The 72,089-nt window shown below is 43.1% G+C and overlaps 1 protein-coding gene across 5 annotated transcripts; it reads right to left on the bottom strand.

The window, feature by feature from the left end:
- Nucleotides 1-33,345: 33,345 nt before the first annotated feature.
- Nucleotides 33,346-62,944, bottom strand: MANEA (mannosidase endo-alpha). Of its 5 annotated transcripts, none has more exons than XM_084827137.1 (6): nucleotides 62,740-62,944; nucleotides 59,817-59,903; nucleotides 54,619-55,205; nucleotides 52,855-52,964; nucleotides 50,656-50,732; nucleotides 33,346-50,116 (listed from the first exon to the last, which is right to left on the bottom strand). In XM_084827137.1, the coding sequence occupies exons 3-6, from the start codon at nucleotides 55,163-55,165 to the stop codon at nucleotides 49,480-49,482; spliced, it is 1,371 nt and encodes a 456-aa protein (XP_084683263.1). In that variant the 5' UTR covers nucleotides 55,166-55,205; nucleotides 59,817-59,903; nucleotides 62,740-62,944; the 3' UTR covers nucleotides 33,346-49,479. The 5 variants fall into 5 exon arrangements, with proteins under 5 accessions (XP_084683263.1, XP_084683261.1, XP_084683262.1 ...); XM_084827135.1 differs by having other exon boundaries at nucleotides 60,607-62,897; XM_084827136.1 differs by having other exon boundaries at nucleotides 60,649-62,897.
- Between the last annotated feature and the right edge of the window lie 9,145 nt (nucleotides 62,945-72,089).

Here is a 72,089-nt window from a genome sequence, read left to right as displayed (position 1 = left end):
GCATCCCTGACAGATGGCTGTCCAGCCTCGTCTTGAAGGCCTCCAGTGTGGGAGAGCCCACCACCACCCTAGGTAATTGGTTCCATTGTCGTACTGCTCTAACAGTCAGGAAGTTTCTCCTGATGTTCAGCCGGAATCTGGCTTCCTGTCACTTGAGCCCATTATTCCATGTCCTGCACTCTGGGATGATCAAGAAGAGATCCTGGGCTTCTTCTCTGTGACAACCTTTCAAGTACTTGAAGAGCGCTATCATATCTCCCCTCAGTCTTCCCAAGGCTAAACATGCCCAGTTCTTTCAGTCTCTCTTCATAGGGCTTTGTTTCCAGTCCCCTGCTCATCTTGGTTGCCCTCCTCTGAACCCTCTCCAGTTTGTCTGCATCCTTCTTAAAGTGTGGTGGCCAGAACGGGACACAGTACTCCAGATGAGGCCTAACCAGTGCTGAGTAGAGGGGAACTAGTACTTCCTGGGATTTGGAAGCTATGCTTCTATTAATGCAGCCCAAAATAGCATTTGCCTTTTTTGCAGCCACATCACATTGTTGGCTCATATTCAGCTTGTCATTGACAACAATTCCAAGATCTTTCTCGCTTGTCGTGTTGTTGAGCCACGTATCCCCCCATCTTGTAACTGTGCATTTGGTTTCTTTTTCCTAGGTGCAGAACTTGGCAGTTGTCCCTATTAAATGTCATTCTGTTGTTTTCTGCCCAGCGCTCCAGTCTATCCCGATCACTTTGAATTTTGTTTCTGTCTTCCAAAGTATTAGCTATCCCGCCCAATTTTGTGTCATCTGCAAATTTGATCAGCATTCTCTGCACCTCCTTCTCCAAGTCATTAATAAAAATGTTGAAGAGCACTGGGCCCAGGACTGAGCCCTGCGGTGCCCCACTCGTTACCTCTCCCCAGTTTGAGAAGGTCCCATTGATAAGCACTCTTTGAGTCCGATTCTGTAGCCAACTGTGGATCCACCGGATCGTTGTTTCATCTAGCCCACTTTGAGCTAGTTTGCTCATCAGGATATCATGGGGCACTTTGTCAAAAGCTTTGCTGAAGTCGAGGTATATGATGTCTACAGCATTCCCACGGTCTACAAGGGAGGTTACTTGATCAAAAAATGAGATCAGATTTGTCTGGCAGGACTTGTTTCCGCCCAGGCCAGAGCCGTCCGCAGCTGGATTTTCGGCCGCGGAGGGCTCTGGGTAAAAAACAACAACAACTGCATACACAAATGGCAGCGGCTATGGCCACCGCCATTTGCGTTCCTTATTTTGGGTCGTCTTAGTCTACGTAAATATTTGCGTAGACTATTACGGCGAAAATAAAGGGGAACGCAAATAGAGCCTGCTACGCTATTTGCGTTCCCCTTTATTTTCACCGTAATAGTCTACGTAAATATTTACGTAGACTAAGACGTCCAAAAATAAGGAACGCAAATGGCGGCGGCGGTAGCCGCCACCATTTGCGTACGCGGTTTTTTTTTAACCCAGCCATGATAGGCTACATAAATCTTTACGTAGCCTATCACGTCTCTGTAAAAAAAAAAAACTCTCCAGACTGCAAATGGCGGTGGTGGCAGCCGGTCGGAAGACCAGCTGCTGCAGCCGCCACCACCGAAGCCGCTGCTGGAGCCGCCGCTGCCCAGAAAATCCGCCCCAGGTAAGTCTCGTCCCAGGGGGGATCCGCGGGGGGGGGGGGTGGCAGGCCCTTCCGCCACAGATTTCGGGCCCCCGAATGCACTGGCATTCAGCCTCACCGAGATCCGTGGTGGAATTCTCTGACATCCCTACATGCTGGAGGAAAATCAACCTATGGGAAGAATTTCTAAAATTTATAAGAATCTATTAACTATTCTTTCTCTGTGGAATAAGCTTAGATGGCTGGTGAAGATCAGGAGTAGGGAGCAGGTGGCTGTGTTATGCAAAGAGGCTGCCTTAAGATCTTGTCAGAAGAAGATTATACAAGCAGGCAGTAAAAACCCAGATAAACCATCCAAGCAGCCAGTAATATGGTGGGAGAAGCTTGGGTGTCAGAAGAAGATTGTACCCAGAAGCTGGACCTGGTGTAAGGGTATTTGGCTGGAGTGGAGGTTTAAGGAATTTGGCCTGAGGTAAAATAAGTCCATAGAGGCTTGTAACAGCAATAGTGTCTCTTGAGTCCTAAGAATTGCCACTAAGCAGTTTTTTTAAAAAAAAACCCAAAGTAAATATTAGTAATTCCTTATGTACAAAATATCCCTTTAATAAATTACTTGTTTAATAGTTCATCTTGTCTCTCATGTTGGTGCCCATCTCATGCCTAAGCCTATATTAGCTACTAGGAGGTTTTAAAGTGTTCTTACAGAATTGGTGGCAGTGGAAAAGGGTCAGCTTGTGAAATTCTGAGTTATAGAAAGAAAGTTCCTTAGGCCAATAAATATAACCATTTGCTATAAACAAAACCCCATAGGTGGCCCAGTGAAAGAGCAGTTTCCCCATAGGTGATGGAAATACTGGGGAGAGGAAATCCCCCATAGCTTGGTTTACTTTATAGGAATCGTTCTGATTAAAGTGGTTTATGGGTTCCAGCCTAAGATTTTAAGTTTCCATTTGGATGAATAGAAATAGTCATAGTGGTGGCTTAAAATTGTTATGCAAAATGCTACCACAGGAAGGTAATCAATCATAATCAGTTGTTGCAGTCCATGGCAAGTAGGGCTGTGGTGTTTAGTGATGTATTCATGGATATGTTGCAACTGAGTTGTAATATTGACATCAACCACCAAGCAGAATGGAATTCCAATAATTGTTGGAGTTTTAGATGGCACTCTAACAAAATAATAAATAACCCCTTTCAAAATTACTAGTATATATTGTGCAAGCATCAAAGGCCTGTCTAGCATTGTTACAAATCAAACATGATTTTGTGTCTCCTGGCAGGTACTAATGCACACTAAATCAATTTAATTAGTTTTGTTCAGTCCAGCCACGCTGTCAGCTGAACAATATCTTCCAAGCATATAAAAAGTAATTTTCTTTTTTTATGTGTTTACCAGCTTCTCAACATTATGAGAAGGCATTGTGCCACACACTTTATTACTAGAGATAGATAGATAGATAGATAGATAGATAGATAGATAGATGTGTGTGTGTGTGTGTGTGTGATTAATATTTCACCTTCTTCTGGGGAACTCAAGACGATATACATTGAGTTCCTAGACAGCCCCTCATTCAGGCACTGACCTGACCCAGACCTGTTTAGCTTCAGCTGTGTCTTCTGCCTTCCCAAAATTGGCTATAAAAATTAGCCAAATGGAACTTAACTGGGGGGGGGGGGGATTTACCTTGGGAAACCTGAAATAGAGCTCGTCCCATCTAGTGAAAGTTGCATTTTGAGACTTGAACTGCATTCTCTATCCATTTTAATTTAAATGAAAACAATACCACATAGATCCTGTAAGGGGTGGAGAACCTCAGACTCAGGGTCCCATAGGCATACTGTCTCTGATACTGGAGGTAGGACATAGCCATCAGACTAGTAGCCATTAAAAGCTAGTGTGGTGTAGTGGCTAGAGTGTTGGACTGGGAGTCAGGAGATCCAGGTTCTAGTCCCCACTCGGCCATGGAAGCTCACTGGGTGACTTTGGGCCAGTCACAGACTCTCAGCCCAACCCACCTCACAGGGTTGTTGTTGTGAGGATAAAATGGAGAGGAGGAGGATTATGTACACTGCCTTGGGTTCCTTAAGGAGGAAAAAAGGCAGGATAGAAATGAAATGAAATGAAATGAATGAATGAATGAATGAATAAATAAATGCCTTTTCCTCCAGGAATTAGTCCAACCCCCTTTTAAAGCCATCCAAATTGGTGGCCATCAGTATGCTTTGTGGAAGCAAATTACATAGTTTAACTATGAGCTGTGCGAAGAAGGACTTCATTTTATCTGTCCTGAACCTCCCACCAATCACCTTCATAGGATGAACCCAGGTTCTAGTATTCTGAGAGAGGGAGAAAAATGTCTCCCTATCCACATTCTCCACACCGTGCATAATCTTGTACACCTCTATCATGTCTCCCTTTACCTTCCTTTTTCCAGCCTAAACAATCCCAGCTGTTGTAACAGGGATTAACTCATAGGGGAGATGCTCCAGCCCATTGATCATTTTAGATGCCCTTTTCTGCACTTTTTCCAGCTCTACAATATGCTTTTTTAGGTGTGGTGTCCAGAACAGACCGCAGTATGCCAAGTGTGACAGCACCATAGATTTGTATAGGGGCAGTATGATATTGGCAGTTTTATTCTCAATTCCTTTTCTAATTATGCCTAACATGGAGTTTGCCTTTTTTTACAGCAGCCGCACACTGGGTTGACATCTTCACTGGGCTGTCCACCACAATCCCAAGACCTCTTTCTTGATTGGTCACTGCTAGCTCAGATCCCATCAGGCTATACTTGAAGTTGGGATTTTTTACCCCAACGTGCATCACTTTACACTTGCTTACATTGAATCGCATTTGCCAATTAGATGCCCATTCTCCCAGTTTGAAGAGATCCTTTTGGAGCTCTTACTGGCAGTAAGAGCTTTAAACTGCAATATACTGGCTTGGGGGGTATTTTTGACCTCACCACTTATGCCTTTGTCTCTGCCCAGCACTGGAATGTGGTCCCTGAGAGCTTCTCCAAAACTGAATTCGGACCTCAGGCTGAAAGAGGTTCCCCACCTCTACTGTATGTTCTGGGTATTTTGTTCACAAACCTTCCAAAGTCTGGAAAAAATGAGGAGATCTTAAAAGCAGGGAGCCACGTAATGGGAGACACAAAGGATGGGGCTAGGTTGTTCCCTACAGAAGGCTAAAGAGATGGATTCTTGATCTGCAGCAGCTTTGACTGTTCTGGCACCTTAACAGGAGAATGTGGGTCCTCCCTGTTAGGGAACAAAGGATACGTTTCCTGCCATTTCATCCCCTTTCACCCTGGAAAGCTAGTGTATAAAAGTGCAGGCTCTAGTGTAAAAGTGTGCAGACAGTAGGTCTTGGATATGTGGGAGGGCATGTAGCAGAGAAAGTACCAGGCGTATGACTGGAAAACAGGGAAACTTGGATGAAATTTTCAACTTTGATTTGCAATCAAGACAAATATCTGCTGGAACAATATAATAATGAACTTTTTATGCAACGAGGAAAGGTTTTTAAATATCCAGCCTCATCTTTATATCTTTTAGAGTGAATTCAAAGGCTCAGAATGTTTTTCGTTACAGAACATTAATAAAGCTATAGGAACCCAGGGCTATGACACTTCTTTATATATAATGCCATCAAGCTCTAACACAGGAAATGCCTTGAAGGAATATCACTTGCTGCAGCAGTGTTCCATTGATTTTGTCAGCTATGTTTACATCAAAAGAATTTTGGGTTTCTATGAAATAACTATTGCCACGGAACACAGAGCTCAAGCAGTCAACAAGCAGTCACAGGTTGACAAGATTTTTAAAAATCTAAAATGGAAGAAGAAGGAGAAGGAGAAAGAGAAGAAGACTTTTTGTGGTCTTGCAGTATTTGGGGAATGGCATAGAAGAAATATAGATGATGTTTTTCCATTGGGGAATATGAATGTTGTAGCAATGGGTTGTAATCAATGGCCGTCTAACTTCCCATTCATTTCATTGGGCCTGCTATATGTAGGACTAACATTGGATACAACCTATTGGCTGTATCAACACAACAGCAACACTTTATTGTGTGTTTAATGACAGTAACAGTGTAGTATTTGGATACATTTGGATATTTTAGAGCTCTTACAGAACATCTATACTTATATTGATATAGTTATGACCACAATCTAGTACAGAGTTGGATATGCTTAAAGTCATTGAACTTTTTGGCACAGTGTAGCTAACATATACATAACCTGCAGGTATACAAGCATGATAAGACAACCATCCTCCACATTTCTTGTGAATTGGTCAGGGATTTTAAAATATTTCTTTTACACCTGTCTTACTGTGGCTGCTACAACTGTGGAAAATTTCTGCCTGAAGAAATGTCTGTAAGGGAGCTTCCAGACAGAGAGCTCTTAGTGCTAACCATCAGAAGGATTGTGCATTTATTCCATCTTTTCCACCTTAACTGATTTTCTGCAGTAAGAAACAAGATTGAAGATGTGGTGGGAAAACACAGGAGGGTAATGAGGGAAGTTGACATCCTCTGAACAGCCATAAAATTCTGTGAATGGGGCAGGATAAAAGTGTGATAAAAGACTAATCTGGAAGCACTCTAAATCTCAGGCTTTTTAACATCACCACTAAGAAGGTGATACAATAACAAGACGTCAACTTGTCCCAGTGCTTCTCTCATAAAGGTAGTTTTTTATATGCAACATCATACAACATGCATTTACTTGGAGGTAAGTATCACTAACTTCAATAGGACTTAAAAAAAAGGTAAAGGTAAAGGTGTCCCCAACCAGTCGTGTCCGACTCTAGGGTGTGGTGCTCATCTCCATTTCCAAGCCGAAGAGCAAGCGCTGTCCGAAGACGCTTCCGTGGTCATGCAGCCAGCATGACTGAACACCGAGGTGCACGGAACGCTGTTACCTTTCCCGCCGAAGCGGTACCTATTTATCTACTTGCAATTTCTTGCTTTCGAACTGCTGTGCATAGGATGATTATAAAGTTAGAAAAAGAAATATATTGGATTGCACATAGTTGTTTCCTTAGCACCACCATCCAACATCAGAAAAACTCCAGAACCCAGTCCATTTTGTTTTAGAAAAGTCACGAACACCTAAACTGAAGAGACATAGCTGAAGCAAAAATACTGTTTTCGGGTCTCAGTGGGCATTTTGTACTGAAAGTGCAGGTAGCTCAGAAGTGCTATTAATCACCCACCACTGTCAGCCAAGATGATTAGCACTTTTGATCTCTACTGCTTTCCTGAGTGCAATTACCACCTAATTACCTCTCTGTCACCTAATCAGGGACACTTTTTTTAAAAAAGCTGATTGTGTTGAAAGTTGGCTTTTGCTATAAACTCAGTAGCAACAAAAGGTATGGTTTATATGAAAAACAACCACAACCACACACATACACATTGGGGTTAGGAATTTTACAGAGTTTGCCAAAAATAAAATTGTAGTGAAAGGAATTTTATTAGGTGCAGACCATACCACAGTGTGTGGCCACAGAATCTAAATATAAAGATATGGTATATTGCCTCCTTTACTCATATTTAATCTACTTTTTTAATACTCCTACTGATACAGCACTTCACACCTTGTTACACTTCTAGGCCAAGAAACGTGTGTATGGGAATCTTATGTTATACACAGGCGGTTTGATGGTAAACTGTAATCCATCTAAAAATAGACCTAAGACAAACAATTATTTCCCTGTTCTAGGAGTTAGGAATTAGCTTTGGCTATTGTCCATTCATCTCACCTCTGTACCTTCAACAGGGAAAGTTGGGGGATTTTTGGTATCTTCCTTTTGGGAGAAGGGAAAAGTCATTAGGGCTGCCCCTCTTTATTGCCCTGGTCCTGAGTTTTTAACAGCCGGACATGTGGACATTAAGCACAGAAGCTTACCCCATAATTTGTCCCCATGATGGGGAAAAGCTTTTATGTTTGCATGTCACAGGGGCAGGGGCAGGGCCAGTATAAAAGCTGTCTGGAGACTTCTCCTTTCCTGTGATGAACAGAAAGGAGAGGTGCACCGTAGATTATGCTCCAAGGTTAAATCTTATACATCTGTGACAAATTAGTGTGTCTACTATGTATCTCTAACCCCACAAGATAGAACAGGCTGCCAGACACTTTTTTGTCCACCTTCTGCTGCCACCACTCATGTGTATTTTTAAAAAAATACACATGCCCATGTGAGCAGACAGACTTATGACTTTTATACGTGGAAAAGCATAGGATCTCTTTTTTCAGGATAGAGCCTATTAACCAGGTGAGTTGTGTTTGCCAACCAGTTAGCCAACTTCCAGGCTAGCCCAGAGAATCAACTCAACTCCAGGATAATCAGCAGCCCAGTTCACCACAGATAGAGGAGGTGCTCCTTTTCAGACAGTCTCCCTCCATGCGTACAGGGTGACAGCAGTGACTACAGAAACAACATGCTTCCAGCAGCACTTGAATAGGGCTATTGTAATTAAAGAACCAAGCAGGGAGGAGTTCAGAAATAGTCAGTTGCTTGTAAAAATAAAATGAAACCTCACTAGCTCACAAGCACTGGCGTATCAGGATTCTAAGAAGATCTCACCAAACATATGTACAAGGGTGCATGTGTGTGTGTCCCTGGGCCTCTGGAGCTTGGAAGTTTTGCCTTGACTCTTTGCCAACCACCAAAAAGACAAAGGAAACATTTCACAGTACAGATATTTTTATGGGGGCTGGGCAGCTCCCAGAGAGGGAAATTCAAACCGACCAGTCAATAGCTTGGGAGGACCTGATGATGTATCCTCCAGGTAATTTCTACTGTGCCTCTTTTACACAAGCTGAGTTAGCCTGAAAGGGGTATATAAGTGCAGATTGGCATCTACACTGTCTCGCTATGTTCTTTGTTAAAAGATCCTCCCAGGAAGAAGGGAAGGGAGGAGCATTGTATAGGAAGCAAACTACTGACAAGCTTTCTACATAATAAAGCATGATTATAGAAAAATAAAGGCTTTGGGGGATTTGTACCTAATTTCATTTGATGGCGTTGCATAAAACTGGAAAATTTCCCTTGAGACCTCTTTTAATGCAATTTCCAGATAGTAAATTGAGAACATATTGCTTGTATGATGTACCTACTGGAGAATTCATTTCTCCTGAGAAAAATAATATTCAAGGGCCAAAGTCCACTATGGACTGCCACCTACTGGATAATATAGATATTGCTCCTTATTTATTCTATGTATATTTATTTATATACTGCCCAACTGAAAAATGCCCTCAGGGCAGTTTGCAATAATAAATATCCAAAGGTACAGCTGCTTATTATGGGCTATTCTATCACTTAAGTCCATTAAAATGTGGTACATAGCTGAAACCCGCTAGGAATAGACTGAAAATAAATGGTGTCTGAATAGTTTACCAATTGAATGATAGGCAAAGTCACATTTCCCTCTTTTTTTGTTGTGAACATGGTGCAGATGTTGACTGGGTTCACACATGATACACATGATAACCCACATTCAAGGGTTGGGTATGGTTTGAGTGTGGGTTGTTGTTGAAACGTGGGTTATCATGTCTGAACCCAGCTGCAATAACAAACCATGGTTTGTTAACTACAAACAACCCACAGTTCACAGCCTAAGAACAAACTATGGGTTTGCTTCATGGGTTGTTTGTGATTAGCAAACTATAGTTTGTTAGCGCGGCTGGGTTCAGACAATACAATAGCCATGTTTCAACAACAACCCATAGTTCAGACAACATGATAACCCACATTCAAGGGCTAAGTATGGGTTGAGCATGGATTAGAATTCTATGATTCTAACCCATGCTCAACCCATACTCAGCCCTTGAGTGTGGGTTATCATGTTGTCTGAACCCAGCCTTTAGGCTCTGTATATGTTCCCATGGAAGAAAAGAGACAGGGTGAAATTTACTTGGGTGATAATCCTTCCCTATTATTAAAACTTTGCCCTTAAGTGTACATGGATTTCCAGGCCTGAGTTTTGATGTTTCTGTGGCTGCATCATAGAAGCAGTAGTAATCTGCATATCCAGCTGCTGGTATTGTGAAAAACCCATCTATGGCTGCATCCTCTGTGGATTCTGGTAGCTCTTTTCTATCTAAATTATCCCCTTTTTTCATCCCCACCTCGGCGGGCAAAGTTATCCTCTGTACAACCAGGTCACACTTCCCAGAATGACAAGTATGTCTGACTCTTTCTAACATATGCCCCTCTTCTTGCCCTAGGAGCTTAGAGCACCATACATGGTTTTTATCCCATCTTATCCTTATAACAACTCTGTGAGGTAGGTTAGGCTGAGGGACAGTGACTTACTCAAGGTCACTGAGTAATATATATCACTGAGGGAACAGTCTCAGTTTCTCTATCATATATATCAGAGGCAGTGCTGGATTTAGGAACAAACCAAGTAAGCCATAGCTTAGGGCCTCATATTATGAGGGGCCTCTAAATACTTTGGAGCTAACTAAGATTTATTGTAATTGCAATCACTTTGGCTTAAATAACTTTTCATATAAAATCCTCCACCAAAATTCTGAACCCTGACCTCCCAGTCCCAGTCCACACCCAATTCCAGGGCTGCTGGACTACTCACATCATCCACAGGTTGCCCAACCTCACCTCAGAGGAGACAATGGGAGCTAGCCCACCAACATATCCTAAAGTCCCATTCCACACCAGGCATCATCTCGGCTAATTCCCACCTGGCCACTTTCCCAACCACACTCCTTTTGGAAAGAAGTATATTTTATTTAGTTGTTTCTCATTGCCTCTTTGCCTGCGTATATATGCAAATATAATGGTTTACCCTTCTGTTCTAATGTAATATATGTTTTTCTCTCTATTTTTTATGGTATGGGGCCTCTGAATATTGACACAGCTTAGGGCCTCAGCATGTCTTAATCTTGCCCTGATTGGATTTGCTGAAGCAAGGGTTCAGCCCAAGGGCCAAATTCCATTTCAGAGAAGCTCTTAGGGCTCGCATTCCAGTGGCAGACAGTGTCATGTTCCTAGGTCCTCTCCCTTCTCAATCAACACACTCCAGGAAACAAGGCTTCAGGCTAACACTACTTTATTAGTTATTGACTAGCTTCTTTACAAATGCAGATTCAAGGAAACTCTCAGACAGCAATGAAACAACTAATCCACACATCTACGAATATCAATAGAGGAGATGAAGTGGAAGTTAGAGAAGTCGCCAGCAGTCTGGGCAAGAACTTCTCGGCCAGACTTGCTTTGCAGGGATGCCCCTCCCTTAGGGTGGCTCCCTCCTACATTGGCTTCCACGAGTGCTGAACTTGGCGGAGAGTCTGAGCCCTGCCCCTAACGTTTCCTGCTCCACTCTGCAATGGACCCTAGCATCCCTCAAGACACACCCCTCACTCTCTTCCTCCTCCGAAACAGGAGTTCTCATGGTGAAGGAATGGGGGAGCCATTCAGGCTGGGCCATCTGTGTGTCAAGGTCTTGGAAATAAAGTATTGCTGTATCTGGGCTCATTAAGGAGGGTGCTTCCCTCTGTACTTGCTGTTCTGATTCTGAATCTGAACTGCCAGACATCTCCACATGCTCAGAGTCATTCCTGACAGATGGTGCCAAAGGCAAAGGGGGCAAGGGCTAAAGGCAAAAGGGAGGGGCCAAAGTACCAGCATTTTTAGCTTAAAGCTCTTACTGGCAGCAATTAAGCCTTAGGAGAGGCATCTCAACTGTTCAGAATGGGGAAAAAACTGCCCCACAGCCAGGAAACCACTGAACAGTCAGTGGCTGGGGGAAAGGGGCATGCCCATTTAAAAAACCCCGGAGAGCTGGATTGGGACCCCAGGGGGGCTGGATTTGGCCCCGGGCCTGAAATTCTGCTCTATCTATCTATCTATCTATCTATCTATCTATCTATTATCTATCTATCATCTCCAGATAATCATATTTAGGTCCTACTGAAATTAATGGAATTAAATCACAAGTAACTTGTGTCCATACATTCAGGGGGACTAAAGCATGGATCTTTCTCTGGAGCCAATAGGGGTATTTAAAAGTGGATTTCCCAGAGTCCAAGGTGTGCATTTATAATAAGGAGTATCGGAATAGGCAGAAAATAGAACGACAAATTATAGAGGTCTAAATATAACTCCTCTGCCCCAAGTATATTTAAACTGAGGGGAACGTAAAAGATAATTCTATAGTTCCATCCCACAAATGTGTATAAGGTTTTCCTGAATAACTAAAATATTAGCATTCTGTTCTGGAAGATGATATTTAAGCAACATTTCTGCAGCAAACCCACCTGAAAGCGACACTATCTCAGAAGGCAAGTAGAACAGAGCCTTATATTTAAACTAATGCAGAACAGTGTCATTAGCAATAGAATCACATTGCGGTTTTATGCTCCCTGTAGTGATTTGTGCTGACAGAGTAACATGACTCTGAGGCCCAGGGCAAGGTTTTCTGCAAGTCTCTTCAGAGCATTCTGGTTTTATGTATTTGAAATGTACATAGGTCTGACATAGCTGTCCTCTACGTTTCTCCTAGTAAAGAGCAAGCTGGCTTTTTGAGCTGTGTTTAATATGGGGCTGCTCTGTTGCTGTGCTATATTTAGAGCCATGATTCATTGGGAATCAGTCCCTGAGATGGCAGCCTTGGAACTCCAGACACCTTAAAGACCTATTGGAAACAGCCTTTGGCTCAGAGCAAAGGCAAAAAGAGCACAGACAATCCCATAAGTCTCGTAGCTAGAGCTATCTATAACAAATAAGATTTCAGCGTGTGTGTAAAGGGAAGAAGAGATGTCTAGTATGCCAGTAGCATTAAATTACCCTTTATTTTTCAGAACTCTGACCAGCCAATGTTTTTAAAGGACACAGACCAAACATAAAAGTGCTTACAAGAACCAGATATTACTAGTTATTAAACAACAACGCTAGAGCTGAATTGAATATTCTAGTATGTATGAGATTTTGCAGATTTCAATGACCCAAATCAAGGTGTGTACATCAGGATGTCTGTCTGTGCGTGTGTGGCTGTGAAGTTATCATGAACACTTATTATAATTTTTTTTTAAAGTCCCAAATCCACAGTTGAGCAATACCTTTATTAAAAAAGGTAAAGGTGTCCCCAACCAGTTGTGTCCGACTCTAGGGTGCGGTGCTCATCCCCGTTTCTAAGCCAAACAGCCAGCGCTGTCCGAAGACGCTTCCGTGGTCACGTGGCCGGCATGACTGAACACCGAGGTGCACGGAACGCTGTTACCTTTCCCGCCGAGGCGGTACCTATTTATCTACTTGCAGTTTCTCGCTTTCGAACTGCTAGGTTGGCAGAAGCTGAGCTCACTCCGTCACGCAGCACTCGGGTCTCGAACTGCTGACCTGCCGACCTTCCAGTCTGCAGTTCAGCATCTTAACCACTAAGCTTCCAGAAACATGTGCAAGTTGAACAGTTCTGGCGAACTCAAAAACTTGCTCATTGTTGTGCAATGTGGGTCGGTCCTAATAAAGGTATTGCCCAACTGTAGATTTTAGATTTACTATGGTGTGAAGTGCACTTCTGTGCAAACAAGTCCTATTGCAAATAATTACTATTGTGTTCATTGGGGTTTACTCCCAAATGAGTGTGTTTAAGATCGCAGCCTAAAGCAGGCAAGCACTTTTGGCTTGGTTGCTATATTTATTTATTTATTTATTTATTGCATTTATACCCCGCCTTTCTCCCTCTTGCAAGGAACTCAAGGCAGCTTACATTATCCTCCTCCTCACCGTTGTATCCTCACAACAACAACCCTGTGAGGTAGGTTGGGCTGAGAGTCTGTGACTGGCCCAAAGTCACCCAGTGAGCTTCCATGGCCAAGTGGGGACTAGAACCCGGATCTCCCAGCTCCCAGTCCGTCACTCTCACCACTACACTACACTGGCTCTCACCACTACACTACACTATACATGTTTACTCAGAAACAACCCCTGTGAATTCAATGGAACTTACTCTCAAGTAAGTGTGTATAGGATTGTAGCCTAAGGGTGAAATAGTATGCATATTTAGACAGAAAAAAGTGCCACAACTCCTAGTATTCCCCAGGCAGCCAGGGAGTTGTAGGACTTTTTTCTGTCTAAATATGCATACAACTATGCCCTAAATGACTTTACGACTCCATATGGAAAGCCTCAGTGGTTGGGGCACAGACTTGAATTACTGTGATGTTGAATGGTTTGCCTTGGATTCGTACTGAGATCATTCTGTCGTTTTTGAGATTGTACCCCAGGACTGCTTTTCCCACCCTTTTAATTGACTATGTGTGCTACTCCATTTCTTCTAAAGGATTCTTGCCCACAGTAGTAGATATAACGGTCACCTGAATTAAATTCGCCCATGCCTGTCCATTTTAGTTCGCTGATTCCCAAGATGTCGATGTTCAATCTTGCCATCTCATGCTTGACCACCTCCAGCTTACCTTGATTCATTGATCTTACATTCCAGGTTCCTAAACAATATTGTTCTTTACAGCATAGTGGTTTTCCCTATGAAGAACATAGGGGAAACCACTAAACCATTCAGGTATGACCTAAATCATATCCCTTATGAATATACAGTGGAGGTGAGGAATAGATTTCAGGGATTAGACCTGATAGACAGAGTGCCTGAGGAACTATGGACGGAGGTCCGTAACATTGTTCAGGAGGCAGCAACGAAATCCATCCCAAAGAAAAAGAAATGCAAGAAAGCAAAGTGGCTGTCTGAGGAGGCTTTACAAGTAGCTGAGGAAAGAAGGGAAGCAAAAAGCAAGGGAGAAAGGGGAAGATATACCCAAATGAATGCAGAGTTCCAGAGAATAGCAAGGAGAGACAAGAAGGCCTTCTTAAATGAACAATGCAAAGAAATCAAAGAAAACAATAGAATGGGAAAGACTAGAGATCTTTTCAAGAAAATCGGAGATCTCAAGGGAACGTTTTGTGCAAAGATGGGCATGATAAAGGACAAAGAAGGCAGGGACCTAACAGAAGCAGATGAGATGAAGAACAGGTGGAAAGAATACACAGAAGAACTATGCAGGAAAGACCTGAATGTTCCTGATAGCCATGATAGTGCGGTCACTGAACTTGAGCTGGACATCCTATAGAGTGAAGTCAAGTGAGCCTTAGGAAGCATTACTAACAACAAAGCTAGTGGAGATGACAGTATTCCAGCTGAGCTATTTAAGATCCTAAAAGATGATGCTGTTAAAGTGCTGCACTCAATATGCCAACAAATTGGGAACACTCAACAATGGCCACAAGACTGGAAAAGGTCAGTTTACATTCCAATTCCAAAGAAGGGCAATGCCAAAGAGTGTTCAAACTACCGTACAATTGCGCTCATCTCACATGCCAGCAAGGTTATGCTCAAAATCCTACAAGCTAGGCTTCAGTAGTATGTGAACCGAGAACTAGGGATGTCAGAGAATTCCGCCACGGACTGAAATGGGATCGAATTCCCTTCAGTCTGTGCCACGGAATCCTCTGCGGAACAGCACCACAAGGTCCTGCAGAGCCAGCAGTCATGCGGCTTTTTTTGTGTCATCTGCACAGAGTCGTGAAATTTTCGTAAATAAAAACGCAAGGTAGGATATTTTGATAATAAATACATAAGTTTTTTTTTTTTTTTAAAGAATTATGTTCATCGCCTTGTTTGTGGGTGTTCTTTTCAATTGAAATCCTCCGTCTCCGTTTACTTTCAGCCAAAACACTTCCTCCTCCCCGGGGCTTCCCAAAACAAGGCTGCCCTAGGTATGCCTGAGTGATGCACTCTTTGTTTAAAGCAAAGCTGTTTGAAAGAAAGAAAGAAAGAAAGAAAGAAAGAAAGAGCCTTTTTAAAATGACCGTGCCGGTCTGGAGCCCTGCACGAGTATTATTCCCCCTGCTAGGCTTTCTATTTCCACATCCAGCCTTGCTGGTGACATTGTGAGGCTAAAATGGAGAGGAGAACCAACTCTGTGCATGTCTACTCAGAAGTAAGTCTTACTGAGTTCAGTGCAACTTACTCCTACACATGTCAGCACCCCACTTGCCCCCAGCTCAGCTTTGTATTTCCACATACAGCTCATTATCAAACCTCCTGTTAGTTATCTCACTGGGTGACTTTGGGCTGGACTCTAACTACTAGATCATACTTCTGTTATGAAACTCATGAAGAAAAAGAGACAGTATAATGGCAAGTTCTTTCTGAAGCAGTCACACTTCACTTTTACAAATGCAGCATGAAGGGAAAGATCAGCAACCTTCTCTTTGAATAAAAAGCACACTCTGCACATGCTCAGGGAATGGACAAAATGTGGAATAAACATACCAGGGAATATGAAGAACTATATTCTTCCATTATATGTGTGTGTGTGTGTGTGTGTGTGTGTGGAATCTCCCTCAATCCCGCTGTTCCCTGGAAACCCGCCCCCCCCTTCACCCAAGGGTCTTCTGAGATAACTAACAGGAAGTCTGATAATGAACTGGATGTGGAAATACAAAGCTGAGCAGAGAGAAGAACCAACTCTGTGCATGTCTACTCAGAAGTAAGTCTGAGTTCAATGCAACTTACTCCTACACATGTCAGCACCCCACTTGCCCCCAGCTCAGCTTTGTATTTCCACATACAGCTCATTATCAAACCTCCTGTTAGTTATCTCACTGGGTGACTTTGGGCTGGACTCTAACCACTAGATCATACTTCTGTTATGAAACTCATGAAGAAAAAGAGACAGTATAATGGAAAGTTCTTTCTGAAGCAGTCACCAACTCACTCAGAGAGATAACTAACAGGTTTGCTAATGAGCTGGATGTGGAAATACAAAGCTGAGCTGGGGGCAAGTGGGGTGCTGACATGTGTAAGAGTAAGTTGCATTGAACTCAATAAGACTTACTTCTGAGTAGACATGCACAGAGTTGGTTCTCCTCTCCATTTTAGCCTCACAACGTCACCAACAAGGCTGGATGTGGAAATAGAAAGCCTAGCAGGGGGAATAATACCTCGTGCAGGGCTCCAGACCGGCATGGTCATTTTAAAAGGTTCTTTCTTTCTTTCTTTCTTTCTTTCTTTCTTTCTTTCTTTCTTTCTTTCTTTCTTTCAAACAGCGTGGCTTTAAACAAAAAGTGCATAGCTCAGGCACACCTAGGGCAGCCTTGTTTTGGGAAGCCCCTAGGAGGAGGAAGTGTTTTGGCTGAAAGTAATTACTGCACGTCTCAGGGCAGGGGGAAAAATACGTAAATATCTACGAAAAATAGCCTTTCTTATGGAAGTTATGCAGAATTACGGCTGTCGGTACGGATTTATCTTTGTAATTTTCGGAGCGGAAAAAAAAGAGGAGAATTCCGTGGGCTTGTGAACGACGGTATGGAGCACTGGCCGCAAACTGTAGAAGTCAAGCAGCACGGAAGGTACACAATTTGTACATCCCTACCGAGAACTACCAGAAGTACAAGCTGGGTTTTGAAGAGGCAGAGGAACTAGAGATCAAATCGCCAACGTTCGCTGGATCATGGAGAAAGCAAGAGCATTCCAGAAAAACGTCTATTTCTGCTTCATTGACTATGCTAAAGCCTTTGATTGTGTGGATCACAACAAACTGTGGCAAATTCTGAAAGAGATGGGAGTACCAGACCACCTTACCTGTCTCCTGAGAAACCTGTACAAGGGTCAAGAAGCAACAGTAAGAACCGGATATGGAACAACCGATTGGTTCAAAATTGGGAAAGGAGTACGACAAGGCTGCATATTGTCGCCCTGCTTATTTAACTTATATGCAGAGTACATCATGAGAAACGCTGGGTTGGATGAATCACAGGTCGGAATTAAGATTGCCGGGAGAAATATCAACAACCTCAGGTACGCAGACGATACCACCCTAATGGCAGAAAGCGAAGAGGATCTCAAGAGCCTCTTGTTGAGGGTGAAAGTGGAGAGTGCAAAAGCTGGTTTGAAACTCAACATTAAAAAAACGAAGATCATGGCATCTGGCCCCATCACTTCCTGGCATATAGAAGGGAAGAAATGGAAGCAGTGACAGATTTTATTTTCTTGGGCTCCAAGATCACCGCTGACGGTGACTGTAGCCATGAAATTAAAAGACGCTTGCTCCTTGGGAGGAAAGCTATGGCAAACCTAGACAACATAGTAAGAAGCAGAGACATCACCTTGCCAACAAAGGTCCGTCTAATCAAAGCTATGGTTTTCCCAGTAGCAACGTATGGCTGTGAGACCTGGACTATAAGGAAGGCTGAGCGCCGAAGAATCGATGCTTTCGAACTGTGGTGCTAGAGAGGAGGTCAAATCAGTCAATCCTAAAGGAAATCAACCCTGAGTGCTCATTGGAAAGACAGATACTGAAGCTGAAGCTCAAATATTTTGGCCACCTAATGCGAAGAGAAAACTCCCTGGAAAAGACCCTGATGCTGGGAAAGATTAAAGGCAAAAGGAAAAGGGGACGGCAGAGGATGAGGTGGCTAGATAGCATCACCGATGCAATGAATATGGACTTGAGCACACTCCGGGAGAGAGCACAGGACAGGAAGGCCTGGCATGCTATGGTCCATGGGGTCATGAAGAGTCGGACACGACTGAACAACAACAACATGGAAAGCGATTGCACAAAAAACAACAGGGCAATTCTATACATATTTACTCAGAAGTAAGCCAAAATAACACTTTTCCTTTGACTTGGTCAGATCACAAAGCTCATGCCACAAATTACTGAGAATTTAATCCTGTCAAGAGATGGGAGATCGTAGATGAACCTGAATTTTTTGCAAGAAACCCAATTAAGAGTCTAGAGAGGGATTTAGATGTGTTGGGAACATAGCACTGAACATTTTGGAGTTCTGTGATCTACCAAAGCATCTTCAGATAGAACAAAGAAGACCATGTTTACAATAACTTCTTATTTTGCTTAGCAAGTACTTTTGAAATGGCCTTTATAATCCAAGCTGCAGTAAACATCATTTTCAGCTGACCTTGGATTTTCTTGAAGCAGAGCTGATCGTGTTGCATTTCTTTATATGACTTTTGTTGTTACTGCCTGCCTGCCAGCTCTGCTGGATGACTCCTCACTAACCACTTGCCTTTCATACTTTCTGTGCCCTGATTGAAAGTCCTTAAGGGTGGGGTGTCCAATGTGGTGCTCCTGGTTTCCAATGTGCTTATGGACACCTCTCTTGGCACCCACCAGTCTCCCTGCTACTCTTGAGTTTTTATTTCTTAAGATTTTATTAAACTGGGAGGCTGGCATGCTGTAAGGTGAAATGCTCTCCTCCAGCATCATCTTTATTTGGATTCAAAAGAGTGGTTTTGTGTTTTGGAGCTCAGACCCCTCCTCTGCCTTGTACTTAGGTTCTTGGACAGGTTACATTTCTTTTGGTCTCACCAGCTGGCCTTCTGGGAAATGAGTGTTTTGACTGGCCATGCCCCACCATGGTAAGTATCTTATGAATGGGCAACTGCCCCTCAGGGCAGCCATTTTGTGAGAGCACCCATAACACTTTCTGGAAATTCCAAATGTGCCCACTGGCCCAAAACGGTTGGTGACCCCTGCCTTAGGTATAGAAAGTACTGTCTAGCGTGGGATATGGTAACCATAACACATTCAGCTACGCACCTTTAAAAACTCTCTCCCTCTGTTCCACCATACCCCATATTAATCTCCATATTCCATCCCATCAGTGATAGTGAGCTGTGTCCACAAAGTCAGTTCAAAGCCAAAATTTATCACCCTTGACTCTCAGTGGCACTTGAATATACAAGCTTTAGGCCTAAGATGATGATGATGAACGGCATTCAGGAATAACAAAAAAGCCCCTCAGGTATGTTCAACTCGACATGGAAAATGCCGTTTATGACTATATGACTGGAGCACTGATTATTGCCAGCAGGCCCAACATCTGTGAACTGTCATGCTGCAATAAAGAAAACATGAACAGATGCTGTATGCATGCAACATGAGGAAGACCATTACGTGATATCATATTGCAGTATGCCCATAGTACACTATTACCCAAGGAGTTTTCTTTTTTTCAGAGGAAGGCTGCTTTGCCAATGCTGTTGCGCATGATCTTCAAATGTGTTAAAAGGAATCCCAAAACACATTTAAGCTGTGGAGCTCACTCTTTTTGGTGTTTTCTTTGATGACTAAGCACACCAGAAGTAAAAACCATTGAGATAGGAATAAGAATGACTAAGAACAATTAGGGGGGAAACTAGGTACTAATTCTACCTTTAGCGACAGGAAGTGCTTATCTCTCTATGAACTAGTTTGCACATTATGACCAACTATGTATTAAACAAACCATGGTTAGTTGGGGCCACACAGGAGCAAGAAGCATGCTGCCTCCCACCCACTTGCCACTTCCACTTCATTTCCGATTTTGTAAACAACCTAGGTTGTTCGTTATGACATGCAAACATAGAACTCTTGTTGAAGGGGAAACAATCCAGAATTTCAACCCAACAACAAACTATGGGTTAAAACTCTGAGTTGTCTTCCCATCAAGAATCCAGAGTTCCAGGTTCACATGTTATGACCAACAACCCAGGAATGGGGTGTCCCTGGATTGTTTACAATAAGAGAAATGAAGCGGAACTGGTGAGTAAGGGGGAAGCAGCGTGCTCACTTGCTTGCTCCTGACAATCCATGGGTTGTTGTCACTTGCAAGCCAGGTCAGTATATATGGGATCTGTACACTATCACCTCAGTCCAGCTATCAAACCCATGTGCTATCACAATAAGCAGATCTTATTTCCTTAAAAAGTTAGGGAAACTTCTATAGCTCAGTAGAGCAGAACATGTTTTGCATGCATAAAGTTCAATCCCTGGCAACCCCAAATCCATGTTAATAGGGCTGGGAAGAGGCCTTGGAGAGGGGTTCCTGCCAGAATACACAATATTGGCAGAGAGAACCAGTAGTCTAATTCAGTATAAGGTAGCATCATAAATTTATGCACAGGGGAAAAGCCAACAGCTGTAAAAATAAGAGCTCATGTATGCTCCCACTGGAACACACATGGCACTCTAGATCAGGACAGAGGAGCAAAAATTATTTCCTATATACACCCCCCCCCAAAGGCTTCTTGTCTGAAGTGCTGGAAAGTACACATATTAACAATAACTTCCTGTAATTAATAATTGTATTTCCTGCAGTTGAGCCCACATGCAGCTATTTTAATTGACTATTATATTTTGTATATTTTAGATTTCCTGCTTCAAAATAAATATGATAGCATTATAGTAGCATTATATTATGGCTGGCCGAGGCTGCTGCTCCAACCCTTGCAGCCATGTGTCCAGCTGGATTTTCGTATGCACAGCAGCCGAGGGCTGGGGATCGGGGAGGGGGAGTGGCTGTTATCTACCGAGAGTCCTTGGTCTTCACCAGACCCCCTCTCCGGGAGACCAAGGTTGTTGAGTGCATGTACTGGAGGTTGGGCCCGAAGGGCAGTCTGGGGATTCTGCTCGTGTACCGTCCACCCCGCTGCATGACTGACTCCCTGGCCGAGGTGCTTGAGGTGGTCTCTGATGTGTGTGTACAGTCCCCTAACTTACTGGTGTTGGGGGACTTCAACGTACATTCGGAGGCCATCCTCACAGGAGCACCTCGGGACTTCATGGAGACCATGGCCTCCTGGGAGCTGCACCATATTCTAACTGGGCCCACCCATGTAGCCGGTCATGCACTAGACCTTGTGTTTGTTTCTGGAGAAGCGGGGAGTGATCTGGAAGTCGGGGGTATATCCACCACCCCCTTGTCATGGTCAGATCACTATCTGGTGATGTTGGACTTCTCGGTTCCACAACCCCTCCGCAGGGGTGGAGGACCCATTAAAATGGTCCGCCCCAGGCGTCTTATGGATCCAAATGGATTCCTGAACGCGCTTGGGGATTCTCTGGGGCATGCCAACGGCCACTCGGTCGAGACCCTGGTGGGTGGCTGGAATGCCGCAATCACTGGGGCATTAGATCAGGTGGCTCCGAAACGCCCTCTCCCCCTGAACAGGGCTCGGACTGCACCATGGTTCAATCCGCGGTTACGAGCTCTGAAACAGGAGGTGAGACGGCTAGAGCGCCGGTGGCGGAAGTCTCGCTCCAAAGACGATCAGACACGGGCTAGAGCTATATCTTCAGCCTATCACGTGGCGGTGAAGGCAGCAAAAAAGGAATATTATGCTGCCTCCATCGCGTCTGCAGAGTGCTGCCCCAGGAGGCTGTTCCAAGTGGTCCGGAGCCTGGTCGGTCCTGTGGCTCCGGAACCACTGGAGCATTCTAAGGCCTCCTGTGAGGCTTTGGCAAGGCACTTTGCAGATAAAATTGATCAGATTAGGTGTGTTACTCTGCACACTGTGGATACAGTTAGTGAGCAAGAGGCGGCCTGTGGCAAACCGGTTTTGTGGGATCGGTTCCAGCTTCTTCCTCCTGATGAAGTGGACAAGGTGCTTTCATCTGTAAGGCCAACCACCTGCTTACTTGATCCTTGCCCATCTTGGCTCATTATGAGCTGCAGAGAGAGACTGGGTGAGGGGATCAAGGTGGTGGTGAACGCCTCCCTTGAGGAGGGAGTGATGCCATCAGCCCTCAAGGAGGCAGTGATAAGACCGCTCTTAAAGAAGCCCTCCTTGGATCCTCAAGTTCTGAACAACTTTCGCCCAGTCTCAAATCTGCCATTTTTGGGCAAGGTGATTGAGCGAGTGGTGGCGGTGCAGTTGAAGGCACACTTGGAAGAAACTGATTATCTAGACCCATTTCAGTCGGGCTTCAGGCCTGGGCATGGGACAGAAACGGCCTTGGTCGCCTTGGTGGATGATATGAGGAGGGCTCTGGATAGGGGTGAATGCTCCTTCCTTGTTCTCCTCGACCTCTCAGCGGCTTTTGATACCGTTGACCACGGTATCCTCCTGGACCGCCTGGAGGGGTTGGGCATTGGAAACACTGTATTGCGGTGGTTCCAGTCCTTCCTCTCTGGCAGGTACCAGAGGGTAGCACTGGGAGAGGAGGTTTCGGACCCGTGGCCACTTACTTGTGGGGTGCCACAGGGTTCCATCCTCTCCCCGATGCTATTTAACATCTATGTGAAGCCACTGGGGGCTATCATCAGGAGGTTTGGGGTGCAGTGTCATCAATATGCGGATGACACTCAGCTCTACCTCTCATTCAAATCTTCACCAAGGTTGGCCGTAGAATCCCTATCCAAATGTCTGGAGACGGTGAGTGGCTGGATGGGGAGGAATAAGCTGAAGCTCAACCCTGACAAGACCGAGGTACTTTTGGTGGGAGACAAGAGGAAGCTGGGGGATGTTGACCTGGTGTTGAATGGGGTACAGCTACCCTTGAAAGACCAGGTCCGCAGCCTGGGGGTCATTTTGGACTCCCAGCTGTCCATGGAGGCTCAGGTGTCAGCTGTGAGCCGGACAGCGCTGTATCAACTCCATCTGATACGGCGGCTGCGCCCCTACCTTCCCGACCATCTGCTCCCATCGGTAGTACATGCCCTGGTCTCCTCTCGTTTAGACTACTGTAATGCGCTCTACGTGGGGTTACCCTTGAAGACGGTTTGGAAACTGCAGCTGGTACAGAACGCGGCGGCTCGCCTGATTAAAGGCAGCCGCTGGCGAGATCACATCACTCCAGTGCTGAAGGAGTTGCACTGGTTACCAGTTGTTTTCCGGGCCAAATTCAAGGTGTTGGTTTTGACCTTTAAAACCCTATATGGTTCCGGCCCAGCCTATCTTAAGGAGCGCCTCCAGCAACACCAGACAGGCCGCTTAACAAGATCAGCCTCGGATGGCCTTCTCTCTGTCCCATCAGCCAGGACAGCTAGACTGGTGGGGACGAGGGAGAGGGCCTTCTCTATGGTGGCCCCCACTCTGTGGAACTCCCTCCCTAGGGAACTCCGTCATGCCCCCTCTTTAATGAGCTTCCGTCGTGCATTAAAAACATGGTTGTTCAGGCAGGCATTTGGGGTGGGTTAGGGTATTTTTTTTTAAAAAAAATTATGGTAAAATTTTATTGTTTTAAATTGTTTATGGTGGGTTGTACATCGCCCAGAGTGGCTGGGTGACCAGTCAGATGGGCGATTAATAAATTTAATAAATAAATAAATAAATAAATAAATAAATAGTAATGGGAACTTTCTGCTTTTTAAAAACTGTTTTTAATTTCTTAATGTTTAATGTTCTTTTTAAAAATAATTTGTCATACACCACCTTGATGGCTTTTTAGCAGGTGAGAGAGTATATAAACGTTGATCAACATCATATTAATAATGATAAAAAATACTAGTAGGAGATTGAAACATTGGGCATGTGAATCTGGGAAAGATAGTTAAGTATGTAATTTATATTGTTTTGTTGTCATTTTTTAGAGACACTGAATAACTACCCAACCAATGTGGGTCAGATTTAAAAAGTTACCATTCAGTAGACACAGTAGACACACTATTGCCACTTCTTCTACCTTCCATAATAGATAAACAAACCTAAGAGAGAAATTAAATGTTTGTCTCTTTGCTGCTACTTTAATCCCTACAGGCACTTACTATCGAATTATATGCATTTTTTCAAATACCTTCACAAATGAGAACGTGCACCAAGATGAATTCTTGCACAAGGCAAGAATTTCTTGTACAGGCAACTACTGAAGAGACGGAGAGCAAATCTGACCATATCTTCTGCTGTAATTTGTATATAGAGCCTATTTTAGCACATTTAAACCAAATTAATACTGAGATTATAATGTGTCTATGGTTTGGTACCAACTGGTACCCAACTTCCTGTTTATCCTGCTGAGTTTTCCTCAGCATCCATATTTCAAATGGCTTAGATTTACTCCATCTCCAAACAAGTACTTTAGTTGGACAGACCAGCACATAGTGAAAGGCCATGACGGTATGCTAATATTTTAGACCAAGCCCACCTACACAGCACAGCAACAGCTTCATCATGTGAGCCTCATGACCATGAACCTAAGCCCTTACTGTCCAAATCTTAATGGGAAGTGTGATTTTCCTCACATATGCCTAGAGCTCTTACTGGGGAGCAAGTTCCATCGAAAACATGTATGTGAATAACTTTACATTGGGGTGTGCGTGTTACTATACAGATCTGAAATCAAATTACCTTGAAATAGATAGGAGTTGACCCATGACTCCTTATTAACACAGGAGTTTTGTTGCATGTGTGCAAGGTCTTCTTTGCATTCAGTTCAGTGAAAGAGGCAGCTGTACATCACATGTATAAAGATATGTGATTTTTTCTCCCCTGCCCCTTGAAGTGGTGGCACTCCTGCTTGTGTAGGAACTGCTTGCTCCCAGTAGATTGCACAGAGAGCTCAATATGAAGGATGCTGTCTTTGGATGGAAGTTGCACTAATTTCATGCATCTCCAGATTATGCTGAGGTTCTCAAATGAATGTGTCTGAACGAGACTTTTGAGAGCTTGAGCATCAGGGAAATAAAGCGAACTCTGTGACATTGTGAAATTGCTCAGCTCGACATGGATTTCACAGAAGGCACCCTGCAAAGGCAAATGTAATCTGCTGTGAAGAGAAAATTAGACAGCATACTGCCAGATGTTCAGAAATGTAACATTAATCCAGATTCAGCAGCTTTCTCTCCAGTGTTTACTGATGACACTGACAGAATGATCAATAGAAAGGAGAAATTTGTGGATGATGGCGAAGTAATGAGCATTTTATGTGCAAGCTACAGAGTGACCTTCAGAGACCAAGTTCAGGGCCAACAGAAGATGCAAGTGTAATCATCTAGGTTTTTACATGTGATTTGGACATGATGATTAGCAGAAAAACATTTTCAGCCTTCAAAAGCCTGCAATTTCATGCAATCATCATTGCTGCGAGATGCAGTAGTTGTGGTGGTCTGCCAAATGTGTTTATTACTTAATAGCTATGTTTTAAACAAAATCTTATCCCATAAAGAAGGCAAAGGCATTGCCCTCAGAAGCAATGTATTTCAAGAACAAGTCATTAGGGTGGAAGTTTAAAAAACAAAAGGAAATGATTAACTCTTCCTAATGCCCGGATCACATCAACTTTCTAGGTCCTTCCCATTCCAATCCAGTCTCCCACACTGCTGTGTGTGTGTTTGTGTGTGTGTAAACCCATCATGTGGATCACCCCTATGGTCAGAAGCGTAAGTCTCTGAAATGGGTGGAAGAAAGTGACACCAAAGTCATACAATATTTGAAGAGACATGTCCTTCTGAGTGCATGAGCCCCACTGACCTCCTCCAAAAGGGCTTGTGCATCTTGACCAAAGGAAGCAACAGTGGGCAGCCAGATTGCCTGTGCAAAGCAAATGGAATAGTCAATAAATTGGTTCTCAAACGTAGGCCAAGTTTTGAACACATAAATAAACAAATGCTATCTTCACTTTTGTATGTGAAATCCATGCTTTACTGAAGCTAATGACAAAGTCCGATTCACATTAACGGATCATGACTGTGAACCTCTGCCCCATTATCATGATCCACCAGAACTTGGAGATCAGCCCCCATGTGACTTTCTCTCAAAAGGTGAGGGACCAGGATCTTGTGGTGGCCCCCAGCACAAATGGAGATCCTGGGAACTCCTGAAGCACAACCAAAGGCAGCTTCACTGAAAGTCAGCCCACCCCAGCGGCCTCCAATACTGGAAGCCTCACTGCCCCTTGTCAGGAACCTTCCTCAGCTGTAGATCTCCCCTTCTCACCTCTGGAACTGCATGGGTGGCAGCATCTCAAGATGCAGTGCTTAACTACAAGCACAAGGCTGACTCTCATCCATTGGGCCTCTCATAGGAGGAGGGAGAAAGCCCCCTGCATGTTTTAGATTCTGGCCTTGAGCAGCTCCAGAAAGAGGCAGGGCCATCAGGCCTTCTGTAAAAACCATCAGTCCCTGGCTGCTTAGTAATAATGCAACAGCTTCGTGTGTTAGCTCCTCAGCCTCCACACCCAGCTGGAATGAAGCAGCCATACAATGTTCTCTAAGGGCCAAGCTACCTGTGATGCTAAACTCATCACTCCAGTTCCATGAGTCCTTTTAAAAGATTACTTTAAATTGTAGGTACGGACACCTTGATCAGCATCAGGACTGCAGCATCTGAGTAGTTTTTTTTAAACCCTTTCCTACCCTGCCATAGTCCCAATGAAAGTCACTACTCCCCAAACTCATATTTGGCATGGGAGGGAAACTCCCATTAGCACAACAAGAATTTCCCTCCCAGAGTGAATAGCAGCTTCATGAGAGGGATTTTGTCAGGAATTGTCAGGAGGTCGCCCCTGCTGCCTTCTGAAATTCTCAGGTAGCCAGAATCAACACGCAGACAATAGGGCTCTTTTCCAAGGCTTTATTTCCATTCAACCTAATGACGCTTACAGATGCTAATTGCTTGCTCCTACGAGTGAGACTTAAGAGAGCTGCCTACTCGGGGGTTCTAGCCTTAGGAATCAGTTGATCTCCATCTGGAGGGTCAAGCGGGAAACCTCTGAACCTATGGGCTAGGAGGAGAGAGTCCACCCCTTTCCCGTGGGGCATTGAGGTGCCTCTGTTGCCGTCATGCCAAGCAGGCTGAGCGCCTCCTCTCAGTGCCTGCCATCTCCTGCTTGAGGCTGCGCCGGTACCTAGTGTCCACAAACTGCTGTTGCGCCTCCCTCTACCTGCCAGGGTCACTATCACTCTCAGGAATGTGTACCGGGATGGTCTCTCCCCCCGGCTGTGCCTCTGAACAGCGCCCAGGTTCCTCTCCCATGGTTTCTATCTCTTCCTCAGAATCAGAACTGCTTTGGGGCTCTCTGGGCTCTGATCCAACCCAGACAGGAACACAGTGGGGGAAGAAATGGTGTAACCCAACCTCCCGATGCATCAAGGCCCCAATCCTGATCAAATCCACACCTGTTATATATAAAGGCTCGCAGAAGACTTTGACTGTTAGCCAACAAATTGCCAAGAGGGTCACATAGCTGAAATTCCATTTCTACTGTAAAAAGTTTGGTTTACTTCTGTCCTATGACTCTGAGCCATTCTTGATGTTTGATCATGGTATAATGGTAGAAACCATGTGCTATAAGGAGGGATGAGGGAATTTTCCTCTTCAGTGATGGCAACCTTTGATTTACTTTGATTCTTTTTTGATATGGTTACTTTTCTTTCTTTCATCTGCATTTGATGATTTCTGTTTCAGCAGAACTGAGAATCTTAACATTCCAAGTGCAGAAGAGAGCAGTGTTGTTAGAAAGCTCATACTATAGTTCTGAGATCCAACAGTACATTGAATATGGAAATTAGGTACCCCACAATCAGAATGTAGTGGGGGCTGCATAATGGAGAAAGAGAGGGAGCATGTCATGCATCAGTAACTACGTCATTTGTCTGCAGCTGATTGGTTCATAGAATTCCAGTTCAGTATTGCAGAACTAAATGGTACTTTAAAAATCTTTAACATGCTAATTTACAGCAGTGTAATAACTTGCAATAGTGTAGTCATTTCTGTCCTCCTGCTGTATCTTTTGGGAAATTGTTGTGTGTTTTTTTTCCCTTATTGTACAACTTACTTTATTTTTATTATACTTACATTCAGGAATGTTTTTAAAAATTCTATGACAGTAATTTTCAAATTTTGTTCTGGAGAACCATAGAGTTCCCTGGAAGTAGAGATGTGCGAACCCACCCCCGTCTGGGTTCTCCAGGTGCTCACCCAACCCCTGCTCGCCAGTCCCCAGACCATGTTTAAATCCCTCCAATGCTTGTCGAGCAGCCCACACTCACCCCAGCAGCCTTGTCGAGCTCCATGGTCGCCATTTTTTGAAAAACAAAACGGCGACTGCAAAAATGCTCGACAAAGCTGCTGGGGTGAGTGTGGACCACTCGTTGAGTGCAGGCAGGGGGCGAGCAGGGGTGGGGCTTGGTGGCGAGGGCAGGGGGGGTTCCATTGGATTCCCAGATGGAATTAGGGGCCCACCCCATCCCTACCTGGAAGCTTATAGATTCAAGGAGGAGATCAGTTGAAGCCTAAATTCAAGCTTATAAGACCATAAGGTACTTTTGCCTAATAGGCACATGTAACGAAATTGCCATTATGTGCCTGAATCCACATCTTTATGTATACCTGTATTGTAGGGGTGCACGAAAGCCACTTACCTGGTCCCACAGCTTGCTTCACGGTGGGGGGGGAGGCGCTTCGCTGCTCCCCCCGAAGTTCAGGCCGGGGGGGGAGGCTTCCCACCTCGCCCGGCCGAAATTCAGGCCGGGGGGGAGGCTTTCCGCCTCGCCCGGCCGAAATTCAGGCCGGGGAAGAGGTGCCTCGCCTCGCCCGGCCGCAAAATAAAAAGTTTTTTAAAAAAAAGTCCCCGTGATAGGCTACGTGACGATCAACGCAGCCTATCAGGGCTAGATCTGCAAAGTCAGCCGTGATAGGCTACGTTAATCGTCACGTAGCCTATCACAGGTGACTTTAAAAAAAAAAAAGCACGTACGCAAATGGCGGCCCCCATTGGTAGCCGCCATTCGCGTTCCTTATTTGGTCGATGTAGTCTACGTAAATCTTTACGTAGACTACAGTGACCAAATAAGGGCAACGCAAATAGCGTTGCCCTCATTTTCGCCGTAGTCTACGTAATCTTTACGTAGACTACAGTGACCAAATAAGGAACGCGAATGGCGGCTCCCTATGGGGGCCGCCATTAGCTGTACGCTTTTTTTTTTTTTTTAAGTCACCCGTGATAGGCTACGTGACGATTTACGTAGCCTATCATGGCTGACTTTGCAAATCTAGCCGGAATAGGCTACGTTAATCGTCATGTAGCCTATCACAGGGGCGTTGGTTTTTTTTTTACTTTTATTGGAATGGCGGTGGCGGCAGCCGGTCGAAAGACTGGCTGCCGCCTCTGCCCGTCGAAGACCTGCCGAACCGCTGCCGGGACCCGCCGCCAGGAGGGACATTCGGGAAAGGTAAGTCCCATCCCGGGGGGGGCGGGAGGGCGGAGAATTTCTCCCCGAAACTACTTCGGGGGGCCGAATACATTGGCACTCAGCCCCCCAAAGTTTCGGGGAGAAATTCTCCCCCATCCCTACTGTATTGTATCATTTATGAAAAGCTCTCTCCCTATCAATCTTTTCGCAAGAAGACTATGGATTTCATAAAACCTGCAGAGATGGTGATATCGCTGTGTCAGTGATAGGGATGTCAGAGAATTTCGCCACGAATCTCGGGGAGGCCGAATGCCAGCGCATTCGGCCCCCTGAAATTGGTGGCGAAACGGTCTGCCCCCCCGCCCCCCCCCCCCCGGGACGGGACTTACCTTGGGCGAATCCTCCTGGCGGCGGTGGCTGCGGGTCTTCTGACTGGCTGCCACCGCCGCCATTTCCAGTAAAAAAAAAAAACAAACGTGATAGGCTACGTAAAGATTTACGTAGCCTATCACGGCTAGATTTTTTAAAAATACCGTGATAGGCTACATAAATGTTTACGTAGCCTATCACGGCTGATTTAAAGGAAAAAAAAAACATGCGTGTACGCAAATGCGTTCCTTATTTTGACACGTCTTAGTCTACGTAAACATTTACGTAGACTAAGATGGAGAAAATAAGGGGAACGCAAATAACGCAGACGCTACGCTATTTCCGTTCCCCTTATTTTCGCCGTAGTCTATGTAAATGTTTACGTAGATTAAGACGTGTCAAAATAAGGAATGCAAATGGCAGCGCCCATGAGCGCCGCCATTTGTGTACGCGCATTTTTTTTCTTTTAAATCAGCCGTGATAGGCTATGTAAACATTTACGTAGCCTATCACAGCTGACTGCAGGGACGCAAACGGCGGCGGCTATGGCCGCCGCCATTTGCGCACCCGGCCGGCCAGGATTTGGGACGGGGGAGGGACGGAGCACCTCCCCCCCGGCCAGAATTTCGGGGGGGAGGACGGAGCGCCTCTCCCCCGCCAGAATTTCGGGGGGGGGGAGGGATGGAGCACCTCCCTCCCACCTCGAATCAAATTTCGTTAAAGGTAAGTCACTTTCGTACATCCCAGTGATAATTTAATCAAATAATTTTGTGTGACAAGTTAATACAAGTCAGGCTGTTTACTCTCAGTAAACACCTTAACAGTCTGGGTCTCCTGTTTGCACTGATGTGGATGAGCCATTTGAGACTAGAGTGTAGACATTTATTGTCACTCCCTCAAAACATCCTGCTGAAAGCAACTTATTATCCAGTCTTGGATATGAACTAGGAATGTACTTCCTTGGGGTTGTTGCAGAATACAGAGCTGGAGTCCAGGCACTATTTCTAGCCCATATATCTTGGAGCAGATAATGCATCCCCTGGCTGGATTTGTTGGTGACATAGTGCAAGAAACATACGATAGAAACACAGATGAGTTGGATAGACTAAAATTAATATGGATTTGTCTAAGTTGGTGCCCTGATTTCTGTTCCTAGTAGAAGGATCCATATTATACAAAATTTGGAGTGTTTTTGTGTTTTTATACAGTTTGGGTTTGTGGCTCTGTGGCTCACTGCACCTACTGCTCTGTGAATGTTAACTGCCCTAATAACATGCTCTCCTGTGAGTGTAGTAAGGCAAGCTGGTAAGGGGTCTTCATTGGAAAGAAGAGATGCACAAGCTCTATAGGAAGCCAGAAAACTACTGCAACTCTTCCAAGTTACCCAAATGTCTCGTAACAAAACTGGTTCTGATAATGGCAGCAATACCTTGGTGGGATGTTCAGGTTGACCACCTGTGAAGATCCATATTGCTCATACCAGCCAAGAACAAGATTTAAACAACAAAATGGCCTAAGGGACATTAATTGGTACACTATAATTAACATAAAACTAACAAGCATAGGTCATTACATTACCTTCACTATTATTTAATAACTTGAAACTGATTTCTGAAACTTACAGAAGTATATTTGCCTATGGGCTTCCATTTTTACTTTTTTTTTTTTAGCTCTGAATAAAATACATAACTGTGAGACCAGGAGTTTCATTAATCCTAGTAGTTATCCAAACCGCTAAGGCATTTGCTTTTTGAAATCTCAGTGAAGCATGGAGATACCTGCATCTACACGCCTGACTTGAGCCTCTAAGCATAGGGGAAAATGACAACTCCCAGGCTTTGCTAAGGCATTAGCATAAAATCTTCCATTCAGATTTTCCCAGCTGAGACCTATTAATACTCACAATAGGACAACATTTTTAATTTTTCTCCCTATTTCCCCTGGAGCAATGGAGCCTTGATTTGTTTGCTTGTTAATTTTATTTTCTGAATCATCTCACTGCTGTATGAGGAAGCCAGAGATTTGAGATACCATGCTGTGTTTCCATAGCAATGGCTTGAGTCTCTAAGTATGGCTCTGAAGGCCATATCCTAGTCAGCCATGCAGTGCACATTTCCATGTGTGTGTGTATGTGTATATATATAGATGTGTGTGTGTATAATATTTGTAAAGGCCTTTGTGCTATGGACAAATAATAACCAACCAACCAACGAAATCTCTCTCTCTCTCTCTCTCTCACAAAAACTTATTGACTGTGTACAATGCCCGAGCTTTCAAGGAACGCTATGATGAAGTATAGAGGATGGAACCTTAAATGCTGAATTCTGCCTCATTCCTACAAGCAGCAGATCAGTTTTAAATTCAGCAGGAGAACGCAAATAGACAGTAGCCCTATGCTACTATTCTGTTCTAAAGGAGTAATTGTCTCTACATGCGAGGAAGGAGAGTAGAGACATGCTTGCTAGCTCTGTGGCTGTCCCATCACCTTCCATGGGTGGGTGCTTCTAGATGAGCTTTTTTATCCTGCAATTGTCCTTCCTCAAACACAAGATTTCACAGGGGTCTAGACCAGGGGCAGGCAACACTGGGAGGTAGGGGGACATTTTTGCCACCCAGACACCCCCTCCTCAATTGTCACCAAAAATTGTGTATTTTTTGTATTTTGTGGGAGGGGTGGTGGTGAAACTGGTTTGACAACACCCTTCTGAGTGCTTGGAGTGGCTCAGGAAATTTTCTGAGGCTCCCCAGTTTTTTCCAGGAAACTTTGGAAAAATCTCAGGCCAATTGGAGGAGAGCTTCAGGGGGCTTGTGAATCTCTAGTTGCAGCTCATAGACTTAGTGAAACATTTTCCAGCATGTTTTGTTGTAAACAAATTATAACAGGCCAGTGCTGCTTGACAAAGCAGCATTTATGATATTCATTTGTAGATGACAAAGAATTTATGATATTCATTTATGATATTTTTATCTCACCTTTCCTCCGAGGAGCTTGGCGTGGTGTACATGGAGAAAGTTGACAGCCTTTGGCATTTTCAGTTGGAGGACTTGACGTAGCAGGGCTCGGCGAGATGAAGGAACTTAAACTTGGGAGTATCGCTGCCAGTCACAGTAGACAGTACTGGGCTAGATAGACGAGTTGTCTTAGGACCATAGGTAGCTGCCTTATACAGAGTTAGTCCATTGGTCCATCTAGCCCAGTATTGTTGACACTGACTGGCAGCGGCTCTCCAAGGTTTCAGGCAGGATTCTTTCTTAGTCCTACCTGGAGATACTGTGACCTGTGAAGTAGGTTAGACTGGGAGAGAGTGATGGGATTTGAACCTGAGCCTTTCTAGTCCTAGTCTATTATTACTCTATGAATTTCTTAGGGTGCAATCCTATGCATGTTGAGACAGAGAAAAGGCCTACAACTCCCAGCTTTGCTGGCTGGGAAATGCTGGGAGTTGTAAGCCCTTTCTCTGTCGCAACATGCATAGGATTGTGCCCTAAGTCACCTTTCTCTTAAAAAAGACCCAAGGTGACTTACACCAAAATTATTACAACATACAAAATATAAAATAGCTAAATACAATTTCCATTAAAAATACCAAAACATAATAAAACCAATTAAAATACCAAACATAATAGTCTAATACTCTAACCTACACTATGTTATTTGGTTCTTGTGATATATAGAACAATATCGTTAATTTTAGCTTAAGAAGAGCTTTAACCATTCATTTTAAAAAGCTGTATTTTAAAATATCAGTAGCTCACATGTAGGTTCTTTTTTTGTTGTCAAATATGTTTAACATACAAATTGCCTAGTTGTGTTCAATATACTGGAATCAATGGATGTAGGAAACTATTTTCAATGTTATTGAATCTAAACATTGCAAGCTATTCTCTTTAGCATGCCAGAGAGTTTCTTTCCTCTCTTACCTTTCACAAACATTTTCTCTCATTTAGTTTTAAGATTTCAAGCTATGAAGCTTGTTCCTTGGGGAATTATTTCACACAATAACAGTGTTACCTATCAGGAAAACTTACCTGACATTCAGCTTAAGTTTTCCTTTTAATTTCACTTATTAGATTCACCTATAATAGTATTTTTGTTCAATAATTCATTGCCATTTTAATGTACCTGGGCATGCGTGGACCTACTTTTCTTTTTCATCAGTGGCAAATATGGTCTATACATATTTAAACTCATACATCCTCATTAACCCAAGCTGACAACTTCTATCTCTTTTGTTGCTCTGGTCTCCAATCTCGCATGCTTCCCACTAATGAAGTCAGCACCAAACCTCCAGCTGTACCAGTCAAGTATTTCACTTAAATAATGTAACCATGACACACATGGGCAAGAACTGCACTAATCTTTCCCAGCTGAATTCCATGGGGTGTGTGTTTCCCTCCACTGTCCTACTAAGCAACCCACCCTAATCTCAAACAGTTTCTTCTTCCAAAGCCCTTAATAAAGGTGGTGAAAACAGGAAAAACAAAAAGGTAAAATAATTCCCATTACAAGGCTTCTGCTAGTCCTCAATGCCAAGTGCAATTGCTAATATCTCCTTGGGAGACAAAGGATCCCTACAGGGTTGATAGGAAGAGTAGGGAGAGGTTGGGAAAAAGCCAAGTGGACATTTTTACGATAGGAACCAAGTTCAAGCCCCTGTCGGGGGATAAAATGGTGAGGCTTTTTTTAATTCAGTAAAGGAATATGACCCACTTACTTACCATAGTGGAAGATGGTAAAACAGATGAAGTCTGTTTATTTAAAGAAATTGGGTATATATCCAGCCTTTGGCAAAGATCATACTTAACATACCTAGATACATTCAGCAAAATCCCGCTCAATCATCCCCGGGTGGCATCAGGCACGTTGCTATCTATCAAGCCTTGCTTCCACGTAGGGTTGTTGTGAGGAAAAATGCTTAGGGGTGGGTGTTGAGAAATCCTTCCTCAGAGGAAGGTTGGGTTATTAATGCAATAAAACCCAATAGTTAACAGTTACTGTGTTCATTTGTCCTGGGCCTCACACTGTACCATATTGTTACTGAAAAATTCAACCTCACTGCCATTTTAAGTATACTTCTAACACCTTGATTCTAAAAGAAAAACATTTTGCCTGGGGAAGGTGAACCAAGTGGAGGCTTGAGGACCCATGGCAAGATGTCCTGTATCTGTTGTCCTCACTTCAGTGTAGCCTAGGTGGAAAGCTTCAGAGCCTGATGTGTGAGAAAAATGGATATATTAAAAATGCCTTACTCTAAACCTAGTTCCTTCTGCAAAGCACCAAAGAGATAGAACTACTGAATATATGCTACTGTTATTTTAAATGAAAACCATTTAAAAGAATGCTCCAAACAAACAGAATGGTACACCGTTTCTAGTCGCTTCAGCTGAATATTATGAGGCCACAAAATAGAAACTCAATAACAGAAACCAATTTTATTTGTTAAACATAGCCTGGAATTGTTTGCAGTCCTTAGCTCAAGTGTTAATTACATTACAAAGTACTTAACAGGATTTTATGATTTCTGAAGTGCGTTTTCTGTAAATTATATTTCCTGAGACATGCAGAGTATTTAAGATTTCTATAAGTTGTGCATAAATTGTATACAGCAAAACATTATACAATGTCAGTGGTGGGTACATTCATTGGTACACAAAATTAAGTACTTCTAAAATATATTATCAATGTAACACAGGGAGGGAGCAATCCTATGGCCACTAGACAGCAGCTAGACGGCCACAGGATATGTTGTTTTCCGGGAACCTACCTTGGAGCCTGCGCTCTGAGGTTGGTTCCTGGAAAACCAACCTCCCCCGTCTGCGCTGCCTCCGAGGCCATGCAGAGAAGCCCAATCCTCCACACTTGGAAGAGGAACATGGAGCAGCTGAAAAGGGGTGGGGCTGGGGGCATTCCAGGGCAGGGTCAGTGGATCTGCCTGTATGACACATCCTATGTGTCGTACAGCAGCCTCCTCTCCCGCTCGGCCCCCGCCCCCCACAGCTAGTCAGCTGAAAAGAGCTGTCTACCAGAAAAAGCAGAGCAGGAAAGGTGTGCCCCCGTGCTTCCCTGCCTTGCTTTGGATGGGCGGTCGCCTCGAGTTCAGAGGCAGCCGCCTATCTAGATAGGATTTCACCCTCAGTGTGTCATAAGAACATAAGAGCTGTGCTGGATCAGACCAGGGGTTCATCTAGTCCAGCATTCTGTTCACACCGTGGTCAACCAGCTGTCGACCGGGAACCCACATGTGGTGGGTTCTGCTCATGGAAAGAAATTGTGCAAGATAAGTAAATTACAATTTTAAGCAAGCATTCTTAAAGAAAAGTTTATGCTTCTAAAAAGTATCTAAGAAAAATATTAACCATGTAAGGATTGTATAGTTCTCCCCCAAGGCTTACAAATGGTTATGGGTTACAGATCAACAAACTGACAGCCACACAGAAAGAAAGGATTTTTAAAAGGGAGTTCAGGCGATACTTCTAATTGGACCCTGCTAAATTTATTGGAGCCTGTACTGCTTGTTTCAGTAGCTTGTGGGAGAGGTAGGTAAAAGCAATGCCAAGTAACTTAGATTCATTACAGTAGTCTTCCCTTCAAATACAAGGGAAGTTTTCCCTTCAAGTTCCCTCCAAAACTCATTGAGGTGCTGGGTAAGTTTCAGTTAGTTCAATGAAGCTAATAGATTTCAATGATCCAGGTATAACATCTGAAAACTAGATTGTGGGCTGCAATACAGAGATGCTTCAGTGTCTCCTGGAGAGAAAATACTTCTCTGTAGAGAAAAGTATCTGGTGTAACAATCACATATAAGCCTATTTATCAGTTGCCTGTACATGTGGTTGGCCATGATCATTCTTGCACTGCAACCTGTGAATAAGATGTGCAGAGTACAACATATGAAGCGGCTCTCAAGAAACCATGTTTCTAACAGTCACAACAGAATCCCATTTGGCTTTAAATCCTACTGCTGAGAGTAGTCGCATAAATGCACAGCTTGCAGTTTCATCAGTAGTTCTAGCCCCTACTGTGTACTTCTAGTCTCCAGAAATTTGAAGACTCTAATCCTAAAACTTATGTCATCCCTAACGCTTGATGATCCCTCTGTCTTTTAGGGATTTGCTAACTCTATTCTATTTCTAATAGTAGAGTTTTCATAGCCAATAACTTGGTGACCCCTTATTTTCTTATTTTACTGCATATATTAAAACCATTAGTAAGGGACTGATAATACAATCCTATTCATGTTTACTCAAAAGCAGTGATGTGGGGTAGAAAATTGTCCATTTCATAATTTCATTAGTAACAATGAATGGATCCCAACTGCAAATGCAATATTAGGCAAGCTTGGCAGTTTCAAAGTTATAATTAATGTTTTTCAAGTAATTATTCCTAGTAAGTATGTGAGGGTACAATATAAGTCACTGAAATATACATATGTCTCAGTGTGAAATGGAACTAATAAGTAGTGACAGAGAAACTGAAGATCCCCCAATGACCTCAGTGGAAGAGTCAAACTCTTATAAAAATAGATGAGTGGTTGTCAGCATAATATGTGTAATTGTTTGAGTTGCTGAAATGTATTACATTGCTCTGTGCCATGGAAATTGTGCCATGGGGTTCCACAGGGCTCTATTTTATCCCCTATGCTGTTTAACACCAACATGAAACGGCAGGGGGAGGTTATACGGAAGTGTGGGCTCAGGTGCCATCAATATGCAGATGACACCCAGCTCTACCTCTCTTTCTCATCAAACCCAGGGGAGGCAGTGGCTGTTCTCAGTCAGGGCCTGGACTTGGTTATGGACTGGATGAGGGCCAATAAACTGAAACTCAATCCAGACAAGACAGAGGTACTGTTAGTGGGTGGTTCATCTGCCCGGCTAGGTGATATTCAACCTGTTCTGGAGGAGGCTGCACTCCCCCTAAAGGATCAGGTTCATAGTTTGGGGGTGCTCTTGGATCCAGAACTGTCACTTGAGGCACAGGTGAACTCAGTGGCACGGAGCACTTTTTATCAGCTTAGGCTGGTATACCAACTACGCCCTTATCTGGACAGAGATAGCCAAGCTACAGTTATCCATGCTCTGATAACTTCTCGTCTGGATTACTGCAATGCGTTATACGTGAGGCTGCCTTTGAAGACAGTCCGGAAACTTCAGCTGGTCCGAAATAGGGCAGCAAGATTGTTATACAAATAGCAAGATTGTTAACAGGGACTGGCCTGCGAGCTCATATTACACCAGTACTTTTTCAGCTGCACTGGCTGCCAGTCCATTTCCGGGCCTGATTCAAAGTGCTGGTATTAACATTTAAAGCCCTTAATGGCTTGGGGCCAGGTTACCTGAAGGATCGCCTCCTCACATATGTGCCTGCCTGGACCTTAAGATCATCGTCAGCGGCCCTTCTCCGTGAGCCCCTGCCAAAGGAAGTGAGGCGGTGGCTACTAGGAGGATGGCCTTTTCTGTTGTGGCACCCCGGCTCTGGAACGAGCTCCCTAGTGAGGTTCACCTTTCCCCTACATTGTATTCCTTTTGGCGCCAGGTGAATATTTTATTTTCCCAGGCATTTTAGCTTTCTAGACTTTTAGCTTTGCCTTTTTAAATCTGTATTTTAAACTCCTGCACTGCTGCTAGGTTTAATTGTGGTTGTATTGTTATATTGTGATTTTAATGTTCTATGTATTTTAAATTGTTTTATTGTGTGCTGTTTGGTTTAAATTTTTGTGAACTGCCCAGAGAGCTTCGGCTATTGGGCAGTATAGAAATGAGATAAATAAATATTAGGGCACAATCCTATGGACTATGCTCCTGCTGGATGGAAGCCTGTGAAGTTGGAGGGTTTCAAATACCCTATGCCCTGCCAGGCTGTTGCTGGCAGCAGGACGGAAGTGATTTAACCTCCTGTTCCCCCTCTTCCCAACCCCTGCCCCACCAGTTAGATGGGCCTCTGACCCCCCTTAACTCACTTACTGAAGTGGGCAGGAATGCATGACTGCGAGGCCATTGGATTCTGCGGATCCTGGCCTCCCCCCCCCCAGTCACCCCCTTTTCAACCTCTATGAGATTGTCAGATGGCACTCTTGAGACCTCGGAAGGCAAGCAGTATGATTCTTTCCACGATGGTTATGAGGAGCCAAGGGAGGGATCCAATGTCAGATCCTCCTGAGGTATTAGGAGTATCTATGGCTTTGGGAAGGGGAATCCAAAATCTCCAGGGATAATAGGATTCGGCCCTTAGTATGTCAACAGTTTTCAGTACCTTTGTTTTTTTCTTAAATTTCAACAATGTAAGAGAAGTACCCAAATCACTACTCAGAACCAAGTCCCACTGTCTTCAATAGGGCTTACTCCCTTTTAAGTGTGTTTATGATTACAGTGTAAGAAATGTATAGTCATTTCAGCCAACTGTTATTAGACATGAAATCCATATAGAGGGGAATTCCTTACAGACAGTGGGAAAAACATCAGGGGAAGAGTTCTTGAACATCAGAGACAAGCTTTAAAAAGTACAAGGCTAAGGAAAAAATGTTCTACTTCACATCTTGTTTGGTTCCCCAATGTACTTTCGAAAATATATGCACTGAGATGTATTCAACTAAATCTATAAATCCTTTAAAATAAAAAGTGTTGCTATTATGCCCCATTGCCTTTGATTTTAGGGTATACAACTGAACAGAAAATATATAATGTGTATTTCAATATAAATGCATACCACTAAGTAAGTCAATAAGGCAGACAACTCAGAAGATTAAATGTCAATGTGACTGTTTTTTATGATTTACATTTTGTGTTCGGGGACTGGTACCCAAATACAAAATAAAAGTATGGCACATCAATTGTGGATAATATATGCTATTCCCCATAATATTAAACAGTAACAGGGGCCCAATCTTTTCCCAGTGTCATATACACTGGCGTTAAGGCAGAATTTGAACATGCATGGACTATTGTACTTGATCCATAACGTGTGAGCTTTTTACTAGATTGTATGTACCATTGGACACAAGTGTATTGGCCCTCCACAGAAAAAATTATAATAGTTAACATCACACAGGTCCATATCTAGTAAAAAGAATGTATATTTGGTGGGAAAAATGGCTTCTTAAATGGAAGCTGCTATGTCTGTAAAAATGACAGTTATGTAATTAAAAAGAAAAAGACTAAAATAGCCAAACAATTAAATGGTTCAAATTACATATTTCTGTAAGAGGGAAACTCCAGCGGCCTGTGCAAATATATTTATTCCTGAAATGTACCACATCAGACAACTGATTGTAAACTGAACGTCTGAATGCATTCCCATATTAACAGACGGACTCACACACGCACACCCCCTGCACACACCGAAACTTGCATGTTAGAGAGGTTCTAGTCCAGCTTCCTCCCTGAAATTCTAGCTTTGAATATGCAAGGAATTGTTTACAGCAGTTATTTGATTCAACTGTTGTCTGAAGTAGCATAGTTCATACAGGACTGGTAATTGTACATTTTGTCTTGGACCTTTAGCTTGAATCCCAATTAAAGAATCAGGTCAAATGCTTGCAAATTCCTGACTAGCAGAGCTACAGCAATAATTAAGAAATGGTCTAGCAATATCTTGTTTATCTCTCTTCTCCAACCATCATAATGAAGATTGTTGTGAATTAACAAACACATATTAATATACCTAGTGGAGTACAGCAAGTGAAAGGAGCATGTTCTGAGTTTGTCAACAACTTTAAAATCAAATGTCATGGGGTAGTTCCAAATCACAGAAATACAGGCAAGAAAATGTTATGACAAAAATAAGAAGAGGAAGGACTTGACCAACTAAGTGCGTAATAATTTGAAGCGCACTTGGGACTTGTTATTCTCTGGAATATAATAGTCTTCATCCCAATTTACAAGCAAGAAAAGACTACTAACAAATATCACTCTCCACTGGCATTAATAGTGAAAATTATCTGCAACATCCAACTACACTGCCCCACATGAACTTTCACAAAATTCCAACTTGCTAACAAGCCCATAAAGGATCGTATCAATCAATCCCAGAAATCCCATGTTTTAACTTCAAGATGGATGTCAAAATGTTGTGTACAAGTTGGTAATGCCCATTTTTGCATAACGTATGTACAACAACATAAAAACAGATGTGCACCAAGAAAGATTCTGGATCCACATCCATGGCCTAGTAAACTTAATTATGGATTTAGAGCAACCTGTAGTCCTACCATCCACCACTATATCCACCTTATAAACGCTGTACTTTCGAGCAGGGGTGAGTTGTCTAAATTAGTCCTAGGCAGAAGCTATGTGTCACTTGATTGGCTACATAAAGGCATACAGTAGAAAACTTTACAAACACTATGTACGTCTGAATACATGTAGTTAAGAACAGGATTAACTAACGATAGAGATGTATCTACAAAGCTATTTTTACATGGGACATTGTTCTAATTTCTCCAGGGAAAGAGGCTAAATAAGACATTGTGGCTACTTCTTCTATCTATTTTTAGATAAATACAAGAACCCCATATTCAAATGTACATATTATTAAATGGACTAAAACATCTTTAGATGGCTTTTAACAGCTGAATTTCTTGAAATATGATCAAAATATTATCCAAATTAAAACATGACTTCAAATACTGATTTTAGCAGTATCAGAATTAACAAACATTTCACAAAAGAATGGATCAAGTGTCTACTAAGCTATTCAATGCTTTTCCACTGAAGCTCAAAGAAATTATCTGAGGGTAAGATAGATGGAATGAATATTAAACAGAAATTTCTACAAATATATAGATCTGTATCATAATTACTATCACAAAATTTTATTCCAGAAATACTGATCCTTTCTTTTTTGTAGCACAAAGAGTGATTTTGTCTGTGTGTGTTTCAGTTTCTCTATAAATATGCACAACGTGCTTCCAAACTGTTCATTCGTTTATTATGTTAATGTTATCCATTTAAAAAAAAAAATCCTGTTGTATAACAGATTTTGCAAACAGCTATTTCTTAAGTAAATTAGAATTTCATTTCTCATAAGGCAGATCTTAATATAGTTTTGAAAACCTTTTATCACATAATTGACTGAAACAACTGTTGAGACACTTACATTATTTGGATAGAAGAAAGCGAACTGAATCCATAAGCTAGGCTGCGATTTGTAAAAACCTGTAGCCTTGTAGCTGAGCTGTTAAGCTCTAAATCAACCACTCTCAGATTCAGGCTTCTCTTCCTTATTGTCACCACGTGACAGTGTCTTACTATTATAGGACTCGTGATTGATGTCTGTTTCTTAGCTCATAGAGAGGAGCATTGGTTTAAAACTTGTGCAGGGTTTACAAAGATAACTGGAGAAGAAAGATTCAAACTTATAACACTGTACCCCTGTTCAAGGAATATTAACCAAAGCTACTGAGAACAGCTGCCCATCAAACTCATTACAAATTTAACTGGAATCCCATCAGAGGTGCATGAATAAATCTCCAAAGAGTATTGGCTTGTTTTATATGCTTTTCAGGCCTTGCTAAGAATTTAAATCCTTTACCAGTGGCATTCATTATGTAGCATATGGACCAGACTGTATGATATGAAGGCAGTGCTATGTGTTACTTTCTGTTAGATATCCTACATGGAAATATCAGATGTTTCCCCATTCCCTGGCCTACCATTCAAATGTTTTATACACCCAAATCACACATATAGGAATAAAAGGAGAGCCTCAGACAACCTAGATTCAACTCTCCGTATTATGTATATGCTGTATGATTGTTACAATCATATACTGTGAAGTGAAGGAATCTCACTGGAAATGGAATCTCAGAAGTCAACTGTCTGCAAAGCAACAACAAACACTAAAAAAAGAAACCAGTCAGAGGTAGAAGAACTATGCCTTGAAAAAAACATACAACACGTCAAAATCTCCTTTCAAGATTTCTAACTTCTGAAAGAAAAAGATTTCCACAATTTCTTTTTACTGACACTGGAACAATTTTGTAGATCTCCTCATGTCTGGGGGGCGGGGGCGAGGTGGAAGAGAACTGTAGCTCAGTACAAAAGGTTGCAGGTTCAATCCCTGGCCAATCCCAGTAGGGCTGGGAAACACTGCTGCCTGAAACCTGGAGAGCTGCTGCTAGCCCAGCAGACAATACTGAGCTAGATGGACCAATCATCTGGCTTCACACCTTTTTAGCAGGATTGTTCTTCTTTAATCACTGGTTTTCACAGGAGCTTTAAACGATGACGATGCTCTCCTGCTGCTATCTGACAACTTTCCTTCCCTCTTCCCGTGTTATCTGAGAACGGGGAAAACCCGGCATTTTCTCTGCTTGAGACTGAAATCGCCATTTCCCCCCTGCATATTTCTCCTTTAGCTCTTTGTCCCGCTTTGTGTGGGAGTGTGCTAGGGGGTGTTGCTGGGTGGTGTTGAATAACATTGTCATGACAACAAATCGGCAGGAGGGTGGGGACAGGTCACTGACCATGCTTCCAGTGACCGTTTCTGTCTCTCTCCCATTCCACTATGGGTGCTTGAACTGTAAAGTGGTTAAACATCCCAAATGCTTCTCTGAGATCCCCTTGAACTCAGCAATGCTTACTTCTGAGTAAACTCACTGGATGTTATTTATTTATTAATTAAATTTATTAATCACCCATCTGGCTGGTCACCCAGTCACTCTGGGTGATGTACAACAATAAAAACAGTTCAGAACAATAAAATTCAACATTAAAAACATCACATTTCTAAAATTACCCTAACCCACCCCAAATGCCTGCCTGAACAACCACATTTTTAATGCGTGGAGGAAGCTCATTAAAGAGGGGGAAGCTCATTAAAGTTCCCTAGGGAGGGAGTTCCACAGAGTGGGGGCCACCACAGAGAAGGCCCTCTCCCTCGTCCTCACCAGCTTTCCTTTCCTGGGAGGAAAGGCTTTGTAAGGAAAGGCTTTGAAAGGAAAGCCATGTAAGGCTTTCCTTTCCTGGAAGTAAGTGCCATGAAATCTGTGTGGCTTGCTTCTGAGTAGGCATGGATAGGAGTGCATTGTAAGTCTACTTACAGTAGCAGTCTTAAGGTTTCCCATCCCCTTCAATGCATTTACCTTGAACCTCCCCCTCCCATTGACTTCACTGACTGCTTCTTCTCCCCTTTGCTCACCAGTTTGATAGGCTTTTCCTCCCAGGGTGGATGGGGGAATCTCTCTTCTCAGCCATGCAGGAGAAAGGCTTGACAGTTAGGATTTCAATGGGTATTAAAAGTACCTTTTCTCCTCCCCTGAATAAATTCATCATGCAGAGCTTGGAATGGTAATTTTTAATGGTTTCCTTTTGGGGTGTGGGGTTGTTTTAGATAAGGCAGTAACACTGAGGTTGTTTTCCATAGTACTCCCTCCCACCTAGCCATCCACTATCTCTTCTCCTAGCCCACCTTGCAGGGTCATTGGGAAGCCAGAATAAGGGGGAAGAGCAACAAGAGCGTGCGGGGGAAGCAAGCTGGGTCTAATGAAGGTGTCCCCTGAGAAGCGGTCGCCTCAGGGGGTGGGTGCTGCTAGGGATGGCTTGGTGTACAGACTGTATACAGGTCTGTTTGTGGATTTCTTACTTCTGTCGTTAGGAACCTGGAAATTGGTATACCCTTCAAACTCAGTAGTGCAAGCAATATCCTGCATTTAATTTCATCATACACTGATGTATTTAGCAGAAAAAGACTAGCAGTGCTAGCAATCTCGGGATAAACCACTGAAAAGACTCTCTCTCCCTCGGAGGAAGGAGGGGACCAGCTCCCATAGCCCAGTATCCAAGTCACTAGAAGGGCTTCCAACTCCCCTCCTGCTGTGGAGGAGTGGAGGGATGGGCGGAGCCATCAATCATATTACAGGAACCAATGATCAGGGGAGGGGAGGGGGCATGGAGCCAGCAGCCCCCTTCTGTCCTGATTGTTCCATGCAGCTCGGCCCAGCCATGAAAAGGTTTACAGAGGAGGGACGGGCTAAGAGATGCCTGTATACCAGGCCAGTGTAAATCCCAGAAAGGATCTGGAATCAAAAGGACCAGTTTTTAGTGGGATAAAATGCCAGGTGTGAAGAGAGCCTATAAGGCAGCTTCCTATGTTCCTACCTGTGCTCCTTTAGCTGGAGGTTTCTTTAAAGTCTGAACTGAAGCTGCCCACACAGTTGAAAAGGCAAGCCACTTTTCACTTTAAAATGTAGTCGGCAGCATCAGCAGAGCAAGTGACTGCAAGCTCCAGCTATGTGTATGTGTGTGGTTCTCCTTTTCATGCTTATAACTTTGTTGGATCACAGCCCTGAGCAGGAGCACAACTGAAGAAATGAGTGGGAGAAAAAAAGGTGGTAAAAAAACTTAGGTTACTATTTTTTAAAGGCATACAATTAAAAAAACAAAACTAAAATTGATTAGTTATCTAAAGTGCCTATATAGTAGTAGTAAAATTGGTTTCAGAACATGATTATTCTTAAATCCTTAACTACTTGTGAATAAATTTTGAGAGTTTTGAAGTATTCATTACTTTGTGGATACTATAAGTGCTCTAATTCAGGGCACAATCCTATGGCCGCTAGTCAGTGGCTACACAGCCATAGGATAGGTCAGTTCCCTGAGAACTGACCTCCACCCCCTCCTGTGCTGCCTTGTAGGCAGCACAGATTGGCGCTGGACTTATAGGAGCAGCAAAAACGGGGCGTCCTTGGGGACGGGGTGGGCAGAAGTACCTTTCCAACGCTTCCTATGCGTCGTCCAGGCCCCCCCCCACTCCAACTTCCTGTGGCTAGACAGCCAAAACTGGCTGTCTAGCCGTGAATGCAGGGCAGCTGAAGTGCAGAGGAGAAGATCCCCTCCGCGCTGCTCCTGCCCTGCATTGGATAGGCGGTCACCTCTGAGTTCAGAGGCGGTCGCCTATCCTGACAGGATTGCGCCCTCCAGGACATAAACCATTCTGAGGCTTCTAAAGACACTAACAGTGCTGTACTATGAATGTTTACTCAGAAGTATGTTTGCATTTAAGCATGCCAACTTTACTTGGGAGTAAACCCCACTGATATCAAGCTGATTTACTTCTAAGTAATCATGCATAGGATTGTCCTGTAGCATTATCAGATTAAGTTAATTGATTTCCATGTACAGAATCCAGGACAAATTCCAACTTACTATATTATTCTTGGACTCAATTTTCTCGCTCCTCTTAAGGGACAGTTCATACAACTAATTTACAGTAAGTAACACAATTAATAAATAATCCATCAACTTGATTCCTGCTGGCAAGGGCAGTGTTGGTAAAGCTCTTTCATTGGGAAAGCTGTTTCAACAACAAATTTAAAAGGTTAATATTGTCACCCAAGATGAATATTCTGTCTGTATCAGCTCTAAACTATGGCCAATTAGAGATGGATAAAGTGCAGCTCACAATTTTTTCGCAATTCGCCTTGCCTTTGCATCAGCTACCCTTGAAAAGTGGATAGTTTGAGAACAGCACTGAAGTAATCTTTACTTTTTATCTATCCTTCTATCTTATCCTTTAGTACACAGATATCCTTTCATGCCACTGCACTCAGGATCCGCCATAAAAATGGTATCATGACCTAGAAGGCAGAGATGTGCACATACTAGAATACAGTGATCCATTTAGTTCTGTGAAAATTGTTACAAAAGTGGCATTGAAAAATCCACTTCAGTCTGGCCGATGGCCATAGTTCAATCTGTATTTTTTTTCAATTAAAAAATCCTTTGACACTGTCACTTTCTGCAAAGTGACTAACATTGGATGATTTGTAAGAAATAATATTCACAGAATGTGATTATATTTCTATTTTTAGTGTGGCTAGAAAAATCTGCATAAACTCCCCAAACATTTATCACTATCTGAAAGCAAAAGAGGAATGGAATTTACAGAATTGGATTACAGCCCTGCAAGTTCATTTCTGTCTTCGCCACTCCTGCAACAATAGGGCATGTAGTTTCCTTGGCAGCGAGGGACTCAGGCCTCCTGAAAAACATACAGTTCTCAGCAGGCGCCAGGGAGGCCTCTAGAAAGACCTCTTTGGAGTAGTAGCTGTTGCAGCCACTCGGCCAAGTAAATGGGAAGAAAGCATGCTACAGGGAATAAAATGCTTGGACCCCATCATGCTCACAATGAGACCATTAGAAGCAAATTGGGCTTAGAATTGGATTTAGAATAAAATAAATGATCTGATTTTGAAAAAATGAAAATGTCAAGCCTAATTCCAAATCAATCAGCCGGAAAGCACCAACCCTCCCCTACCTCTGACACTACATAGTATAGGAAATTCTTCAAAATTGCCAAACCAAGCTCATAAAATATACAGTGAATCAAGCTTGAGGGTTGGCTGTTAGTTTAGGATAAGTGTCAAGGGAGCTCAACAGAGAGGCACTTCCAGTTTAGTCATTCTAAGGCACTCACTGAAAACCACAACATCCTATAGCCTATTACTGAGGAAAGGCTCAAAGCACAGGTGCTCTTGTGGCACAGTCCTCTCATCACAGACTGCCAAGTGAAGGCTACCACACTTGAAGTGAACCCCACAACAAAATATCCCTTCATATGTAAAGCTTATATAAATAGAGAAAGCTAAGCAAGCAAGATTTTTTATTATTATTATGGATGTTTTTAAAAATATTTTTGTTTTATTCTTTTAATTATTTTAATGTAAGCCATCTCTCAAATTGTTAAAAAATAGTATGTACATGGAAAATAAGTAAGATTTGGACACGGGGTGCTTGCATGCAAGCAGTCCTTCACTTGCATCCTGAGACAGTACACACCTGTATGAGGAGACTGAACCAGAGCCAATAAATGTGCAGGCACTCACATGCTTCCAGATGAGGCTTTTATTGTGTAATTGTCCTGCCTCATTCATGCAATTTTACAAGGGGTCCAGCCAGAGTAATCTTCGATTTGCAACCCTCCCATGTTTTCCCCACTACTTCTTCCATCTTTCTTCCCCATCAGAAAAAATTCATCAAGGAGGAAAAGACAAGAGTAGCTGTCCAATGCCTTTGGATTGGTAGCGCTAGAAGCCCTCTGTCTGGGAGCACCCTCAGTTTTCTTTAATAAGGTTATACCACCTAAGAATGCAAGTGAAGAAAGAGCATTTATAACCATGACATGGTTTTGGTGGTTTTTATCTTGGGCAGTCTCCATTCCTTCAATCAAACGTAGTATTTCCAATTTCGCTGGGAATAGATAATAACTCCAATGCTGGAAAAAGAACAATGCTTTTAAAAGCAATCTTTTTAGCTTCTACCTATGCTCACATGACTAATCATTTATATTGTTTTAAAGTATTAGTTTTTGGCCTTATTCTCTGAAAAGTTGCACCCCCTTAAAAGACTATAAAAAGCAAGAACATTTTTTCTTCTTTGAAAATGGTTCCAATGGCTGGGATTCAAACCAAATGTCAATGGGTGCTATGTTTGCCCATAGAACTTTTTAGCTCCCCCCAAGTCCCATAAACGCTTCTCCCAAGGTTAGAATGCTTTCTGGAGTGGCATGGAACAAGGGCTGCTGTAAGGAGTTGATGTATGTATGAGGAGGGCTGTTTTTTACCCTAAACTTGGATACTCCTCTTTTTTAGTTTTAGTTGTTTAACCTCTACTGATAGGATAATACTGTTTCCTAGTTCTACTTATGCTGACAATAACATCACATAAAAGCTGGTTGGGGTTTGCACACCATAATACGATGCCATGCAACATTAGTAAACATTTCTTAAAATAGCTTAACTGAAACTATTAACTATAAATATAACAGTTAGGTATCACTCATCATTTCTACCCCAAATATGCAAATATAAAGACAAGCCTTTTTTTTGCTTCTATAACCATACAAAAGACATACACTGTGGGCATCTACTACCAGTTCTGCCTATGTACATTGAAATGAATGGGAGCTGCACAGGAAAAGCAGGCTATGCTCATAACTCCAACTCATTTTAAAGTGGTTCTTGAGCTGAAAAAGTTTCTAGTGGACTCTGCACTCTATCACTGGATAAGCCATTCCATGCATCGGGTACACATTAAAAGAACTATGAATGCCAATTTTGTTCACAGTTGTTCCAAAGCCCTGAGTTTGCACAGGAGGGCTTCCACATGAGCAGCCAGGGATTGCTTGGTTTTGCTTCCCAGCTACAGCTCCTTACGCCATACAGGAAGCTGCTTCTAAACTTGCCTTGCCTTGAGGGGTAGTTTGAGGGATTTCTTCTGGACAGGGGGAAACACAGAAGCCCGGCTGTATGCAAATACCTGATGGAACCACTTGGGTTGCAGCCAAAGTTGAAATAAGTTCTGCATCATCCTACTTGAGGAACCAATCAAATATTCTTGGCAGAGTACTTGTAATACACAGAATATTAGTATGTACAGTATTTAGCACTGTCAACATATTCTCCATATAGTTTAAGAACCCAAGGGGCTAGATTGCTTGCCACGGTTACCTTTACTTCGTAAAGTGAAAACTTTTAACAAAGTTATAGCCAGAATGCAAACTACATCCTCACAAGTTAAAACGTTCTCAAGTTATCACTGAGAAATAATGATGGGTTTCTTGATGCAGTAGCACCTCATGTAAGCCACTGCTCTTTTTCTTTGCTATATTTTTCAGACCATTTGTGAGTGAGCTCCAGATAAATATTTGGTTTATGAGGCTGATAGTCCAGGTAAGTTGTCTTTCCAACTTTTTTTGGAATGGCTTTTTCAATCTGAGTCCCCTCATGCCATTCATTGAAAGAGGTGATGGAAATGATTTCAGGTCGTACTAGAAGTGCAGCACTGAATGCAGTCTCGTAGTATTTGCCATTGACACGGTTCCGTGTATTGTGGTTGTTCCATGGTCGAATGCTGGTATCAACGTAGCCTGGTCCCACACTTGGAATAAAGATTAGGTTTTTCGTGTCACAAAAAGCTTTCAGGCTTGGCCAGTTATGGTGGCTTGATCCATAAGAGAAGCCATTTGTGGCAAAGTATGTATAAATTCCATCAAAGCCACTTTTATGGATGTCATGCTTGTGTTTTTCTTCCACAAGAAGGGCAATGAATAAGCTATCATATGGTGTATTGCGTATGCTTTGGGATCCTGATACAGTGAGCAGATTTGCCCACATTTCAGGCATTGTTATATATGAATCATAAACATAAAACATGGGAAGGGTTCTACCTGTGCTGACTTTATGTCTGTAGAATGCTGGATGATCTCCATATCTATAAAGCAAAGAATCAAATATATCAAGCAAATATTCTTTATATTTTTAATGAAAGTTAAAAGCTATTCCTCAAACTCCCTCCCTCAATTATATTTCAGTTGAAATGTGGTGTCCTCATTAGCATTACATATACTGAAAAAAATTACACTTGGCAATGGAATTATGTAAAATAAATTCTAATTAAATTCTTCGTAATATGAAGAGAAAATTACTCAATTACTGTGCTTTTAATCCCATATTTCATCATATTTCACCCAGTTAAAGAAACTGAGACCATGCAAGGCAGATAACATGAAAGACAACCCTAAGACACAGCAACAGAGATGATAACAGACAACTAGCATCTGTACCAAATCTCTTGGACTTAAACAAGGAAAAATAATTCAGGCTACTTCAATACGAAATTTATTGATTTATGAAGGCTACATGCTTCAACAGATAAATTACTATGATGCACACAGAAAACAAATACACCTGAAGAACACTGAACAGGATGAAGTGATAATGTTAACATTCAATTATTTCAGAAATCCTTACTTGTCAATAATATACTTGACATTGCTGTACATAGTATGATCATCTCTATCTTTGAATGGCTCAATATGGAAGGTGACCTGAAAGATGAAAATATTAATTAACGTATTCATTCGTTGCATTTCTATACCTCCCAATGAGGATAGAATTTATTTTAAAAAAGAATTACCTCAAGATAGCAGATCATAAGTTGAAGTCAGTACTAGTGCCTGTATCATTCTCTCAATTTCAAGTTCAAACGTGACTGTGAGTCCTTCCATACACACAAGAGGGAAGTATCAACAGGTTTGAGGAAACATCAACGTCTACAGAAATCTTTGCTGGCGGGGGTGGGGTGGGGAGAACACTAATGGGGAGGAACCCACAACCAGCACAATGAGGACCATGCCTACTCAGGGTCACATAATGCTGACTGTTGGGCCGGAAAATGGAAAAATCCTGGAAAAGGACATGGCTGAGTGATGGGAACACTGAGCAGGAGCACTCCACACTGCAACATTTTATTGCTCTTTCTTATTGTTCTTAACCAAGTTAGTATGGAATGTAGTAATGCTGGATTAGACATCTAAGGGAAAACTTATAGTGCTTTTGTTCCTTGGTGATAGTACAATAACCATGGAATTTTCTTCTGATGGAAAAGTACTAACCCTGAGTTTGCTTTTGTGGTGGTTGTAGAAATGACATGGGCCAGTCACATGATTAAGTAGACCAACATGGCTTATTTAAGCCATGGTGGGCTGCGGCACATAGGGGTGGCCATTTTGAATATTCAAGTCACAACTGCTGCTTGTCATGTCATCTGAACCCAGCAAGGTTCAGTATATTAAATATTCAGTATATTATAAAGGTTGGTATCTTAAACCACGCACAACTTAAAATGGCCCATGGGTTCCAGGTGGTTTGTTAACTACGGCAACAACACACCCTCGCTGGGCTCGGATCACATGACAAGCCACAGTTGCAGCGTAAATATTCAGAAGGTGTCTGACTGAGCCACAATCTACCATGACTTAAATAAGGAACAGTGGGCTGGATGATTGTGTGAATCTGGTCACTGTCAGGTGGAGAACGAATTTAGAACTTGTTGACAGTGAAAGGAAAGAAATGGCTATAATTCTAGAGATCAAGAGATACAATGACCCAGTTCGCATGATCACTGCAGCCAACTTTAGGTTGCAATGTGTGCTGGCGGCCATTGTGAATATTCACGCTACGGCAGGTGGTCACCATGGCTTATCGTGACATCTGAACCCGGCGAGGGTGGACTGCTGGAGTGGTTAACAAACAATCCACAACCCCTGGGCTATTTTAAGGTAATGGGTGGCTTGGGCTGTGGTGATTGTGTGAACCAGCCCAGTGTCTTCTCCTTATTTTAGCTTGCTATTCACCTTTTGTTTGTGATCAATAGTGCCACAGTGTTGTGCAGAAACTGTGAGGTCACAGGTTCATTGAATGCTGAGCTCACTAGATAATCCTATTCTCAGAGCAACAGTCACTTCATGACGGTTCTTCCCTCAAGGCCCTGATAGTGCCTTCCTGCCCCATTATTTTACAGTCATATCACCATCTGAGAACAGTGCATACTTCTTATCAAATTACGAACTTGAGTATTTGAAGGACACCCCTCCACCCAAAAACACACTTCTTACCACACTTATTCAGCCCCCGAACTCCCTGCCCCATTCTTTTCCAACCACAACTCAACAAATTTACCGTGACCAGGAACAAAAATTATTTTACTGTTGGATAAGATAGGAATGGACCGACAGTAGATCTCTGGATGATTTGCAGTAGACTGGCAAGGCTGTCTCTTCCCATTCTTTAAGAACAGCATGATAAAATAATTGCCCCTGCCCTAAAATTATACTGCTGTTCTGTTGCTAAACTTGGCCCATAGAACAGAGCAGCCACATAATCAACTTTAATGCGTTGGTCTCACCAAACATAAAAATGTAGCATTGCATCACTAAAATCCTTTCGCTAAAATGAAACCATACATGAAAGTAAATCTTTAACAATCCAATCCTATAAGTGTATACACAGAAAGAAGTCCAACTGAGTTCAACAGGACTTAGTTCTAGGTAAGTGGATGTAAGATTGTAGCTTAAATTCTGCTAATACAACAATGCAAACTGTCTACTTTAGAATAATAAATCCCTTGCATCTACAGTTTTGCCAAGTCCAAAACTTAATCCATCATACCTTTAGCTTGTATTTATGTGCAATATCCAAAATTGTAGGCACCAGGCTATCAGTTGGTTCTCCATTTTCATCTGCCATACCAGGTGGATACCAAGAAAGAGCCAATACCCCTAAGAAACAAACATTTTTTTTTTTTTAACCTGGGTACTTCAGTCAGTAAAAATGGGGAAAAAGTGAATGTGAAGCAAATTTATTTATCGGATTTAGAAAGCAAAAACTGTCCACATATTTTGAGAATTTAGTTTCAATGTTCCTACAAAAAAACAAAGCCACTAGAATGAAGAATGTATTGAGCCATTTTCAGGTCTCTTTTAATGAAAGCCTCTGTACTTCCTTAATTAAACTACTCCTAACTTTGAGTGCAATTTTACCTCCAGAGCGAGCTTGCTGGAGAAAGCTAGGTAAATTCTGTGGGCAGAAAACTAGCACCACTGGTAACTGGCGGAAGGCCTCCAAATGGGCATTTCAGTGGCAAGGTGCTGGTGGCTTTGGCTTCACTGGATTCAAAGCCTTGCAGATCCTTTGGCTCCTCAGCTATGTCCAGCCTGGATGGAGCTAATGTAGTGAAAAAGAAACCCCACCCACATTTTGCCCTGGCTGGCACGAGCAAAAAAGGGTTGGGATGCAGTGATGGATCCGCCACTCTGCTCCTTTGTCTTGCTATATTTGCAGCTTCTTTGTGAATCGCATACTGAGATAATAATCCTTACAACTAGGTGGTTGAATAATACAATACATACCTAATTGGATTGGGGCTTTACCACACAGAAGATAGCAGTATGCAGGGACAACATGGCTCCTTGGAGATTGCTCTGAGTCATCTCTTGGTCTACAAGGTGTGAATTATGCTGCAGTCACACTTCTCTCTCTCTCTCTCTCTCCAAAGACAGAGGCAGAGAGAACACTGATGGGAAAGAGATGCTTAGGTCATATTTGTCTGTTTGAGGTGTGAGAGGCCATGCAATGCAAAGTGTGGAATTGTCTCTTGTGGGAGGAGGGAATTATGAAAAGTGTGCAAATATACCTGTTGAACTGTCTTAAAATGGCACTTACAGCAGTGCTCTATTTTGCTCCCTTGGTAAATATCATTAAACAATCCCTTTGTCCTTTAAGGTCTGCCCCTGACTTCAAAGCTAGGCATCCAGCCTGGTGAGGCATTGACAATAAGGAGGTGGATGGGGAAAGAAGCCTGTTGCAGGCCGACTGAGGAGGAAGAGTGAACTCTTTGAAAATGCTAGGAAGAGCTTCTTACACGCAAAAGTGCTTTAGTTTTTCAGCTGCTCTACCCCTGCATTTCTGAAGTCAGGCAGACTGCAAGCCTGGATGCCCGACTTTGGCTGAAACAGGAAACCACAGTCAGTGCAAACTGTGGTTGATGAACTAGCTTCAAGCTGTGGTTCGAGATCCTGATTTGTCAGCCCCAAAGAAACTATGGTTAATGAGTTAGTTTGACTTTAGATGTAGAAACAAGTTTAGCTCAATAGTACAGGTCCCAAGTCTAGGATAACAGGGTAATTCATAAAGTTACCTTCCATGTTGCTGGACTCAAGACATTTTTCCTCAGTCAGTGAGGAAAAGAGATTTGTGATTCACTGAAAGGTCATATATCAAGTAGAATAGCATAGTTAGTAGGTGGTGAAAGAAAGTAAAACTTTTGCATAGTTCAATTTCAGTACATAGAAGAAAAAAGTGAGCAACTCATGCAAAAACTCTAATTCAAATAAGTTAATGCCATCCCCAAAACAACATTAAATACCTATTTACCAATGGAAGCTGAGCTCATCTGCTTCATGTGAGCTTCAATGACAGAAGGGTCTTTGGAACTGTAAGGCCCAAGTTCAGGATAGAAGCCGGCTCCAATATCATCTGGAGGGCTGTGTCTTCCTTTTGGATAACCACTTGCAATTTTGGCATCCCAGTGTGTCAACAATGGATGGTTCCAGTGAATGTATTTCCCATCAAACTGTGGAGACCCAAACCAGCTGTAGTAAAATACATGAAAATTATAATTTGGAGGGGGTATGTCTTCTTCCAGTTTTCCTACAGAAACTGTAGGTGTTTTGATATTCATTGTCAACGGGTGCAAATTTTTAGTGTGTGTGAAGCTATCTTCCTTAGCTCTATTCTGCAGACTGAACTTGTTTTTTAAATGTGTTGTCCGCTGCTGAAAATCTGGTAAAAGGCCAAGGCCAAATGGATCTCCAAATCCAGCTCTTTCAGGTCTCAGAGTTTTCAAAGCCATCATTATGGAGCAAATAAATAAGATGAAAAGCAACAAAATGATGCACGTTCTCCGGCGAAATCTTGCCATGATGTCATGGTAGTTCGAGGTAGACCTTGGGGGCTTCTAGCTGGCAATGATCAAAAGAAAAACAGGCTTTTAAATGTTGCAAGCAATTAAAAAAAAAAATGAAAAACACATATACTTTAATTATTATGATTTAACACTTACAAAGTACCCACAATGTTCTAAGTGCTGTACAGATATTAAGAGATCAGACAGTCCCTGTCCACAGGCTCAAGGTCCGATAGACACAAGGCAAAGGAACAGGGATTAAGATTTCAATGTCACTCAGGTTGGTTTAGAACTTCGATTTTTGTTTAAGTGCAGACATCTTAATGAAATCTTCATTCAATTTTCTTCTGTATTAAAACTTATAGGATTATTCTATTTGCCAACTAAATTCAGGAGTTAGTAGGAGCAGTTTCTCTTCTTAAAATGACCGTTCATTATGTTGAAAACTATTTTCTTATATTTGTCTTATAATGGTTATTTTTTTTTAATTATGTCCCTTGTTAAAGCTATAATAAATCAGGTGTGGAAAACCCCCAGAAAAGTATATGGATGAAACCTGATGGACATAATAGTGAGCTAAAAATTAAGTGGAACAAATGATTCTCTATGCAGAATAAAAAGTATCACAAATGTTAGGATTACTTCTAAATTAAATTAACAAAAAACGTTTCTGTTTAACCACTTTAACATGTTTTGTTAAGGGCTTTCCATGTTCACTGACACTCTAAAATGCTTGGAAATTACAGCTGTTACAAACATTACTTTCATTTTTATTCTAGAATAGGCACAGGGCCCCCAGTCCAGATCGGGACCCTATTGTGAGGGGGTAGGTGGCCTTTATCCCCTTCATGGATTACTGCCTTGTTGTGGCGAAGGGGCTTGTGTAACTCAGTGAAGCCATAAGCTATGCCATGCAGGGCCACCCAAGATGGACAGGTCATGGCAGAGAGTTCTGACAAAACGTGGTCCACTGGAGAAGGAAATGGCAACCCACTCCAGTATTCTTGCCAAGAAAACCCCATGGAACATATCACAAGGCTAAAAGAGATGACGCCGGAAGATGAGCCCCTCAGGTCAGAAGGTGTCCAATATACTACTGGGGAAGAGCAGAGGGAATTTCCAAGTAGCGCCAGAAAGAGTGAAGCGGCTGGGCCAAACCTGAAAGGACACTCAGCTGTGGATGTGTCTGGTGGTGAAAAGAAAATCCGATGCTGTAAAGAACAATATTGTTTAGGAACTTGGAATGTCAGATCAATGAATCAAGGTAAGCTGGAGGTGGTCAAACATGAGATGGCAAGATTGAACATCGACATCTTGGGAATCAGCGAACTGAAATGGACAAGGATGGGCGAATTTAATTCAGGTGACCATTATATCTACTACTGTGGGCAAGAATTCCTTAGAAGAAATGGAGTAGCACTCATAGTCAACAAAAGGGTGGGAAAAGCAGTACTGGGGTACAATCTCAAAAACATTAGAATGATCTCGGTACGAATCCAAGGCAAACCATTCAACATCACAGTAATTCAAGTCTATGCCCCAACCACTGAGGCCAAAGAAGTTGAGGTTGATCAGTTCTATGAAGACCTACAACACCTTCTAGAACTAACACCAAAAAAAGATGTCCTCTTCATCATAGGGGATTGGAATGCTAAAGTAGGAAGTCAAGAAATCACCGGGATAACAGGCAGGCATGGCCTTGGTGTACAAAATGAAGCAGAACAAAGGCTAATAGAGTTTTGCCAAGAGAACACGCTGATCATAGCAAACACTCTTTTCCAACAGCACAAGAGGCAACTCTACACATGGACATCACCAGATGGTCAATATCGAAATCAGATTGATTATGTCCTTTGCAGCCAAAGATGGAGAAGCTCTATACAGTCAGTAAAAACAAGACCTGGAGCTGACTGTGGCTCAGAGCATGAGCTTCTTATCGCAAAATTTCGGCTTAAATTGAAGAACGTAGGGAAAACCACTAAACCATTCAGGTATGACCTCAATCATATCCCTTATGAATATACAGTGGAGGTGAGGAATAGATTTCAGGGATTAGACCTGATAGACAGAGTGCCTGAGGAACTATGGACGGAGGTCCGTAACATTGTTCAGGAGGCAGCAACGAAATCCATCCCAAAGAAAAAGAAATGCAAGAAAGCCAAGTGGCTGTCTGATGAGGCTTTACAAGTAGCTGAGGAAAGAAGGGAAACGAAAAGCAAGGGAGAAGGGGGAAGATATCCAACTGAATGCAGAGTTCCAGAGAATAGCAAGGAGAGACAAGAAGGCCGTCTCAAATGAACAATGCAAAGAAATCGAGGAAAACAATAGAATGGGAAAGACTAGAGATCTTTTCAAGAAAATCGGAGATCTCAAGGGAACGTTTTGTGCAAAGATGGGCATGATAAAGGACAAAGAAGGCAGGGTCCTAACAGAAGCAGATGAGATTAAGATGAGGTGGAAAGAATACACAGAAGAACTATACAGGAAAGATCTGAATGTCCCTGATTGCCATGATAGTGCGGACACTGAACTTGAGCCGGACATCCTAGAGAGTGAAGTCAAGTGGGCCTTAGGAAGCATTACTAACAACAAAGCTAGCGGAGATGACAGTATTCCAGCTGAGCTATTTAAAATCCTAAAAGATGATGCTGTTAAAGTGCTGCACTCAATATGCCAACAAACTGGGAACACTCAACAGTGGCCACAAGACTGGAAAAGGTCAGTTTACATTCCAATTCCAAAGAAGGGCAATGCCAAAGAGTGTTCAAACTACCGCACAATTGTGCTCATTTCACATGCCAGCAAGGTTATGCTCAAAATCCTACAAGCTAGGCTTCAGCAGCATGCGAACCGAGAACTACCGGAAGTACAAGCTGGGTTTCGAAGAGGCAGAGGAACTAGAGATCAAATCACCAACATTCGCTGGATCATGGAGAAAGCAAAAGAATTCCAGAAAAACGTCTATCTTAAAGAGATGGGAGTACCAGGCCACCTTACCTGTCTCCTGAGAAACCTGTATGAGGGTCAAGAAGCAACAGTAAGAACCGGACATGGAACAACCGATTGGTTCAAAATTGGGGAAGGAGTATGACAAGGTTGCATATTGTCGCCCTGCTTATTTAACTTATATGCAGAGTACATCATGAGAAATGCCGGGTTGGATGAATCACAGGTTGGAATTGAGATTGCCGGGAGAATTATCAACAACCTCAGAGATGCAGACAATACCACCCTAATGGCAGAAAGCGAAGAGGATATAAAGAGCCTCTTGTTGAGGGTGAAAGTGGAGAGTGCAAAAGCTGGTTTGAAACTCAACATTAAAAAACTAAAATCATGGCATCTGGCCCCATCACTTCCTGGCATATAGAAGGGGAAGAAATGGAAGCAGTGACAGATTTTACTTTCTTGGGCTCCAAGATCACCGCAGACGGTGACTGTAGCCATGAAATTAAAAGACGCTTGCTCCTTGGGAGGAAAGCTATGGCAAACCTAGACAGCATAGTAAGAAGCAGAGACATCACCTTGCCAACAAAGGTCCGTCTAATCAAAGCTATGGTTTTCCCAGTAGTAATGTATGGCTGTGAGAGCTGGACTATAAGGAAGGCTGAGCGCAGAAGAACTGATGCTTTCGAACTGTGGTGCTGGAGAAGACTCTTATGAGTCCCCTGGACTGCAAGGAGGTCAAATCAGTCAATCCTAAAGGAAATCAACCCTGAGTGCTCATTGGAAGGACAGATACTGAAGCTGGAGCTCAAATATTTTGGCCTCTTAATGCAAAGAGAAAACTCCCCGGAAAAGACCCTGATGCTGGGAAAGATTGAAGGCAAAAGGAGAAGGGGACGGCAGAGGATGAGATGGCTAGATTGCATCACCGATGCAATGAATATGAACCTGAGCACACTCCGGGAGAGAGCAGAGGACAGGAAGGCCTGGCATGCTATGGTCCATGGGGTGACGAAGAGTCAGACCCGACTTAACGACTGAACAATAAGGTGGGCTTTATGGGTCTGATCTGAATTGGGGGGGCCCATGCCTGCAATTTCTACTGAAGAACACTGAACTATTTTTAAAGTAGAAGTTAAAAGTTAGCACCTCTGGCTTTCCCAGAGTTTTCCCTGACTCTGCCACTTTTGACTGTTCTGCATCAATTGGTATTCAGGGGCAGACTGCATCTAAACATAGAAGTTCTTCTACCTAACTATAATTGGGACTGTAAGAAATTGTCTGGCTGGATTACACCATAGGTCCATCTAGACCAGTATCCTCTTTCCAGCGGTAGTCAGTCAGATGCTGAGAAGTCCACAAACAGAGCATGAAGGAACATCAGCCCATCCTTGTGGAAATAGATAGGAATGTGGAGGGTCTATCTAGCTGCCATAACCAATAGCTTCTGGCTGATTTTTTTTTGCTTATGGGTTTAGTTTTTGTTTACCTAAGCTAGTGACCATTATCACTATTTCTTTTCTCTGTAGCCGTGTGTGCCTGTGTATTACAGGACTGCAGTTGACTGCTTCTATCTGAGAGTGGACTCCTTCACTTAGCTTCACTTTTACCTCAAAACTGCTAGACCTCATTTTGATTTTTTACCCACCCTCCAACCTTGTATCTCATAAGGGGAAGGGGCTGCTGAGTTCCTTGTAAGAGGCAGAGGACCTAGTATTCTTACCAGGTACATGACAGGCAACATTGGCTGCCCACTGTTGCATTCAATGGACCCACTTCAGTATGATCCACCGGGACTCTTCTTGTGCAGCTAGCATGAAATAAGAAACTCTGAGGCATGTAATTCTTAATCTCATAAGAAAGCACACTACTCTCCACCTCTCAAACAAGAAGTCCTGGAGTTTCAATAAAGAAATATTTTTATATACACAGTCCTAAAGAATAGGGCAAAAATCTAGCAAAGACAGATTTCAGAGCGTGTTAATTCTTAATATACATTAATAAAAGGCCCACAGTGTGGTCCCCCACTTCTGCAGTATAATAACAGCAGAAATAACTTATATGGAGAACATTTGGGGGAAGAATAGGTCCTATTTGTCTCCAAAAACCTCATTATCTCCCAACTACTTAACCTTAAAATTGACATAATAAACTCCTTCCTCACCTCCATTCTATTCCATCTCCCTGCTAACCAGCACTCATAGTGCAGTGTTTGCATGTAATGAAAACCCGCAAATCAACAACTCACAATTCAATAACCCATTTTTAACCCAGAGCCAACCCGTACTCTTGTGTTGTCGTTATGTGAAAACCAAGTCAGTGTGTACTAGACCTTGCCCCTGACTTGACACAGCAAATGGTTTCCCCAAAGCTGCTGTATGAACAGAGAAATCATCTAATAAGGTTCAACTCCAGCAAAGTCTATTGGAATGAAAACAGACAATATCTGTGAAACTTCTTATTAAACGAGGTCACTCATTAAATTTTAAATTCATAAATAAATCATTTCTTACCCTTTGTACCTCAAAATTGGGACAGACTATTGTCAAACTGACCTCTTGCACACTGCCAAGTTTCAGAACGATCCTCTGAGCTATTTTCTGACAATAAGCCGTAGAGTCTACTCCCCACCCTGATTTCTGGTTATAATGGTGGAATGTAATTAATCCAACGCACTCTTAACATAGGGTCACAGTGCCCCATACTATAGTCCATTATCGGCAAGGACATGAGATAGCTCATCACAAAGAGGCACAAAACACAAAGAAATACAAGACAGAAGTAATTCATCACTGGCAAGTCCACCTAGATGTTGCTAAAAGCCAACAAAATCAGGTTATGTGGGGAAAAGGCTGAATGTTCTCTACCTATACAAACAACCCCAGCTATCCAAAAATAAACACAAGATGGGGGGAGGAATGAAAGTTGGGTGTGCATATTCAGGACATAAGTAGGCATTTTATGTTCAAACCCACTGCGAAGAAAGTTAGGAATGAGCAAGGCCTGTCCAACACTGTGCTTTCCTATTAATAAGATTGTTAAAAGAACAGGATACCAGGCCTCTTTAATGTGAATCTTCCCCTTTTCACATCACACTGTTCCATCAGTTTCCAGTAAAGAAGATAAAACAGACACTGTTGATTTCAAGGCAATGGTATGATTTAGCCTCAGCATTGATCAGACATACAATTTGAACATGTCAGCTTGCAGAAATATAATAGGGCGGAATCCAATTACATTATTCTGTCAGCAGAACAGGGAGAAGACAATTCCCCATCCCACCTGCAGTCCTCCACGCAGCCTCAAAATCTGCTCCAGAGGGTTGGAGGATCCTCCAGAACAGACCGGGGGGGGGGGGGGGATGGAAAGTCTGCAGGGAGGAGGAAAAGAGGGAATTGTCCCATTACACAAACAGAACATTAGATTCTGCCCATAATGTTTATCTAAGCTTATGAAATGCCAAGTATCCATTCCAAGATAAATATTCAGAACTTTCTGAATGCATCACACAATATCAGCTCAACACCTATTATAAATAATTCAAGGCACATTTAATATACCGCACATTAATGTCCTTCTGTGATATCAGTTATGACAGGCATTACACTGTAAAACATCTAACAGAATGGTCAAAGCTCTGCTAGACAAGGGCAACGTCACATGCCTTCCTCTTGCTAGCATGGCATCTGCCAGAAATAGCTCAACTAACCTCTCCATACCCGAGCCCCACTGCATGGCACATGACCAGAAATACCTAGTTTTGCAGACAATATCTACCCTGTTGTGTGTTTCTGAGAAAGTGCAGAACTTTGACCTTTCCAAACTCCAAATGGGTGCAATATTACAAAGTCTGTGGCGCTATTATAACAGGTTTTCAGTTAGCCATCAAGGGGAAGGAACAATTCCTTCCAGAACAGATAGTTATTTGTCTTACATGTTCCTATCACCTTTCCTCCAAGGAACTCAAGGACATGTACAACAGCCTTCTCCAACCTGGTACACCCAGATGTGTTGGATTACAACTCCCAGCATACCCCATGGCTGGCTGGGGGCATTCTGGGAGTTGTAATCCAACACATCTGGCATGTAGCAGGATGGGGTAGGCTTATGTACATGGTTCTCCTTCTCCCTGGGCAATTTTGTCCTTACAACAGCCCTGTAAGGTTGGTTAGGCTCAACAACAGTGCCTGGCCTAAGGTCACACTGTCAGGATCTGGACCTCGGTCTCCCCAGTCGACCCACTGCACCCCAGTGGCATTCACATAACTATCCCAAGCTGGCCCACAGTCAGATCGTAATGCCAGTGCTCGACTTGTGGACGTAACCCTGGTTGAAAGGGCGGTTCTTGCTTGACTTTTAACAGCCCTGCGCAGCTCGTGGCACCTGCGCATGGAGCTTTTCTACCAAGACCCCGCTGCAACACAACCCCTTCCTCCGACAGCCCCTCGGTGAGTCACGGGAGGAGGGGGGCGCTCACTCCCCCCCTCCCCCCTCAACGGACGAGGCTAACGGCCGCCGAGGACCCCACCTCCCTCCGTCGCCACCATTGTCATCGCTGCCACTCCATAGATATAAAGCGCGGGGGCGGGGGCTGCGGCTGCGAAGAGCGCGTGAGGCGGTACAAGCGCTGCCAGCCTCGTACTCACCCGTCTGCAGAACAGGAGCCTACGAGGACGGGACAATCAAGGATCGCTGACTCTGAGGGGAGGGCGAGGGGAGTAGCGACGGGGTTGAAATAGTACGGAATGGCCAGGGGGCGGGGGGAGTGGGGCTTGCATCTAATGATCGGCCTCGTTTCAGACTCGGCTCCCCCTACTTGTTGCCGAGCTTGCCGTCGTCCTGTTTGGGCATGCGCGGCAGCCGAGGACGAAGCCATCGGCGCCCTTAGTTCCGGGAAGAGCAACAAGGCTCGCTTCTGCCTCTTCCTCTTCCTCTGGCGCAGCCGAACTGTCTTGCCTCCTCGTTCTGCAGCATCCTGCGCCGTAAGGCACAGCGCGCATGCGTGCTGCATCTGCGGGCCTAACTTTAAGCAAGTGTTTGGAAAAGGGCGCCGCCATGCTGAAGGAGAAGAAGCTGGACTGGAGTGCTGGGCAGAAAACAACAGAATGACATTTAATAGGGACAAATGCCAAGTTCTGCACCTAGGAAAAAGAAACCAAATGCACAGTTACAAGATGGGGGATACGTGGCTCAACCACACTACGAGCGAGAAGGATCTTGGAATTGTTGTCGATCACAAGCTGAATATGAGCCAACAATGTGATGTGGCTGCAAAAAAGGCAAATGCTATTTTGGGCTGCATTCATAGAAGCATCGCTTCCAAATCCCGGGAAGTACTAGTTCCCCTCTACTCAGCACTGGTTAGGCCTCATCTGGAGTACTGTGTCCAGTTCTGGGCACCACACTTTAAGAAGGATGCAGACAAGCTGGAGAGGGTTCAAAGGAGGGCAACAAAGATGATCAGGGGACTGGAAACAAAGCCCTATGAAGAGAGACTGAAAGAACTGGGCATGTTTAGCCTTGAGAAGAGAAGACTGAGGGGAGATATGATAGCACTCTTCAAGTACTTGAAAGGTTGTCACAGAGAAGAAGGCCAGGATCTCTTCTTGATCATCCCAGAGTGCAGGACACGGAATAATGGGCTCAAGTTACAGGAAGCCAGATTCCGACTGAACATCAGGAAAAACTTCCTGAGTGTCAGAGCAATACGGCAATGGAACCAATTACCTGGGGAGGTGGTGGGCTCTCCCACACTGGAGGCCTTCAAGACGAGGCTGGACAGCCATCTGTCAGGGATACTCTGACTTGGATTCCTGCATTGAGCAGGGGGTTGGACTCGATGGCCTTGTAGGCCCCTTCCAACCCTACTATTCTATGATTCTATAAGCCCTCTGTCCCTGCAGCAGAGGCTGGGAAAGCGCCCCCCAGCCAGGAAGCCCCGGGTCTCTCGAGCTTTGCCACTTCTGGGACACCGCGGGGCAGTATGCGAGGAAGCCGTGGCTTCTCCTTCTCTCTCTTGGTCTCCCTCTCTGGGCACCACAGCGGGGAGGACTGAGCCCACAATGCTGTCTAGAGAGAAACTGTGAGCATCGCTGCCTGCTTGCTGACCTGCCATATTCACTTATTATATTTATACCTCACCTTTGCACCAAGAAAATGGTGCTCAAGACAGCTAACAATCATGAACACATTTTTATTTTAAAAAGTAGTAGTTGAAAGCAGTAATAAAACAAATACATTAAACTCACGTAAAAATCATCCCCATCTCCAGCATAGGGCACTAGTCCTAGGCGGAGCAGCCACCTCATTGCCTCCCTTGCTCACCTGTGCTCCCTCTCGAGTGGCATGGTGGTGGGGTTTGGATCCAGTTAGCCCCCGTCCTCCACTACCCAATGAGAGGGGGGTGGGTGCGCAGACAAAGATAGCCGCCTTTTGTTCACTTGCTCCCTTGCTCTCCTGCCCAAAGAGATCGGATGCAGGAGCAGGTTGAGTGTTCCATGCAGGCGTGCTATTGTAGGGAGTGGCTCCCATCTGCCCAGTCCTTCCTGCTGAGAGAAGGAAAAGGTGAGCAATTGTGTGGAAGCAGCAGCTACTTCTGTAGGAAGCAGCACTATTTCCCTTGGCTCATCTTCTCTCTTGCTCTCTGTCTGCCTGGCATTGGTATGCTTCTGGGGGTGCACAGGGAAGTGTGCAAGCAGGAGAAGGGAGTGGCTGTGCCTACCTCCACTTTCTTGCTCACCCTTTCTAGACACTATGGGAGGGTGGATTGGGCCTGTGGTACTGCCTAGAGAGAGAAAGAGAGAAAGCATGAGCTGGCACCTCTGCTCGCTCACCCACCCACTTGGTGGTGCAGTATACAGGGTTGGTCATGGAAGAAGCAGCTACCTCATCCTCTCACTTACCTAAATTCTCTCCCTGGGCAGCACAGTAGTACAGTTTCTGCCCAGTGAACCAAATCCTCCCTGTTCTGCCGCCCAAAGAGCAGGCGAGCAAGAGGAAGGAGCAGCTTCTCTGTACAAGAGCAGTTGTGGCCTCAGACACAGTACGGTTTTGTGTGGCTAAAAAGACTGGACTCAAAATGCTATATACCCTAACTCTTTGAACTGCTTTTCTTAATACTGTTTTATATATTTCATTTATACTCTTTCATTCACCTAATCAAGCTTTCTTACTGTCAATCAAGACTGCTGCTTACTAAGTTCTTTTTTAAAGTTTGCTATCTGTCCCTTCCTCCTTTCTAATTCATGGAATTGGCCTGTATCACTGTGACTCTGAAAGGATCTTGACTTGTAAATCCTTTTAGCCAAAACATTCAGTGTCAATGGACACATTCTAGCCCAGGTCAGGAAAGGGGAGGGGGGGAGTGTGAATGGAGAGTGGATGGAAGGCCTAATGGGGGTGCCTTGGTATGTGCTGAAGATTGCCAAAGTATCAGTTATGAAAGATGGGCATGAGCTAAGTCTTTACAACCTTGAGTGGTGTTGGGGAATCAGAAAATGTGTCAGACTGTCAGTAAACAACCATCGGTTTTGGAACTTGGGATCAACAAAGAACACATCAAACCCCTCTTTGATGCCATAGGCCCCAATGAAGGAAAAAGACGATAAAACTCCTGAGCCTGCCGGTGTTCAGGAGGGGCGCAGTTGCATCTGGATCGTTGTACGTGCACATACAACAGTACCCTCGATCCACGGGCATGTGCCAAGTGCTCTGGCCCAGTGCTTGGCAGCATGTGGTGAGTATGTGTTGGGTAGAATTCAGGAAAGGGATTTTACTGTCCAGGACATAGATAAGGAGCAGTTATCATTGTTCTGTCATGCTTACTGTTTGGGGTTTGGATACAAGACAGCAGGTTCTGGCAGGAACCTGGTTTACACTGTATCACCGTTGCCTAGTGGGCCGATTGCGGCGTGGACCGAGCTGGGAGCTACGCAACAATCAGGGACTAACTGTATATTTAGTAATTTAATGCACCACATTTGGGTAACTAAGTTTTGACCAAGGAGTGTGTAGCTTCTTGAGGTTTTATGCTTAAGCTTGTACCTAGGAGGTGTGCAACCGCTTAAGCCTCAGAGAGCATGCAACTCTCTGAGGAGGCTCAATGTTTGTTTGTTTTTCTGTTTCTCAGTAAATCTCCTTTTCTTCCACCTATATTGGTTGTGTGCGTGTCCTTCTCCACCTCAAAAGATCCCAGACCTCTCAGCCTGATCAACTGAGGGGCCCTGGGTTAGAATTAAAATTCGAACTTCACACCTCCACACGCTCACTCATCCTCTGCCTGCTCACTCACCCTTTGCTTCTGCCTGCACACTCACCCTTTCTCACTGGGTGGAGGGCTGGGCTAATTTGGCCCAAACCACACCATCATGCCACTTGGAGGGAGAGTGCAGGTAAATGAGTGCAGGGATGAGGTGGCTGCTCTTTCTCTGACCAACCCTCTATGATGCACTGCCCAGAGGGAGAGGCAGATAAGCGAGCAAGCAGAGGTGTCCGCTGTCACCTTCTCTTTAGGTAGCATTGTGGGCCCAATCCTCCCTGCTGTAGTGCCCAAGGGTGACCAAGAGAGAGGAACAGCTGCTGCCTTCTCTTGGCTTGGGCCTATGGTACTTCTCTGCCCTGCCCCAAAGTGGCAAAGCTCAAAGGAGGTGTGTGACAAAATCACAGTGCTTGCCAGGTGGAGTCTATATTAATGTTTGTTGTCTTAAATAGAACTCAGGTTAGGGTTGTTTGGTAGTGAGTGAATGAAAGGTGGGAGCGGTGTGTGTGAGTGAGTGAGAGTGTGAGAGTGTGAGAGCGATGAGGACGGACAGAGGGAAGGAAGAGACTGAGTTAATATAAAGCAGGAGCAGATGGTTAGATAAGAGTTTGGAGATAGGGACTTGGGGTTTGATGAAGCTAAATCTAAATAGTGGGGCTGTAGGAATAGGAGTTAGAAGGGGTAGAGTAGGCAGGGTAAGACCAAGAACTGAGTGATTAATTATAAGATAATTAATCTGATATTTCTTGTCTTAAATAAATTTTAGTTTGTTTTTAAATTATAAAATCCCACATCTTGTTCATCTTTCTGTGCTACCAATAGTGTTCAAATTTCCTGGGTACTTCTGTTGGTTGGGTAAAGGGAACCAATTAGGCATATTGGGTGTCTCTTTTACCAGATTTTACGCTGTCCCACAGCGGAGGCAGACGGACCTGAGGGAGGGTTACGTCACAAGGCGCCTCCTCTTAAGATGGAATATTTTCCTATTCAGCTTCCATGTGTGTTTACTTTGAGAAACCATGTAGTCTGCTTGATCCTGTCCATGTTTATTCAGATGTAAAGCCAGTGTGGGGCTTACTTCCGAGGAAAGATATATAGGATTTCAGCTCTATAGCCCATCCTATCCATGTTTACACACAAACTCCTACAAAGTTCAGTGTACTTACTCGCAAGTAAGCATGCATAGGACTGCAGCCTCAATCTAGTTTAACTTTTATGGCTGTCCATGATCCGATTTATTATGGACTCTTCCTAAAACAACACTAAGAATAATAAAACGATACTTATCAACAACTATAGAACTAACACTTCCTAGGAGTCCTGTGGGAAGCACTGGTCATCAAACCTGTCTAATTATGGGCTGAAGATCTGCCTTATCCTACTTGCTCAGTACAGCTATTATGGAACCCTTACTCAAGAGGCTCAAGCCTCACGGAGCACTGAAATGTGCTTCTCACATGAACTGTTCATTATTTAGCAGACGGGTGGCTATATTAGTCTGTTCTAGCAAAAACAACAGAGAACCTTGTGGCATCTTAAATACCAAGACCTTATTATGGCGTAAGGTTATGTGGACTACAGTCCACTCATGGTTATGGATGGAAGCCTCTAAACTCAGTTATCTTTGAAGTGTTTCAGTAACAACCCGCCCTGTCATGTTTCTGCGTCTAGGAACGAATGGTTTGAAGAAAGCATTTTACCAGGTGTACTTTCCCCCTGCATGCTGCGCCCATGGAACACACTGCTTCAGGAGAGAAATAATTCATAGTCATCTGTATTAAAAACAGAAATGTTCATGAGAACTCATCCTGATTTAAAGTGTAGTATACTAAGGCTGCAGTCCTATGCACATTTACTTGGGAACAAGTCACATGGGACTTATTTTTGATAAAGCATACGTACATAGGAATGGGCTGCAAGGCTTAGTGACCTGGAAATAAATTTAATTGAAAGCAATAGAATAACTTCTGAATAAACATGGTTAGGATTTGGCTGAGTTCTTCCAGATGGAGGGTTCCTGTTGCTAACAGTCAAAAGGCATTGTGCAGCTATTCTGTCTTTTCTTCCCTAACATATTTTTTCCTGGTAAGATAAAGATGGAAGTGGTGGAAAAACACTGTTGGGCTACAACTTGAAGACATTGTTGTCTGGACTCCCCATAAAAATAATTGTGAATGAGGCAGTACAATTGCACAATAAAAGCCTCATGTGAAAGCACCAATAGGATGCTGGGCCATGGAACAAAACATGAAACAAAACCAGAAACTAACCCTTACTCTTGTCCAGTTTGCCCTCAGGGTGTTTTCATGTATTCATTTAAAATTGATTTTGGTTTAAATTATTCTGTCACAGGAATAGAAAACCTATGCTGACTGACTAAAACATATGTTCACTTCTGGTGAGACAGCATCCTTAAGTAAATGTATTCCAGGACCATAAAGTAGCCTAGTTTGGTTTCTGTGCAAAATCATTTGCAGAAGCAATTGCCATGGGGCTTTGGTGAAGGGGGCCTAGGAACAAAGGTGCAAATTCAGTATTCCATTAGAAAAGGATATAAGAAAGGAAAAACAGAAAGGGAGAAACAATGGCCAATAACAGGGACAGCATGAGGTAAAATGTTTGTGCCCTTCTCTTTAAGGAGAAATGCGTTTTCATGGCCCCAAAAGCAAAGTGGAATGCTAAAGACTGACATATAACAGAATGCAGTCTGACTTATGCCACTTTCTTGCATAGCGTTGAACACTTGAATATGGGCAGGTTTGGTGACATTAGCTGTTAGTGGATTGAAACAGGTGATATTCAGCCTATGCATTTTCAAAAATACATAGCATGACCAAAATTCTTAAGGTACTTAAAACAAAAAGAGGTGAAAGGAACATGGTTTGCTTAATGGTAATAAAATAGACTGAGATGTTTTCTACCATCCTCTACAAATATACATCCACTTCCCCTGTAAGTACATATTCCCTGATTTCAATGAGAGAGATCGAGATCTGAACATTTTGTAGCTGTAGCTTTGGGAATGATTACTGTGAAAAAAATACCTCCCATCAAAAGTTTATTCACACAGTTCCCTGAAAAACCAATTCGGTGTGCTAAAGCTTGATAAAAATCAGGTCTACATCACAAAATTGCCTTTGAGAATGGATGAACAAGTCTGATGAATGTTTTCATGTGTATGTATGAATGGAAATCATTCCAGAAGCAAACCCATGAATGTAAAACATGATATCAATGCTGTTCTCAGTGCACATAGATTTTAGGCCTGGTGCATAAATAAACCTAACCAACTTGGTGAAAGATAACTTACAACATATTCTGCTGCTCCCAGTACTTTAAGGGAAGGTATAATATTTGAGTAGTTATTGGTTTGCTAATCAATTTTCTATTCAAGACATTTAGAAAACATAACTTAGTTTTGCTTGTATTTGTTATCCCATTTTCTCATTGTTGGTTCCAGCATTGCATCCTTTTCCATAAGTCACGATGTATTTCCCCCCCAAAATTGTATTTCTCATCTATATCCTATTTCCATTTTTAATTCATCCATTTCTCATACTTTCCCTTTCCATACATTTGGGTCTCTGAATATTGTTGTTTCTTATATGTAATACTACTCATAATGTATTTATGTGGAACAGATACTAAAGAAGGAACTGTGCATTCCCTGAAGAAATTACAGTTGAAATGCCACTTTTGTGCCCTATACTCTACCTTTTTTGCTTGTCACCTCCTCCCCTCCTCCCACAGACCCTCATCCTAATAAACGAATGATTACTTTGTAAAACAGTTTGGTTGGAAAAAGGACCCAGTTTAGTGGGTAGGATGTCAGATTTGAACTGGGGGGGACTTGGCTTCAAATGCCCATTAAGCTCTCTGGGTGACACCATTATCTACCTCTCAGGGTTGCTGTGGGGTTAAAAGAGAGTAACCCCACATATGCCAACCTGAAGTCCTTGGAGGAAGGGCAGGCTAAAAATGTAATAACAAAAAAATTTCACTGATATTTCCTCAGAGATTAGAAATTAAAACTAGCCCAACTCCAGTTAGTTTTCTTCAACGGCAACTTGCAGGCACTAAATAACAGAAATAGGGAATCTGCCTGAAGGGTGGCTATTCATTTTGAGATTATTTTCCTACAGTGTATGAGTGTTTTCATTGTTATTGTGATTTTTTTCCTTCTCGGTACACAGGTTTTTTTTCTACCAATGACTTAAGCAATGAAGCTAGCAGAAATGCATGTTGTTTAGCAAATTGCTGAATTTGGCATCAGAGGTGTCTACTCCAATGTAATTTGTTTTAACAGTAAGTCTGCTTTTCTTAACCTTCATGAATAAAATTCTTCTGCAGATCAAGTCCAATGGTAGATAGCAATATCTTTCACTGTTAAAACAGTACCTTTGCATATAACCATAAGTTTAAACGTTTCTGAGTAGCAGTTAGAATTTTTGTAATGGGCTTCATATCTTGCCTCCATGATATGACGCTTCCTCCTTACTTGCCTGAAGTATATTAGGTTAAATATTCTGGAACACTTGAATCTTGTATTCCTTGAACTGTAAAGTTCCTCTGGAACTTGCTATGGATCTTTTCCCTAGTACGAAAGCCAAGGGATCTGGCTACTATAGCCTGGGGATATGAATCTGGCTTATTTGAAAGTGGACCCACTCTGGGTGCAATGCTATCTTCCAACCTTGGCCCACCAGCCAGCAATAAATGGTTCTAGATTATGTCTGTCACACTTTTCTATAAAGCCACTGAAACTCAAATGATTACATCCCTGTCTGCTTTACAGATTCACAACCTTATGGCTTAAAGCAATTTAATTTTTTTGACGGCGTCTCACCTCCTGCTCGACCATTATTCCCAGCTCCATTACTGACTTAGCTGGGTTTGCTGTGTCATTTAGTTTATCCCCAATAGTTGTTTAAGTTGTTACTAAAGGTCTTGCATTTTCACAATGCAAGCTCAGTTGCAGCTTCCCTGTCCCCAGCCTGTGTAGGCCCCACCATTTTCTCTTCTTCCCCTGCCTCAGAGGCCTCAGAAGAGACTCTCTGCTTTGGATGTGGGGGTGGGATCAAGTAACCTCTCAAGGCCTCTTCTGAGATTAAGCAAATCCTACAGTTCCCACTTACAAGATTTAGTACAGTTGTAAGCTGCAGGTACAAGAGAGGTCCCAGCAGCTCCCAGTATGCCTGTGGAAAGCTCCATAGTTGTAGATCTACCCCTGGCAGTAAGCCCCCATTGTGATGTTCCTGGGGAGGGTGGGTGGAGGTGGCCTTGGATCCACTGTATCCAGGCCCACTTCATTCTCCCAAGAGGTTTGGGCCCCTCACCTACACAGTCCGGAGATGGTGTAGTTATTTCCCATCCCATTGAAACTAATCAGAGATAAAAGAAGCTGGGGCAAACTGGCAGGGTAGTGGATGATCCGTCCCTTCACTCTCCTTTGCCCTCCTTAGGATTGCTCTGCTCCCCCCAGTTTTGGACAGATTTGGTACAGATTTGCAACATTATATTAGATATAATACTGCAGTATTATTTATAATGTTGTATTATAAATATTATTTATAATAAATATTATTTGTAAATAATATTACAAATAATAAATATTAATAATATTATATGCAACAAAATGGTGCAGTGTGGAGTGCTTCTCTTCAGGGTTCCAGTTACTCCGGTATTTTTCTCCATTTGGACCCTCCCTCCTCCATTTTTTTTTTCCTGCAGGGGGTTATG

This window comes from Heloderma suspectum, chromosome 1, assembly GCF_057233095.1.
Source record: "Heloderma suspectum isolate Gila_16-S chromosome 1, 16-S_ref, whole genome shotgun sequence".
Taxonomy (NCBI): domain Eukaryota; kingdom Metazoa; phylum Chordata; class Lepidosauria; order Squamata; family Helodermatidae; genus Heloderma; species Heloderma suspectum.
The sequence above is the reverse complement of the archived record's forward strand: the minus strand, read 5'-3'. Positions and strand labels throughout refer to the sequence as shown.

Excerpts from the sequence above, each read along its gene's own strand:
- MANEA (XM_084827137.1), bottom strand. The coding sequence starts at position 55,165 with ATGGCAAGATTTCGCCGGAGAACGTGCATCATTTTGTTGCTTTTCATC. Across the intron at positions 50,733-52,854 it reads CACATAAATACAAGCTAAAG|GTCACCTTCCATATTGAGCC; the intron begins GTATGATGGATT and ends TTCATCTTTCAG. Across the intron at positions 50,117-50,655 it reads GTCAAGTATATTATTGACAA|ATATGGAGATCATCCAGCAT; the intron begins GTAAGGATTTCT and ends TTTGCTTTATAG.